This window comes from Quercus robur, chromosome 10 (assembly GCF_932294415.1).
Source record: "Quercus robur chromosome 10, dhQueRobu3.1, whole genome shotgun sequence".
Classification (NCBI taxonomy): Eukaryota; Viridiplantae; Streptophyta; class Magnoliopsida; order Fagales; family Fagaceae; genus Quercus; species Quercus robur.
Window position 1 is genome coordinate 14003176 of NC_065543.1, and position 72089 is coordinate 14075264.

A 72089-nucleotide genomic window follows, 5' to 3' on the forward strand; every position below is an offset into this window, starting at 1 on the left:
GGAAATCTGAAAAATGAGTTAAAATTCGAAGGAAATCAGATCACAATTAAAACAGGAAAGAAAGGAACCGAAAAGTAAAGAATTTGGAGGATTCCGGACCAAGTGCCAGTTGGGACTTGGACCAGAACCACAAAATTTCCTTCATTTTTTTTCTCTAGCTTGCTCTCCACTTAGTTTGACCTTGCACCCAACATATTTTCACTCAGAAAATCATAAATGTCTTTAGTCACACGATGCCCAGAAACTCATCCTTGATCCCTAGCATTCAAGAAAAATAGCCCCCTCTCTAATGTAAGTTCAAGTTACCCCAAATTTTAGGGGAAAAAAAAATAACCTGAAATGTCTTCATTTCTCTCTATCCCTATTCTCTAGAGCTTGTAGTAGGAAGGTTTCTTTTGTATTTTGGTCCTCTTGGTCCCAACTCAATAGAAGGGGTACCTTGGTCCTCTTGGTCTTAAGCTATCAACTTTCTATTAACGAATCCCACTCTCCAAAGAAACTTTCTTGCTTGGAGTGCTAGTGCATCCATATAAGATTTCTAAACATTTTTCTTTAATTATATCCTAATTCTTTTAGATTCAAGCATGTTTTATTTCCTAGTTCTTGATTGATTACTATCTTAGATCTAGGTTTTTCTTAACTTTCAGATGTTTTAGGGTTTCAATTCACATAACATGTTCACATGTTCTAGATTAGGGTTTATCACAAAACACGTACATAGTTTTTGCATGCCTAGATTAGGGTTTTCATTGGGCCCGTATCAAAGTTGAAACCGACAATATATAGCCAAAATGCTGAAAACTTAGCCAAAGGAGTTAGCCATTTTTAGTAGCGTCATAAAGCTTGATTATGGCTTAATTTATATTAAATCAAGATCAAACAGCGTTGGGTTGGTACAACTAAGGTGTCATTGAAAAGTTTTAATCACAAACTTTAATTTGGCATTCTTGGAGTACATCAATTTCACACAAGTAAGAAAAAATTACAAGAATTATCAAAATGGACTTTTTGAACCAAAAACTTGTGTTTAGAACCGTCTTCCAAAGCTTCTAATTTGCCAAATTTGAAAATTGGAGCCATAAAAGGGATATCTTTAGAAAAATAGACATCACAAGCTTTTTAAAGACACCTCACTTCAACCTTTTTTCGGTCAAAAAAAAAAAAAAGACACCTCACTTGACCCCAAACAGAGGTCGAAAGGCCAAAAAAATACACACGAATTGAAGAATTAGACAACCCATTTACTGGGTCCAAACTCCAAAACTAGCTTGTGCGGTAACTTTGCACCAAATTTTGCTACACATCATGGATGGGTAATCCAAAACGTTGGTACTTTCATGAAGTAGGATCAATTATCTATGCCTTGGAATAAACGATTCGTCAAGATCATCTTCAGATTGAAAGATATCAGTGTACGAGTTTGTCCAAAAATCACCTTTGCAAATTTTTTGTCTTGAACCACCTTACTAACCGCTTGAATAACTTTTCAACCACAATAACAAATGAAATAAAGTGTGTAACTTTGGAAAGTAGGGTGCAAGTCTTTTTCGATGACAACAAGAACACAAAAATCGAAATAACAGAAGCTCTCCAAACAAGTGCTCCAAGATACGACCTGAGAATAGAAAATTTTGAGCTGACAATGTGTAGGAAATTGGAAAAAAAGGGGCTGGGAAGAAATAGGCCCAATCCCTATTTATTTAACTGACCCTTCACCTGCCATTGGCAACCAAGCCTCTCCTAATAAAAAAAAAAAAAAAATTGTTGGAAATTCTCTCTCTCTCTCTAGAAAATTCCCAAAATAATAATCCTTCATTAATACCTTAATAATCCTCTCTTAAGTAAGCTTCTTTACCCTTTAATTGTCTTGTTTTTTAGCACTTTCTTTGCATAAATAATAGCATGCTTGTTTGGATGGTGTGATTAACAACATGCTCGATGAATATAATTGGGCAATTAACATGTTATATACATGATTTAATTCTTTGATAAACATACTAATTATGTACTCTACTTGATTATCTCCTTGCATGTTTAATTATGTCCTTCACATGAGATTATATACTTATCAATGCAAACCCATTTTTTATTCTCTGAGTTTGCTCCACCATGCTTCTTTAAATGGATTGTTTGGATGATTTTAGACTCATTTATGTTGATTTAAGTATGTAATTAGTCTCGTGGGTTCCTATTAGCTTAATTGGTAAAGTCTTTAATAGTTGAATAAGAGATATGAGATTCAATCCCTGCCTATACCAAAAACCGATTAGTGTCTTGGTCTGAGATAAAAAACTATCATTAGGAGCGGATACCATAGGTTGAAACTCTCTCTCAAAAAAAAAGTATGTAATTAGTGTCTTATTTATTTATCAATCAAAAGTTTTCACTGCAGCCCTGGCCAAGATAGATTATATGATACGTTATAATCTTATCAAATGACATGCTTAATTTTATCACAAACTATAAATCAAAAAATTATGAATTCACAAGAATTTGTTATTTAAATATTCTATATATGAATCTCATTCACATACCTAAATTACATACAATGCATCTCAAAAACTATAAAATCTTATAAAATAGTGTTTATTGGAAAGATAATTTCTTATCAATTGGATTTTAAGGCACAAATCCCAAAATAGTGCTAGATATTTTATTTAAAAAAGAAAAAGACATTTTAGTTTATGAATTCCTAAACAATGGTGTTATTGCATTAAAGGCGCTAAATTTTATTTATTTATTTTTATTTTTTGGATGGGAAAAGGCACTAAATATTTTAAGAAGTGCTACTAATTTTGAAGAAAAAAAAAGGATAATTCTTTGGACCAATTTTATTAATGATTTTTTTTATTGACTACAAAATACTTAATCTTTGGAATTGAAAAAAAAAAATTATTTTGCTCTTCTTATCAATATATATACATACATACATACATATATATATATATATATATATATATATATAAACCGAATCCTTCTACTTTTTTGCTGAGCTCCCCAAATTTCCACATCAGCATTATTTAAAAAAAAATAAAAATTCTGATTTTTTTTTTTCCTAAAACCCTATAATACAAAAACCTAAATTCTGATTAAACCCGATAATACATGAGCACGTTTAGGACTCCTGCCTATGACTTTTGGTTGACTTTTTGTTACTCACACCACAATTTTCTACGTCATCTCTCTTTTATTTAAATTATTTTTACTTCAAACGATCCACACGTAGTAAACCTCCTTCTCTCCCACTCCAGTCTTCCTTCGCACAATCACTCCTCTCTTCACACTGCCCCTATCATGGAATGGCAATGTTGAGAAGCGGCTCGAGATTCCTAAAGATGTGAAAGTCATACTAATACAAAAACTACCATGGAATATGTATGGATTTTTTTATAAATTAAAAAAAAAAAAATTATGCTCCACAAACCCTAAACGTAAAATCGTTGTAGCAACTTCTCATCTCTCAAAACCAGATGGTCAAGTTGGAGCCATTGTGTTGTGGTAAGCCAGTAGCTTTTCTATTTAGAAGTCCTTATTTTTGAATTTGCACAAAAAGTTGTATTTCTGGTATAAAGTTGTAGTTCTGGTGTTTTGCTTGATTTCCACCATATTCAACATTTACTGTGCGAGAGTGGAGGTTAATTAATTTTTTGTAGTTCATGTTTGAATAAAAGAGTAGTGGGCGGGGTTAGTTTTGTTGTTTCTTTTCCTCTCCTCCAATTCTCATCTTTAATATAATTCTTTTATTTATTTGCTAGATTATAAAGTGAATATATATGTATGAGAAATTTGGTTTGTTTTCGTATGATCTCACCAAATTCATGGAAAAGAAACTCGGGACTGTAACAACAATTTGTGATAGGTATGTAGTATTGATTATTAGCATTTGGATACATTATAGTTTCTTATAACATTATTCTTGAGAAATCAAAAGGCATGTATTAGATTCTCAAAAAAAAAAAAAAAAAAAAAAAAAAACGGCATGTATTACACCTTTATCCAAAGCTTTTTTATGCTCTTGACATCATACTTTTAAGAATTGTAAGTTTTGATTTATAACTATTAGATTTTTCCAATGAGAATCTTCACTTGGAAATATTGAATTGCATATTTTAAGTTTGAAGTTACAAAATTAGGTAAGGTTGACAGATAAATTTAAAAGAAAAGATAAAAATCAAATTATAGATAGATGCACAGTGGGTATTTGAATTTTTTATTTTCAAGGCTTACATTAATTAGATTGGCTTTTTTTGGGGACGGTGTTTTGAAATTCTTTTATGTATTATTATAGGATTGACTTTTTAATGAGAAAGTATACTGCTTTGGTTTGTGATAAACGAGTTTCCATAACTTAAGGGTTTTCTTTTTATGTTATAATATGTTCATGAACTTTGAGGTTTGTAAGATTTTTTTTGAAGTTTGGGAAAAAAATTGAATTATACTTTTTATTTTCCTCCTGTTTTCATTAGAAGAAAAAGTCCACTAAGAGGGATGAATTGCACCTCAATAGATTTGAATTTGATTTAAATTATGAAATATATAATTTATTAGTAACTCCTCTTTTATTGTTAAATATGATCATGAATCGAGTTATGATTAATTGATTGATGATCAATGTGATTGACCAAGAATTTAAATTTATTTTTTTCTCAATTCAAATATATAAGTGGTGCTTTCTCTCTCCAAAAAAAAAATGGTTAATTCAATTTAATTTCTAGACAGTTTCCTACTAATATAGATTGTACTTAAAATTGTAAAATATTTAGTAAAGTATAGATCCTATGAAGTTAAATATGCAACTATTTTATGCCTCCCTTAAAGGTAATATATGGACTTAACTAAAGTTTTACATCCTTCTAAAAAATAAAAAAAAACTAAAGTTTTACATGATGAATAATGTTTTTTTTAATGCATTGTGGCAACATGGTTGAGATTTCTATGCAAACTAAAAATTGAGTAAATGCTAAAAGAAATATTTTTATTAATGTTCGACATCAAAGTATCTTGATATCTGAAAATATGCATATGAAAATGTGGATCATGTATGTTTCATTTTGAAATTTGATGTCTAGGAGGTGATAAGTATGTTTATCATGTCTTTCCTCACGCTGTGAATATCTATTAATTGTATTTGTGGAAATGAATCGTATGGGAGAAACATTAGTAGTATGTATTTGACTATTTGTTTCATCTTATAAAAAATGACATAATATGGTTATCTCTCTCTCTCTATATATATATATAAAGTTAATTCATTTGTAACTATTTGGTGCATTGCACGGGATAGCGACTAGTTTTTTTAATATGATAGAATCATTGAATGCGCTATTTTTGTATCAAATTATTGGGTTTTGACATTTTCTCAAACTTAAATTTATCTCTTATTGTCATAGTCATCATCAATTTATCATGGATTTCTTTTTTCAAAGTTAATTTTTGTTTTTGGTTCTTAAAGTTGATTTCTTTTTTTCTTTTTTTTTTGGGAAGGCGGGTGAAATCAGATACCAGATAGGATATGACAGCATAATTTATTTATATGAGAAAATAAATAATAACTTCTAGCTTTAGAGTCAAAGGAAATTGTTGCGAATTTACTACATGATTAATTTGATATGTAGTCAGAATTGTTTCTTTTCTATTATTTACAGTTTGTTAGCACTAAATAGACATTAAATCAATGCTAAGTTTTACTTTTCACGTATTAATTTATTTTTGTATAATTTTCATTGTTAAATGGTTAAAAAAATTGTTCATACTTTCGTCACCCCCAAACAGGGCTATGCTTGGACACTGCCCCCAAATTTTTTTTTTTAATTAGTAGTACATATATAGTTACTAATTTTAGCAATAAAATTACACTTGGCTTCCTTAACAATATCATCAATCCTTTTAATGACCTTAAAAAAAAAAATATAGATCTAAACAAGCCTAAAAAAATTAGCCCAACAACAAAAATTACCAATAGCAAAGATAAAAATTAAAAAATTAAAGTCCTATTAACCACTTTTACCCAAAACAAAAAACATGACCCTTTAAAAGAATTTTAAACAAAATAATTTTGCTTTATCTAACCACAGACATACACCAAATTTCTTTTTCATAGATAATTGCATTGTAATATATTAAAAAAACAATGATTTTATGTCTTTGTTTTTGTTCACGATTTGTTAATACTAAATAGAATGTTATATAGAATTTCATAATAATTTTTTTTTAATACTTTTGCCCCTAACTCAAGTCCTTGCTCCTTCCATGCGCCAAAGATGAAATCTTATCCCTCACTGCCAGCGTATTTAAGTCAATCCTATGATTTCTTTTCTTTAAAGGGTCAACAAAGTCGGAAGTGGAATATGTCATACTTTAATCAATGACAAACTAAAAACCTTTGCTTTTCCATCTAAAATGCCAAAAGGCACATTCATAATAAAAAAAAAAGGTGAAAAAGCAGAGGAGCATATATGCCACATTACTCGGCCAGCAGAAGAAGCCTTATGGCCTTACCATTTCCAGAAAGGAAGACCTAAAATTAAACTACTTTCAGAGTCTATGTTCTATGCTCAATAAACAAATGCACATCCTCCACACAAATATATCTCACAGTAGAGTAGGTTTGAGATGTTGAAGTAGACATCAGTGGTCAAAAAAGATGAACTTATTATATAAGTTCTTTCAAAAAGGTGGGTTGTTTGATGGACTTTCACTGGCTTGAAAAGTTTGGCCACTAGAAATATGTGGGTGCCTGAATTGACTTCTCAGAATACCTTTGTGAAACTACTGTGTTTCCAACAGTTCTTTATTCTTTATAATTTCCACAAAAGCATTGTATTACTAAAAATAGTGTCATTGAAAAAGTTACCTAAAATCCTTACTAAAATTTCACCAATAAATTATGTGAGAGAGAGAGAGAGAGAGAGAGAATGAGTAAACAATAACAATGAGGCATCCAAGTGATAACCCATCAGACATTCTATGTGGAGTATTTGAGGTTCAAGTCCCACCTCTATTCTCCCACGTTATTTTACATAGTTAAGAATAAATAAATAAAACAATGTGTCAATGCCATTAGAATTTACTTCTAATTTTTAATATTAAAAACACTATTATATTTTCTTTTAAATAAAAAATCAAATCAAATTTTGTATTTTAAAAAATCCCCTCCTCTTGTATCCTCTCTTATCAAGTAAATGATTGCCAACTCTCATTTCTTCTCCTGTACCTTGTTGATTTTCAACCATCAAGTTCCTGGAAACACCGTTATTGCCACCAAAACTTGACTTGGGTTGTGGATTGGAGATTGATAATGGCTAGGTTATGATTTCTTAACAGCAGTACCGATATGAGCCCCAAAAGAACTAATCAAGTTATAATTGGAACTTGTAATTACTTATATACCCAATATCCGACTAGCAAATATCTGATCTACACAATTTAGAATATTGCAATGATGTTGAAAATGGAATGTGTGAGATATACCCACCACATGGGGTAGAGGTGCCCATTGAAAATTTTCTTTAGATTGATTTGATTTTTATTATAACCACCTCTCCAACTTCTTTTTCACTTTGAAAATTTAAAATAATAATAATAATAATAATAATTTTTATAATATGTCTAGGTAAGAAATACTCAAAGCTGTCAATTAAATTACAAAACTTTTAGCAAAAAAATTTATAATTTTTGTTATTACTTTGATAATCAAATGTCAGTTTTATGGAGTTCCATATATACTTTTTTTTTAAAAAAAATTTTGACAAATTAAACTAAAACAATAACCTGAACTACTACCTTTATATTACTATAGATTACAGATTAGATTGGTTCAACTTATTGACACATCAGTTGAAAATCAGCATAGCAATTTCTTTTCAAAGTGTCATAATAATTGTCCGACTTCACCCATCGTAGACTTTTTCCCACCACGATAGACTGTTCTGTCACACTAACCCACTAGACAAGGTATTTCAACTTCTTTTGATTTAAAGTCATGGGGCGGTGCTGCACTTTGTTCAGGGGGTTCAAATGAACCCCCCTGACTTCAATTTTTTTTTTAATATATATATATTTTGTTGGTTTAATACTTTAATTTATTCTTAAAAATATTATTTTTGCATACCTTGACTTAAGTTTTATACATCCTTATTAGTAAAAGTAGTGTTTGTAATTGTAAGTGTCATTTTTTATTATAAATTTATATTATATGTGTGTGTGGAATATTGATTGTGTGCATTACTTTTTGTTATAATGTTATTTGTGTAAATAATAATGTGTGTGGAAGTTTGTGTGTACAGTATAAATATAAGAGAAATGTTTTGACATCACTTTTATAAGAAATATAACAATTGCCCTAAGAGCATCCGTTAACATGACCCTAAATATAATATAATTTTATATAATTTAGTAATTTGGAAATAGAGAGGATTTCTTGCATGTGTATGTATTATTATCATATTATAATAACTTAACGTTCTAAAATAAAATAAAATAAAAAATCAAGAAAAAAATTGTAAAGTTAGTGATTGTTCAAGTATTTGATTGGTTAAGTAGACACGTAGTGTATTATATATGTACGAATGAGTGTTGTTATGTGCGTCAATAATTAATACAAAGCCAATGAGTTGAGTTTATTCATTTAGTTTAAAATATTTTTATAAAACAAAGACAAATAGATAATAACAACGGCATAAAATAAAAATAAAAATATTAGACAAACTTAACAAAATAAAATGGTCATAGCTACCCACCCACAATGGCAATAAATACTCATAATGAACTACCATGTAACGATTCAAAATTTGAAAACTTGTAGAAGGAAATTATAAAACTTTTTTTTTTGGTCAATAACTCAATATATTCAATTTTCTTTTTATTAAAATTTTTTTCATTTAAGTTTTTTAACGACTCCCTAAACAAAAATTCTTGGAGTGGCCTTTCAACAATTGTTTTGTAACCATGCCTCACACTTTTGAGAGTGTTGTAACCATGCGGTCCATGCCTCACACTTTTGAGAGCTTTTCTTGGTTCATATTCTTTCTTCAAACATTTTTTTTAACACACAATAAATTTTATAATATTATTTATAATTTATTTAAATGACAGATTATGATTGATGCAATGGTGGAGCCAAATTTTCATTTAAATGGAGCAAAATTATATAAAAATAAAAAAGAAAAAAATTATGAACTAATTGTTAACTAAATATTATAATTAAAATAATAAATAAATAATTGACCAAAAATTTAATTGCAGTAGGTAATACAATGTAAACGTAATCTGTGATTGAGATGGGATTTTTTTTTTTTTTAATTCTAATATACAACAAGATTTAAAAAATACATCTCAATAGTCAAAGTCAATACAAGTTTCTTTAGGGTTAGATTAGGACTTAACTATATTTAATTAAGTACATGTTTATCCATAATATCAAATAGCCATTGGTATATAATATATATTTCATATAGTTTTTTTTTTTTTTTTTTGACTAGTAAATTTCATATAGTTAAAGTATATAAAAAAAAATAATCTATACATAATCATTTCTGTATTAATTTAAAATAGATTAATTTTAAATATAAGAAATTTCAAAAATGTCAATAAAGAGTAAATTGGAATTTAAAAAAATGAATATATAATTATAATTCCAAATACAATTCAAAAGAGATACTGTTTTTAGGGTAAACTATGTAGTCGGTCCCTATCCTATGCACCATATTTAAATTTGATCCCTAATCTTTCAGTTGTGTCAATTTGGTCTGTACCCTCTCAATGTCGTGTCAATTTAGTCTCTACCGTTATATCTTGGATGAAAATTGGCGGTATGGCAAACGGCCAAAATAAAATTTTAGTTTATTGTCACATTAACGGAAACTAATTTTTTATTTTTGCTATTAGACACGTCATCAATTTTCATCTAAAAGATAATGATAAGGACTAAATTGACATGGTATTGAAAGGATAGGAACCAAATTAACATAATTGAAATGTTAGAGATCAAACTAAAATATGATATATAGGATAGGGACCAAATATGTAGTTTACCATTATTTTTATTATAGAGAAAATTTTAAAAGAGAATTAAAATTAAGGGCAAATTACACTTTACCCACTTGGAGTTTACCTGAAAAACACTTTGCCTACTTATGATTTAAAATTGGCACTTTACCCACCTGAGGTAGAGTGCCCAATTTAAAAATATGACAAGTTAATTTGGGTTGGATCATCGGGGGAATTGCCCCCCTCAACTACCCTTAGTTTTGCTCAAAAATTAGTGTAACACTAATGTTATATAAGATCATCATCGACACTATTCTTATTATACACCAGTCACTACATATGACCAAATTATGAAATTTGTTATGTTGTTAGAGCATCTCCAACAAGTACTTTAGAAACATTTTCCTTTCAATTTTGGAAGGAAAACCACAAAAATAAGCTCTAAAAATCTCTCTAAAATGCCAAAAAAAAAAAAAAAATTTGAGTTGCTACTGTTACTTTAGTATTTTTTTTTTAACTATGGTTAAATTGGAGAGAAAGAGGGGAGAGCGTTAAGGTTGTCCTTATTTCTAACATATCAAAAAATGATATGAAAAGGTTTAAGGGTTTTTTTTTTTTTTTTTTTTTGTGGTGGGTCATCTTTGTCATTTTCTTATCACTTTCCCAGGTATGGTTACATATCAAATTACTCATATTTATGTGAGTTCTATGCTTCTAATTAGCTCAACTGGTAAAATGTCTAATAGTTGAATAAGAGATCTGGATACAATACCCACTTACACCAAATACCGATTGGTATCTTGATTGATGATAAAGAGCACAATCATTAGAAGAGAACATCATAAGTTGAAATTTTATAATAAATAAATAACTACTTATATTTATAATTGAATTTTATTTTGAAAACTTTTTTTTCCTAGAGTATAATTTCAGTTCCTTAAATATTTAGTGACCATTTGGTAAATATTATTTTTGCCAATTTATTTTACTATTTAACTTATTTTTGCTACTATTCATGAGTCCCACTATATTTTTTTGTACTATTCATGGGTCTTACTGTAATATTTCAGCTAACTTTTAGCTTTATCTACAATACTTTCAGTAAAAAAATTTGAATTTTAGCAAAATAAGTGGACCCTAAATGGACCTTTATTTTATGTAATAATTTTGATACACGGTTTCATTTTTGAAAATTTTAATTTTAAAGAATTTAATTCAGTCCAAATTAATGATGAAGTTGTTAGAAAAATATTGATGGTATGTTTATCATTAAAACTTTTTAGTTTTTAGCTTTTAATTTGAAATCAACCCAAACAATGAGAAATGATACCCTCTCCTGTTTTTTATTTAATCTATCAATAGGTAAATATTGTAGTGCTTAGAAAGATGAAGTCATTGGCAGCCTAGGTACAATTTACCTAAGTTCATTTGGATTAATATTTGTTAAAAAAAAAAATCATATGTTTAGTTAATAAAATTTTACAAAATATATTATATCAAAGGAATTTTAAAAAGAAAAAAAAATACATTTGCTTTCTTGTTTAAAAAATTGGCTGAACAACCAACTCAGCACGCAAAAGTGGCTTCTGTCCTTCTGCTTATTGCCTTTTTTTGGGATGTGAGGTGTGTAATTCTTTCTTAGTATTTTTTATGCACACTAAGGAACCGATGACCCAGCGAGTCAATGGTCAAAATAATTGTAAATAAGATTTTGCTCTAATAAATTGTGTTTGTCTATTAATATGGGACCCATAGATTGCACAGTGCTTAATATCTCCTACTTCTTTTAGATATAATATACAAGTTATAATAAAATGACCTTTTCTCTCTAAAATTAAAAATAAAATAAAATTGACCTTTCTGTAACTTTTATGCAAATTGTATCATTCATTAATTTTTAATAGGTGAACAAACTGGCACCTTTATAGTGTTTTAACGAAAATATCTAAGGTTTAAGTCTCTTAATTATTGATTTGTTAAAAACATTATATGATTAATATTTTGAGAAAAAAATGTTAATTTTATTTTTAGTATGATGTCAAATTTTGTGAATCGAATGTTATTTATTATCTAATTCATAAAATCGTGTTTTATTTATCATTTTTGTTAGGTTCAATATGTTTTATGTTGCCATGATAAATGGTAAGTTTATTTGACTTAGAATGTGTATTTTCAGGTCTCAAACAAATAAATAAGTCCAACTCAAAGAGAGGAAAAAATATCTTTTGGGTTTTCAACAACTTCTCAATAGCTTTGGAATAATTGTTCGATAGCTTATCGATTGATCGAAAAAAGTGTTGAGAGTTGATAAATCAATCAAAAATATTTTGGATCATTTGACTAGGCAAGGTTGCCTAACTCCTTCTCCACCTTGTAACTTAGCACCCAAAATTAAATTAAAAATTCTTAGACTAGTTTCTTATCTATGTAATTTTATAATTTGTAGAATATAACTAGTACTAAAACAATGTAATTTTCAATTGTAACTAGGACCAAGGTCTTGTAATGTTATTTTCTATTTAATGCAATATTTAATTATTTAATGAAAGATGTCTTATTTATTTATTTTTCTTAATTTTTTTCGTTTGAATAAAATAAGTGGCAATTACATGTAAAGCCCTATCTAGGGGAAAATATATACTTAATAAAACTTCAATTTTAAGAGGCGTTAACATGACTCTACCCTTTTACGCAAGTTTGGCCCAACTAACAAAGGAACATTGGTAGGCCAGGGCAATCTCTCACAAGTACAAAGGTATTATACTAGGTTGTAAAACGTCTTTGAATATAGTGGGTTGTGTTTGTAGGGATAAGGGCCCAAAATTGTATATTAGGCCTTGAGCTTTGGCCAAGGACGTTGATTGGTCCGATGACAAATAAATAACAATGAGGATGTTAAGTTCAGAGTTCTATAAGTAACATGCAAGTGGCGAGGTCAAGAAAGGTGGTTCGAGGAGGATTGTCTCCTTGGATGAACAAAGCACAAATCAAATGCATATTCTATCGCTCAAAGTGACCCTCTAGGAAACTTCACTGAGAGGGGCTTGCATGTTGAACATACTGGAAGAATGGGAGCTAGGAAATATCTAAGGAAAAGCTGCTGCCACCGAATTAAATGCCCTGCAGCTAACTTTCTAGCTGCATTTGTGTGAAGAAAACCCTTGAACAGTGCTGCCTTAGTTAACACAACTCACAGAAGGCCTGAAAGGGTGTCTAATGGGACAAGCACTCAAGTAGCAACTTAAATGATCAACAAGTGTAAGATCAAGATCGTCCGAAGAGAACTATATAATGTAAGAGATTCTCCATGGATAAGGGATCAGAAAATCACAAAAGAAACACTGTAGCAATCAAGAACCAACTCTGTAACCAAACTTGTAAGGAGTATATAAGAACTGATCTCCTCGGATTGTGTCGAGGACGATATTCTCTAATTTAATTCAATCTGTTTCTCTGTTCTTGTCTATTGAGCCCACCTTATTTGTGATCTAACTCATTTTTATCCAGTTTTCCGACCCACTCTCTACAAATTCATTGTTTTGGGCTTTTTGGGCCTAAGTCCATCCATCGTTTAGGCCAAGGACTCAAATCAGGTCCTTACAGTGTTTATGGGGAAGGTTAATTTCCCTTGTAGTGGTTTTCTCTTGTATAGTTTTCCTTTAGTTTTCCACTTCATAATCATATCATTGTCTCTCATTATGATTGATTTTGTGCGATTTTTGACACTATATTAGATATACCATATGGTTAATATATTTTAATTACTTAACACTTTATCAGATAAATTGGCATAATTGGACTTATTAAACTATTAATCCGCTTCATAATAAACAATTGGGGTCTAAACAATCCAACAATTTTAATTACAAAAAACATATATCTATAACTTGAAAAGTTTTATAGATGAGATAGTTTTTTTCCTTTTTATCATTAGGTGAGATATGTATTGATTTTTGATAATTTTGAGATTTTGCAAACATAAAGGGTATAAAAATACAATATTATCTAGTAATGGATTGTCAAAAACACATCCAATGTAAAGTTATAAGTGGTGTAACTTTTATTAATAGTACAACACTAACTTTCTATTAGATGTGGTTTTTAATAAATCTACCATTAGATTACATTATATCCTTATAATTTAAATCCAAGAAAAATATCAAAACAATCAAAGATTATAGGAAAGAGGTGATTTTATGGATCAGAAAAGCCAATAACATTTGATTGACGCAAAATTTAGCATATATGTAAAAAACATAGAGAATATATAGTATAACAGTGAGATTTTCAAAATATTAATCTAATAAAAAGTTATTGAAGTATTGCAAAATTAAGAAAGGATAGCACTAGGTTCAACATAAGAGAGATTCAAGTTCATCTAGTGCAAGTGTGCAACACTTTTTCATTGTTACAGCACTTCAAAAAATATTTATTGAGTAATATTTTGAAAATATCTTTATTCAATTACGTATTCTATTTGTTCTTAACATTTAGACCAAATTTCTTATTAATCATATATTATATGCTATATGTCCAAAAAATCATATATTTTTTTATAATTTTAAAATACAAAAAATGAAACTTCAACATTCCATATCAGGAATAGTTATTGTAGGCATGAACCAAGTTCGTGTTCTATCACTAACTAGTAATAAATAAAATACTCAAACAACCATGCATAGTTGGATTTTTTTTTTTTTTTTTTTTTTGAGATAGTGGATAGTTGGATATTGATGCAGAAATATTCTAACAAATTTTATGACAACCATGTAGGCGATGTGTCATTTATTATAGATGTCAACGTGTCTTTTCTTTGTGATTGTTATAATATATGGAAACTTGTTGATAGTTGTTATAGGCTCCTTTCTTTCTTCTTCCTCTTTTTTTTTTTTTTTTTTTTTTTTTTTTTTTTTTATGTGAGAACTACAACGGAAGAGAAAAAATTTAAACTCTGAATGTTTTCGTTAAAGAAATTAGGAGGTGTCAATTAATTGAGTTACAAAATTTTTTAACCGTCATAGCCTATTATTTATTTAATATATTTTTTGAGAATTTATTATCTATTTGATTTTAGATGTAAAGACTATTTAGGAAGTTGTATACCTGAAAATTTTGTTATAATTGTATCATGTTTTTGAATTGAGTGATTCCTTTTATCGGTCAAGCTTGTTGCTTACATTTAGTGACTAGTGTTGGGTAACTTTGGTGGAGTCCGCCACACTCGGTTGAGTGGCATCTTAGAATTATCCTCTTTACTCATGGTTGACCTTTTGATTTAATTATCCTAGCAAGACACAACTTTGTGCTAAATGTCATATCATATAATAATTTGTTGTATGTGAAACTCTTTTACTACAATTTCAAAATAATATTATGATTCAAACTCTTACCAAAAGTTCCACAAGTTTTTTAAAAACTATATAGTTTATATTAAATTGTTTCTATGATTTAGAACAATTTTTTTTGTTATTATAAAAATAAAAGATACTTTTCCTGCATATAAATTAAAATAATTTTTTTTCTTTTTTATTACAATATGTTTAATTATTCAACTTCAATAATATTAAATATCTTTTTTCAATTTACATATAACATTTTATTAATTCATGCATAATATTTCTAGTAAATAAAACAGAACAGAAATTTATTTAGATTTTTTTTATCATAAAGTTCTTTTTTTTTTTTTTTAGAAGAGAAAATATGGATGTTTACCTGGCAATCATCATGCCTGGTAAATGAAAAGGACATTTTTCCCCCTATAACTATAAGACATAACGTAAAGGAATAAGGTGTCTGACTTTTGTAATGATATGGATATGCCCTTTCTTTTCCTTTTTTTTTTTTTTTTTTTTTTTTTTTTTTTTTTTGGCAAAAATACAAAACTGGCCTCTAATTTTCATTTTTTTTTTATTTCAGTCCTCTAACTTTTAATTTTGTCAATTCAACCCTCTAACTTTCAATTTTTGTCAATTCAAGGCTCCATTACAAATTTGTTACTACAGTTGTTACACCCACCAAAACGACACCGTTTTGCATGTAGTTTTTTTTTTTTTTTTTTTTTTTTTTTTTTTTTTTTTTTAATAATTCGAAAAAGAAAAAAAAAAAAAAAAAAACATTAAGGGGAACTAAAACAAAACAAAAGGGGTCTGGCTTTCTCTTTTGCACATGCAATTACCAAAATCTTTGACTAAACAGACAATAGAACAAGTTATGAGATCCCAGCTATATATGATTTGAAAGGAAAAGAGATCTTTCAATTATCATATAGCATTTTACATTCATTCTTTTCTTCTTCTTTTTTGATGGAAAGCATTTTACATTCATTCTTGATTGTCAAGCTTACAGAAACAAGGATACAAATCTATTGTGCATTACAAAACCAACCCACCAGTTTTCTGAAATGGAAAACATTACAAAAGAGGAAAAAAACAAAAAAATAACGCATCTTCATGATACATATGGAGATAATTTATATAAAAATTCTATAAGGAGAGCAAAATTCCTAAACCCAAAACTCCAATAAGAATGTTTCAACTCTGCCATGATCACAAATCCATGAATAGCTTCTAGACCTGTTCAAGTGTGACAAATAGCACCACAATGAATAGCACCAAACCCATCACCGATTCAGAACACCCATCACCGATTCAATCAAGGTAGAGCAGCGAGGTGGTTTACATGGCGAGCAGGGGTGGCGAGGTCTAGAGCAGGGGCGGCAAACTCAGTCACTGGTGATCTCTCTCTCTCTCTCTCTCTCTCTCTCTCTCTCTCTCTCTCTCTCTCTCTCTCTCTCTCTCTCTCTCTCTCTCTCTCTCTCTCTCTCTCTCTCTCTCTCTCTCTCTCTCTCAAAGTTAGGGATTGGAATCCCTTTGTTTTGTTTTGATTCAGGGGAAGGGGAATGACAATTGTCATTCCCCTTAATGTTTTTTTTTTTCTTTCTTATTTTCTTTTAATTCCGAATTATTTAAAAAAAAAAAAAAAAAAAAAAAGCCACTTGCAAAACAATGTCGTTTTGGTGGGTGTAACGGCAACAGTAACAGATTTGTAACGGAGCCTTAAATTGACAAAAATTGAAAGTTAGAAGACTGAAATGAAAAAATGTGAAAGTTAGAGGGTCAGTTTTGCATTTTTACCTTTTCTTTTTTTTTGATAAAATGATATAGATAAGCTTGGACACATAATAATGACTCCTGAGAGAGAATTATACCCTTAGACATTATAACAAATAGAATATTTCTTCTAATAATTTTCCATTAATTTTAATAGAGTTAATCATATTATTTATACTATATTTCCTTTTTTAAACTAGACTTTTATGTAGTTTAAAAATATCATTATTAATAATAAGTGACTTCTCTTAGAATAGGACCATAAATGTCAAATACCAAATTTACTAATTTAGGACACTTACAACTAGAGATGGCAATTTTGCCCCACCCCGCCCCACTTGACCCGCCCCTCTCCACTCCATCCCGCACGGTTTTTCCCCACCCGTAAAGGCAGTGGAGTGGGGATAGGGTGAAATTTTAGCCCTGCACCATGGGGGGGAGGGGTGGGGATGGGTTTAGACTTTTGAAACCCATCTTGCCCTGCTTTGCCCCATCCTCGCCCAACCCTGCGTTAATAAAGGTTAAATTGTAATTTTTTATATCTTAAAACCCTATTATTTAAACAAACATATCATTAACTTATTTTATTTTATCCAATGTGGCTTTCTGCCTCTTTTTTTCTCTCTAGCTGATATAAGTCCAAATCTCAAAGGTGTTGATTGTATATAGTCGGCTCAAAACAGTTTGGGTTTTTTAGTTTAGGTACTTAAAGTCAACCTATTTATTAATTTATTGTACTACAAAGTCATCATCATTCAGGCAATCCAAACTCACTTGAAATAAAAATTAGGGTAAAATACAATTAATACCTCTGAGATTTGGACCAATGTCAATTAGGTTTAAAACTTTTCAAAACTAACCAACTTGGTTCCTAAACTCAACTTGGACCCTAAACCGTTACTAACTTTTTTTCTCATTTCTCTCATGGTGATTAGGGACCAAGTTAGTTAATTTTAAAAAAATTTGTACCTAGCTAACATTAGTCCAAATCTCAGGGGTGTTAACTGTTACAATAAAAATTATATAGTCGGTTCAAAACGGTTTGGGTTTTATAGTTTAGGTACCCAAAGTCAACCTAGTTATTAATTTATTCTACTACAAAGTCGTCATCATTGGGGCAATCCAAACCCACTTAAAAGAAAACTTAGGGTAAAATACAGTTAATACCTTTGAGGTTTGGACCAATGTCAGTTAGGTCTAAAACTTTTCAAAACTAACCAATTTGGTTCCTAAACTCAACTTGGACCCTAAACTGCTACTAACTTTTTTTCTCATTTCTCTCATGGTGATCAGGGGCCAAGTTAGTTAATTTAAAAAAAATAAATAAATAAAAAAAATTGGACCTAGCTAACATCAGTCCAAATCTCAAGGGTGTTAACTATATTTTACACCAAAAATTATATAGTCGGTTCAAAACGGTTTGGGTTTTATAGTTTAGGTACCTAAAGTCGACCTAGTTATTAATTTATTGTACTACAAAGTCATCATCATTGAGACAATCCAAACCTACTTGAAATAAAAATTAGGGTAAAATACAGTTAATACCTTTAAGGTTTGGATTAAAATCAGCTAGGTTTAAAACTTTTCAAAACTAACTAACTTAGTTCCTAAACTCAACTTCCTAAACCATTACTAACTTTTTTTCATTTCTCTCATAGTGATTAGGGACCAAGTTAGTTAATTTAAAAAAAAATTTAGACCTACCTGACATCAGTCTAAATCTCAAGGGTGTTAACTGTATTTATACTAAAAATTATATAGTCAGTTCAAAACAGTTTCGGTTTTATAGTTTAGGTACCTAAAGTCAACCTAGTTATTAATTTAAATTACTAAAATACCTTTACATGTCTATTTGTCCTCATAAGATTTAATTAATCTAGTGTTAGGTTACTTTCTAGTGCTTAAGTTCTGTTAAATAGTATTGAGAGAGTCTAGAAACATAAAAAAAAAAAATGTTAATATTTGCTGATATGACATATTGTTAGTGGTAAATAAAAAAGTGATATAAGTGGTAGATCCATATGAGAATCAGTGAAACCTTACCAACTCACCATGTATGAAAAAAATGTCAATTTTTGTTTTCTTTGTATGTAGCATTACTTTGTTTTAGATATTTAATTTTAGGTTACCTGAACTTGATTCGACTTGTTTAACCCAACCATAAGATAAGTAAACATGTTTGTTACAAGCTTGGATTTTTCAAATATAAATGGAATTGGTCTGGAATAGAATTCCTGAAATTTAAGAGTTTAATGAGGATTTGGGGAGAAAAAAAAGTTTATCCTAAACCTCACCAGTCTCCATTTGTAATTATATCTCTTTATTTAGTAAACCCATTTAAGTAAAAAAAAAAAAAAAAAAAAAAAAAAAATGAGCTAATGGAGGCACGCAAGGTCGGGTTTGTTGTTGGCTAAGTTCTCATTTGGTATGCTGTTTTGAAATTGCAATTATTTAAAGCACAATTTTTGAACCTTTTTTTTCCTCTAATTATAGCTTTTTAAAACATTATATATACGTACATTATACATTCGGTTAAAAAAATTATATTTATATATATATATATATATTTTTTAAATGAAAACACCCAATAAAGTTAACAAATACTAAGTTCTAAATTAGATCATCCTCACATGTGAATCACATAAGTTGTGATTCAAATATTTATAAGATATTCCTTATGTAACTAAGTGCTAAGTGCTTGTGGGGGTGGCATCACAGGTTCAAGCTCCAAGGGGAGCTATATATGTCAGGTAGATCAGGATTCAGGATTTCCAACGCAGCCTAAAAAAAAAAAAATCCTTAGTTATGGATTTGGAGGAGCTATATATGTCGTTTAGATCAGGATTTTTAACTCAACTCCAAAAAGAAAATATATTCCCTATGTATGCATTTTTTTAGGATAAATTGCAAATTACACTCTTAAAGTTTGAGAATGTTTAGATTTTACACTCTAAAATTTCAAAATTTAGATTTTACCCCCTAAAATTTGAAAGTGTTTGAATTTTACACCTTAACATTTCAAAATTTGGATTTTACCCCTAATTTTTTTTTAAATGTTTGGATTTTACTCCATAAATTTTGGGAGTGTTTAGATTTTACACACTAAAGTTTCAGAATTTTAGAGTTTAAAATCCAAACAATTTCAAGTTTTAGAGAGTAAAATCCAAATTCTAAAACGTCGGATTGTAAAATCTAAACACCCCTAATTTCATGGGGTAAAATTCAAATTCTGAAATTTCATGGTGTAAAATCCAAATACCTTCAAATTTTAGAGGTGTAATTTACAATTTCCCCCCTTTTTTTTTTATAAGAGAGAGGTTGATTTTTGATTTTTGACATTGAACAATTAATGATAAAATAAAATAAATTTCTAAAAAAAAAATTGATAAAATAAAATAAGAATTAAAGTGGAAATCGGATTAATTCATTGCCATATATCTTAAGTCTTAAATAATACTTCGTTGAAATAATGCTAATAAAAGGTTACGAGGATGGAAGATTTAATATTTCATAATTAATATGTATTAAAAAAAATACTAATAAAATTGCTATAATTTATATGTGAGAGAGAGAGAGAGATAAAATTTCAACTTATGGGAGCACTTTATTATTCGAATTCTAAATATCTTATCTGACTACAAAATATTTTACCAACTAAGTTAATAGAAAGGGGAAAAAGAAAAAGTCAGATACTAGCTTCATTTGGTGCATTCAAAGAAGCCTCTTGAATTGGAGGAGGTGCTCCTGTCACCTCAAGGATCCCACTTTGCTTGTTCCCCTAACTCCTTAGCAAGATCTATAGGGAAGCATTCAGTGTAAAAAAGGGGGAGGGATCCTACCGAAATAATTAAAAGAAGAGCAAGAGCAGTTTCCCATAGCAGAACCAAGAAGAGGGGGAAAAGAAGAAGGATCATGAAAGCCAAGCATACCTGGTTGAATTTCTGCTTCTAAAGTTAGGTCAATAATCTCGCTCTCAAGAATGACTTGGGGGCTAGTTTGGCCTGTAAATAAGGAAGGGAAAGGATCTCAAAAATAATAATAATAACAAGCGCAATTTATGAAGAAGTGAGGCAGGACATACCAGTTATCACAAGAGGAGTTGCTTTACCAATTTATGTAGATGTTAGAATTCTAAATATCTTATTTGACCACAAAATATTTTATCAATTAAGTTAATAGAATGCACAATAAAATTACTATGATTAAGGATTCTAACTCTTTGGACTGTTGGTGCTGCCTTTTTATATTATTAATTTATTATTGAAATTCATTTCCTTTGGTAAATCAAAATTGAATATTAAGTAAAAAACCAAACTCAAGAGTATTCGAGCCTAGGTTCTTTTTTTTATTTTTTTATTATTATAATAAATGTGAGAAAACAATACTTATCAACCTAGACATTATCAATTTTGTTGGGAGACCACAATTTAACTTCCTACAACCACTCTAAAAATAGGCCTTCAAAGTATGATGTCAAGTGCAATAGAAGATTTGAGTGTGTTTTCTTCATTACCAATTGGATTTGAGGTGGAATGACATAACTCACGGTCCAACAAATTTGATAATTGAATTTAAAACTATAACACTCCCAATCCATTATTCCAACAAGTTGTACCCTTATTTAAAAAATAAAAAAGTTGTAGCCTTACACTTTGTCTAACTTAGGCCCTGTTTGGTTTCAAAACATGGTGTATTCATTTTTCATTTTCTCTTTTTTGTATTTAGATATTGAAATTGAATATATAAAAAATGACTCATCTTCACACTTAAGGGTATCTGGTAAGTTGTTTTGAATGCATAAAATACATCATATACAGGTTTGACACAGTTTTTTTTTTTTTTTTTTAAAGTTAATTTTTTCACTTATGCTCCCATAAATCAGGTGGGGCCCTTCATATTATCACAATATTTACGAAATTGTCATACTTATCAATCTAGACATTATCAATTTTTTTGGGGGACCACAATTTAACTTCTTACAACTACTCTAAAAATAGGCCTGCAAAGTATGATGTCGAATGCTATAAAAAATTTGAGTTTGTCTTCTTCATCACCAATTGGTTTTGAGGTAGAATGACATAGCTCACAATCCAACAAATTTGATACTTGATTTTAAAACTATAACACTCCCAATCTATTATTCCAACAAGTTGTACCCTTGTTTAAAAAATAAAAAAGTTGTAGCCTTACACTTTGTCTAACTTAGGCCTTGTTTGGTTTCAAAAAGTGGTGTATTCATTTTTCATTTTTTTTTTCTTTTTTGTATTTAGATACTGGAATTGAATATATAAAAAAGGACTCATTTTCACATTTGAGGGTATCTGATAAGTTGTTTTGAATACATAAAATACATCATATATAGGTTTGCCATTGTTTTTTTTTTTTTTTTTTTTTTTAAGTTAATTTTTTCACTTACACACACTCACATCAATTAGGTGGGGCCCTTCATATTTTCACAATATTTACAAAATTGTCATTGTATTCGTTTTCTATGAAAAGGAATACACTGAAAATGAAAATTGAGTACAAGTTCTTAAACCAAACAAGTTTTTTTGTGGTAGGTCTCACTGAAAACTAAAAATGTAAACAAAAAACACTAATTTTTTCAACTAACTAAAGAGCCTCTTGAGCATTAGCATCTGGTTTCTACAAAATATCTCATTTTACCATCTCAAACTATTTTATTTATTATATCATACCATTTTACAACACACCCAACATCTCAACTTTTATATTCCTATACTATACAACACATTTACATAAGAGATAGGTTCAAATTACACATTTTTTAAACCGTTGGATTTAAGTAGATCCAACAGTTAAAAAAAAACTATAATTATTACAAATATTCTTATTAGAATCTAATTAATTACTCTCATTTATTACCTTCTAAATTTATCTCTAAATCTAAAAAAAAATTTGACTTTTGACTCTCTCTCTCATTTAAGTCTCTCTCTCTCCTCCACCACCTCCACAGGAAAAAAAAAAAAAAAAAAAAAAAAAAAAAAAAACACCCAAGCTGAACAATAACAAGAGGTACGTGAGGTGCTCTGTTTCTAGTTTTCCTTTCTTTTCTAGTTTGTGTGATCTCTGTTTCTTTTCTGGTCTGACTCTTTGCACCTTTCCATCATAATTCATGAAGGGGCAAAATTTAGCACAATGGATTTTCACCACATTGGGCCTGACGGATCCGAGCCCATGGGCCGGCAACAGTAGAGCCTAGGGGCCTAGAGCAGTTCCATATTCTTGTCGCACACGTAAAGTCTCCAAGGAAATCAGAAACCTAGCGCAAAGAGCATTCCGAAAGATACGCGCGTTAAATCCCCTCTACAAGGAAATGTCTTGTCCATCACGTTTGGGATTACTCAGGAGGATTCCTATAAGGAAAAGACTTCCACATCAAGGAGGAGAGGTCAACCTACTACTATAAAAGCCTCAATACCCTCGCAAATCAAGGTACACATAATTTACCATCTCTAGCACTCTAGAGTTGAGAACAATTCTAACTTGACCGTCGGAGGGTATTTGGCCGACACCACACCGGTGCCCTCGACGAGATCACTTCTTTCTTCTTGCAGGTTGTTAGTTTGAGCGAGCGTGGATCGTGTAACTCACTGGTGATTTTACGGCATCATCAGTTGGCGCCGTCTATGGGGAACGCGAAGAGTTTAAGCCAGACTATCGCCTCCCGGACATAAGAGTCGCATGGTACTCACTCGCTCGATGGCTACCACCAACAACGTTCAAGAAGACGAGCCATCAAGATCTATTGCATTGGAAAGGCAGGTCTAGACTCTCATGGTAGCAGTAGAACGACTCACGAAACAGAACCATGATCTGGAGGAGCAACTACGCCAAAGGGATGCAGGACCTAAACTTCAGGAGGAAAACCAGGAAGGTAACAGTGCCAAACGAAGGGAGTAGGAGAGGCCAGAGGGCAGCAGCGGCAAAACATAAGCCTTCCGTCTCTCATGGATCTTGCCCCTCCGCCTATCATCGTAAAGATGCAGGCGATGAAGGAATAGATGGAGGTCATGATGAATGCCCTCAAGGGACGAGTATCTTCTGATCTCGATGATTTAGTGAACAAAACCGACTCACCATTCACCACGTCCGTCAACTCATTCCCCCTGCCACCGAAGTTCCGGATGCCCTAGATCGAAAGCTACGACAGGGTCAAGGACCCTCTCGATCATCTAGAGACCTTCAAGACCCTGATGCACCTTGAAGTGGTACCAGACGAGATCATGTGTAGGGCGTTCCCGACCACGCTGAAGGGGCCTACAAGGGTTTGGTTCAGTAAGTTGACACCAAACTCCATCAATACTTTCAAAGAGTTGAGCGCCCAATTTACCTCACACTTCATAGGCGAACATCGGTACAAAAGGTTCATCGCGTGCTTAATGAGCATCAAGCAGCGAGAAGACGAGACGCTGCGGGTCTACATAACTTGTTTCAACAAGGAAGCCCTTTCGATTGACGAAGCTGATGATAAGATACTCGTAGCCGCATTTACTAGCGGGCTAAGGAAGGGTAAGTTCTTGTTTTCCTTGTACAAGAATGACCCGAAGACCATGACGGACGTTCTCTACAGGGCTACCAAGTACATGAATGCAGAGGATGCATTACAAGCCCGCGAGGAAAAGCCTAAGAAAAGGGAAAGGCAGGAGGACACGCGACAAGATAGGGGGCAAAAGGTCGCTAGAACCGAGGATCAACGTGATGAAAAGCGCCCTAAACCCCCCACTGGAAGATTCACCAATTTCACCCCATTAACTGCCCCGATCGACCAAGTATTGATGCAAATCAAAGATGAAAGAGCATTGACTTTCCCTAGAAAGTTGAAGGGAGACCCCAACAAAAGACCAAGAGACAAGTATTGTCGCTTTCACCGAGACCACGGGCACGACACAGCCAACTGCTACGACCTGAAGCAGCAGATTGAGGCCCTAATCAGGCAGGGGAAGCTACAGAGGTTCGTCAGCAAGGAAAGAACTGATACACCGGAGGAACAGGCCCCACGACGGGAAAACGAGCGCCCTAGACCACCCATAGGGGACATAAGAATGATCGTAGGGGGCACAGCCACAGCCGGATCTTCCAAGAAAGCTCGCAAAACCTACCTCAGGATGGTCCATAGCGTCCAACTCACAGGATCCGTACCAAAGATGCCGCGAATAGATAACCCTGTCATAAAATTTTCAGAGGATGACGCTCAGAGACTTCACCATCCCCATGACGACGCGCTAGTGGTTAGCTTGCAGATAGGGGATTATAACATGCACCGGGTCCTCGTCGACAATGGCAGCTTAGCAGACATCTTGTACTATCCAGCATTCCAACAAATGAGAATCGACAGGGAATGGTTGACCCCAACGAACGCCCCACTCATGGGATTTGGGGGTACGAAGGTGTTCCCTTTGGGCACAATAACACTAGCTGTGACGGCGGGTGACTATCCTTAACAGATCACTAAGGAGATAACGTTTCTCGTAGTCGACTGCTCGTCCGCCAACAACGCCATCCTTGAGCGATCCACTCTCAATTCCTGGAAGGCGGTAACTTCAACATACTACCTGATGATCAAATTCCCGACGGAATATGGGGTAGAAGAACTGCAGGGAAATTAAGTAGCAGCGCGAGAATGCTATATCACCATGTTAAAGATGGAGGATCAGTAGTAAACGATGTGTATTGGGAAGCAGCGAGCATTAGCAGAGCCAGTTAAAGAGCTAGAAGAAGTAAGACTTGACGACATGCAGCCTGAACGAATGACTAAAATTGGCACACTAGCCAGTTGGCTAGTACGCCAGATGATCACAACTTTCCTAAGAAATAACCAAGACGTCTTCGCCTGGAGTCATGAAGACATGCCGGGAATCGACCCCTCGGTCATGGTCCATAGGTTGAATGTGTCGCCCTCCTTCCCTCCCATCCGGCAAAAGAAATGAGTCTTCGCCCAGGAGCGGGACATGGCCATAGCCGAGGAGGTTCGGAAGTTACTGGAGGCAGGTTTCATCCGGGAAGTATACTATCCCGACTGGTTGGCGAACGTCGTTATGGTTAAAAAGGCCATCAGAAACTAAGGATGTATGTAAATTTCACAGACCTCAACAAGGCTTGCCCCAAAGACAGCTACTCACTCCCACGGATAGATACCCTGGTGGATTCGACTGCAAGACACTAGCTCCTAAGCTTCATGAACGCTTTCTCTAGCTACAACCAGATCAGGATGGACGAATTTGATCAGGAGAAGACCTCCTTCGTCACAAGCCAGGGATTATTCTACTACAAGGTGATGCCTTTTGGACTCAAAAATACTGGAGCAATATACCAAAGGCTAATGAATAAGAAGTTTGCACATCAGATCAGCAGGAACGTTCAGGTTTATGTTGACAACATGTTGGTAAAAAGCCTGTATGAAAAAGATCACCTAGACGACCTCAGAGAAACATTCGATACGCTCCAATCATTCAACATGAAGCTGAATCCGAACAAATGTGCATTCGAAGTAATGGCGGGAAAATTCTTGGGTTTCATGGTATCCCAAAGAGGAATAGAGGTCAACTCGGAGAAGGTGCGGGCCATAATGGAGTTGGAACCACCAAGGACGATTAAGGAGGTCCAAAGTCTAAATGGAAAGATAGCAGCACTAAACAGGTTCGTCTCAAGGGCGACGGACAGGTGTTTACCATTCTTCCGCACTCTAAGAAAATCATTTGAGTGGACGGATGAATGCCAAAAGGCCTTCAACGACTTGAAGATGTATCTCTTGTCTCCACCGCTGCTCAGTCCGTCCGTGCAAGGCGAAGAACTCTACCTTTATTTGGCCGTCTCATAAGCCTCAGTAAGCTCAACTTTGGTGAGAGAGGAGGATGGAACACAGAAACCCGTCTACTTTACCAGCCGTGCACTCCATGGAGCAGAAGAAAGGTACCCTCAGATGGAGAAGTTGGCTTTCGCGTTGGTAATCGCCGCGCGAAGACTTAAGCCATACTTCCAGGCGCATACAATCGTTGTCTTAACGGACAAGCCACTGAGAAAAGCCATGAATAGCCCAAAAGCAGTAGGAAGAATGGCTTTGTGGGCAATAGAGTTAAGTGAATTCGACATCCAATATCGCCTGCGGACGGCCATAAAAGGGCAGGCAGTAGCTGACTTCATCGCCGAGTTCACTCTAGGGGAAGGCCAGTTGGTAAAAGGGAAAGAACAGTGGAATATCTATACAGACGGATCCTCAAACAAACGAGTCGGAGGAGCCGAAGTAGTGATCCAAACTCCGCAGGGGGACAAGATACAATGTATGATCCGACTGGATTTCCCAACAACCAACAACGAGGTTGAGTATGAAGCCTTGGTCACCGGGCTAGACCTTGCAAAGGTCGCGGGAGCAAAAAACATAATTGTCCACTGTGATTCACAAGTGGTGACGAGTCAGATTAATGGCGACTACGAGTGCAAGAACGATAGAATGAAGAGATATTTAGAAGAAGTGAAATATCGAATCAGCAACCTCGAAGTCGAATTCATTCAGATCCCAAGAGAAGAGAACGAATGGGCTGACCACCTAGCAAAAGCTGCGTCAGCCGAATTCATGCTGGTTCCCGAACAGGTATTATCATTTGTCCAAATCTCCTCACTTATCGATGATGGAACAAATATGTAGGTGGTAAATTCTGAATATAACTGAACCACGCCATTGATCTCCTACCTAAAGGCTGGGGTGTTACCAGAAAAGAAGGGCGCCGCAAGAAAGCTGAAAGTCCAGGCATCACAATTCGTGCTGATAAAGGACGTCTTATATAAAAGGGGTTTCTCTCGACCGTACCTGAGGTGTTTGTGCAAAGAGGAAGCAGATTACGTGATGAGAGAAGTACACGAGGGTATCTGTGGGAACCACTCGGGCGCACGATCACATGTACACAAGTTGATCCGAGCAGGATACTACTGGCCTACAATGATGAAGGATGCGCAAGTCTATGTCCAGTCCTGCAACAAATGCCAGAGGTTCAGCAATCTCATCAGGCAGCCGTCCGAAGAACTGACACCTATGATGGCACCCTGGCCGTTCGCACAATGGGAACTTGATATCATGGGCCCATTCCCGACGACGATCTGACAGCTGAAATTCTTGGTCGTCGGCATAGACTACTTCACTAAGTGGGTCGAGGCGGAAGCCTTAGCCATCATCATGGAGAAAAACTTCCGGAGTTTTGTCTGGAGAAATATCGTATGCAGGTACGGGATACCCAGGGTACTGGTCTCTGACAACGGTAAGCAATTCAACAACAGCGCATTCAGAGACTTCTGCTCGGAGCTAGGGATCAAAAATCACTATTTGTCACCCGCACACCCACAGGCGAACGGGCAAGTTAAAGTCACGAGCCGTTCCTTGCTCAAAATAATCAAGACCCGTCTCGAGGGGGCAAAGGGTATCTAGCCGGACAAACTACCTAGAGTCCTGTGGGCATACCAAACCACAGCAAAAACACCCATTGGATAAACACCATTCCGACTTGCATATGGAACCGAAGCTGTCATTCCCGCAGAAGTAGGGCTCACGAGCTACCGGGTGGAGAGCTATGATGAAGATAAGAACAAAGAGGCTATACGCCTCCAACTCGATCTAGTGGACAAAGTCAGAGCGGCAGCAGAGCAGAGGTTGGCGCGCTATCAGAATCTCATGGCGAAACACTACAGCAACAAAGTGAGGCGTAGGGACTTCCAGGTCAGGGATCTTGTACTACGGAAAGTAATGGGTGCCGCTAGAGATCCTTCACAAGGAAAATTCGGCCCCAACTGGGAAGGTCCCTACAGGATCACATCATGGCAAAGGAATGGCACCTACCACCTCGAGACAATGGACGGACAAAAGCTGCAGCACCCCTGGAACACGGAGCATCTTCGGAAATACTACCAGTAGAGAGAATACGAGAAACCAGCGATTTCCCATTTTATTTTATTTCATTCTTTTAGCTACAATTTACTAGTTTTTCTTTGACTTTTGCTACAATCTTTTTGTGCCTTTTTAAGCCCAAGGGGACAGGTACTTTTTCTACAAACGCATTTTCTTTAAAGAAGAATATTCAGACATAGCTTTGATTTTCCACATGGATGTTTATTACGAATGGATATGCTACACAAAGTAGACGAACAGGCAACGAAGTCCACAAAATGGACAGATCACCCAAAGGGTGAAATAACTTAATCCACAAAGTGGACGGATCACCAAGATGGTGAAATAACTTAGTCCACAAAGTGGACGGATCACCCAAAGGGTGAAATAACTTAATCTACAAAGTGGACGGATCACCCAAAGGGTGAAATAACTTAGTCCATAAAGTGGACGGATCACCAAAATGGTGAAATAACTTAGTCCACAAAGTGGATGGATCACCCAAAGGGTGAAATAACTTAGTCCACAAAATGGACGGATCACCAAGATGGTAAAATAACTTAGTCCACAAAGTGGACGGATCACCCAAAGGGTGAAATAACTTGGTTCACAATGTGGATGGATCACCAAGACGGTGAAATAACTTAGTCCAAAAAGTGGACGGATCACCAAGAGGGTGAAATAACTTAGTCCACAAAGTGGACGGATCACCAAGACGGTGAAATAACTTAGTCCACAAAGTGGACGGATCACCCAAAGGGTGAAATAACATAATCCACAAAGTGGACGGATCACCAAGATGGTTAGACGGATAACGAGAATTCATGTACAACTAGATGGATACTAGACCGTCAACACCTTTATAAAAGAATTAACATAGACGAGTATTTTCTCAATCTCTCCTTCATAAAGAGGACGGATATTTAAGAAAGTTTCAAACAAAAAATATTAGAATGCATAAAAATAAGATAAAGCATTAATGACGGATAAAATCCCCTGGGGGCAACTGTTTAATACAAAAATAAAGACGGATCGTTCTTAAAATAAATACAAACAAAGAGATGTAATATTGATCTACATTTTTGGGTCGACATCTTGGACATCCTTCGCTGGAACTAATTCTCCGTCACCCTGAACCACATCTTCACCAAAGAGGTCGTCTGTATTCTCTGAAGCGACGGGCAAAGCAGACGTCTGATCTTGATCATTGACACGTCCAGTTCAGGGTAGGCTTTCTTAAGTTGACGGAGTGCATCATCAAAGCCTTGAAGGAACGATCCCCCCAGCTCTCCCAACAAAGCGTCGGAATCACGGTATTCACGGACCGCAACCTCCTTAGCTTGACGGAGCTGTTCCTTCAAGTCTTGGACTTCCTTTTCTTTGGCTTCCAAGGCCTTCCCAGCTTCCTCCGTCCTCTGCTCAAGCTCTTTTCTCGCCTATTCTGAAAGGTCAAACTTCTTCTCCATTGTAGACTTCCACTTATGAAGTTGACCAAGTTCATCCTCCGTCTGCTCTGCCTTTGCTCGTACACGTTCAAGAACCGCCTCACGGTTTAGACACCGGTCCATTAGGCCCTTCATCATAACTAAGGACTGAAATAAACAAGTTAAAAGGTGTTAAACAAAAAGCTAAGCAAAATAGACGGACTTAAATCGACGGATAAAAGTTACCTGTGCAATGGCAAAGAGACCCGTCTCCCCCATTGCCTCCGTCAAATGATTACCCAAGTCCTCATAGTCCTCCGAGGAAATAATTTATGAAAGTTTCTCCAAGGCAAATTTGGAGTCGTCACGGAAAATAGGGGGAAGCTTCTCCTGGCTAGTGGACGGAGCCTTCATTAAGCCCTTGCCAGAACCTTGTTTTGCAGGGGTGACGGTCTTATCACCCTCAGCCATCAACCCTACGACGGGTTCCAAAGGGAACTTCTGCTGCTTATGTGGACGGTCAGATTTAGACGGCTGTTTCCTCTTTACCGAAGACACCGTCCCCTTAGGAACCACAACCTCGCCCGACTCCTTTTGCTTGGCGGCCTGTGATTTTATCAGTGCCCTCATCTTTGCGTCATCCATCTCTGTAATACAAGATGGATGAAGTTATTTACATAAATTAAAACTATTCATGCGAAGTAAAAGATGACGGACTTACGTTTGTGAACTCTTTCGTCGTATCTGATGGCTTCACGGGTAGGTTCGGGACCGTCACAATACCAATGGATTGTTCTCGGATTTACCAACTTCGCCCAAGTCCTTTCTTCCGGCTTCGTCTTCTGAAAAATCCTTTCTAGGAAACTAAACTCCTCAATACTGACTTGGGGGCGCCGTCTACCTGCAGAGGAAATAGACGGTTAAAGAAAACAACTATAACTGACGAATGTAAAATATTAAGAAAATGTGACGGATGCATACGAGATGAATGTAAAACCCCCCAAGTTGTGTCGACGGGCATGAACTCCATCTCTTCTGGACGGCTCATCCATCTGTCACCCTTTAGGAAGAAATAACGGCTCTTCCAGTCTCTATTTGAATCAGGTGTTTCAAAAATGACCTTCAGCATTGGGCTCCTACTAGCAAAACTATAAATTCCCCTTGACTTGTCAATCTCGTCTGGACGGTAGCAATGAAGGAATTCACTCACCGTCAGCCTCCGTGCACCGTCTGTCATTGCACCATAGAGAATCTCCATGGCTATGAAGACCCTCCAGGTATTTGGGGATATCTGGTTGACAGATAGACCCAGATATTTTAAAAGCTCTCTATGCAACGTACTTAGCGGAAACCTAAGTCCCACCTTCAGCATTTGTTCATATACTCTGACACCTTCTACCCCGTCGTAATAGCATTTCTCTGATACGTAGGGCAGACGGATTGGAATATAGTCTGGATTTTGAAAGTTAACCCTAAATGTGCTAAAATGTTTCTCCTTAATGACGGAATTGAATTTATGCACCGTCCACTCTGGTAGCATGATGAACTCCCTAAGTCCATCAGCACAAACGACGGGTCCCGATGATAGATCCTCGCTGTCATCAAACGTTTCTTCTACTTCAACCATCTCCATATCCTCATTTGTTGAGGACGAGGAAGAGGCGGACGGACTCCTCTCTTCGCCGGGACTCTCTTGGTCTTTATGATCGGACAGGTATACTTCCTTGTATTCCGTCCCGTCACGAACCACTGACTGATTACTCGACGCACTAGACATTTCCTACAATTGACAGTAAAACCTAAAACTGACGGGTCTAAGAGTATTGACGGTTGTTTAGATCTAGCTAAATATAATTTCCAAATACAAGACTTGTAAATGAGAATAGCGATACTCACCATTCTTTGAAGTAACTGAAGGTCGACGGTTGTATGGTCAACGGGTTTGTATGTACGACGGATTGCTCTAAAAAGGCTGACGGTGGCGCTCTGACAATGTGTTTTGGCTGTAAAATGAAGAAATGAGGATTGAGAAGTGTTATATATATACCTGAAGTGCACGGAAGACGAAGCGACGCTTCGATCCGATAGACAATCCAATCGAAAAGCGACACGTGGCATGCTCATAAATGCTTGACAACCTGTCATCAAATAGTCGCAATCCGTCTTCTCCTGGAGAACCATCAACTTCAGTAATCTTAATCTGCCGTCCTAAATTTTCTTTGAACGTTAACCCCAAATAACACCAAACTGTCACCCAAAGGGTCCGTCCATATAAGTAGTGACAGGCCCATAGGGTGAAGGGGGCAGCTGAAGGGGCAAAATTTAGCACAATGGACTTTCACCAAATTGGGCCTGACGAATCCGAGCCCATGGGCCGGTAACAGTAGAGCCCAGGGGCCTAGAGCAGTTCCATATTCTTGTTGCACACGTAGAGTCTCCAAGGAAATCAAAAACCTAGCGCAAAGAGCATTCCAGAAGATACGCACGTTAAATCCCCTCTACAAGGAAATGTCTTGTCCATCACGTTTGGGATTACTCAAGAGGATTCCTATAAGGAAAAGACTTCCACATCAAGGAGGAGAGGTCAACCTACTACTATAAAAGTCTCAATACCCTCGCAAATCAAGGTACGCATAATCTATTCTCTCTAACACTCTAGAGTTGAGAACAATTCTAACTTGACCGTCGAAGAGTATTTGGCCGACACCACACCGGTGCCCTCAGCGAGATCACTTCTTTCTTCTTGCAGGTTGTTAGTTTGAGCGAGCATGGATCGTGTAGCTCACTGGTGATTTTACGGCATCATCAATTCACTAGAAACATTCACATGAAGACGTGGAGAGCCAGAAAAGATGATCCAATTATCCAAAGCAATCGTGATGGTTCGTTTTGGCATTCATAGCCACAAAGGTTCCTTTTACATTTGACTTCCACTGCAAACATGAATCACTCATCTAGTTGCGATTATAAAAACTGAACTCTCATTGATAGCAACACGCCAACACCAGCTTCCAAGGTTGCTTATCACACGTTATAAGATATGCAAATAGAGTAGCCAAATTGCATGATCAAAATGTCAATATATTGTTAATTGAAATTATAGTCAACTTCATGATTTTAGGAATTTATATTTAATTCTGTGACGCCATTTATATATTGTTAATTGAAATTATCACAAAAACTTGGAAAGTAATCAGAATTACCCAAAAATGAAAGGTATTACTCATATTTTCCTTCCTTGGTCCCTAAAAAGATCTTAAAAAGAAAATTACAGAGCACTTTGATACTAATCCGAATCCAATATCACATCAAGAGTCATGAGTGATAAGAGTCATGATAAACATCCAGGCGACAAACAGAGGGCGCATGGCTCTGAACGGAGACCTAACAATGTAGAATAGAAAGTTGAAAGGCAGGAAAAACAGCGAAGCCACGGGTTCGAACAAGCGCCACCACAAGCATAATGCGGCCACAATTGCGCTCCCTTTTTCCCTCATAAATTAAAAAAGAAGAAGCATGGATTCGGATTTGGAGGTTGGAACCTGTTGAAGCATTTGTGGTAGGCAGCGCTGAGATGGGCTGAGGATATGGCTGTACGCCAGCAACAGCATCTTTGTACGCCATTTTGGATTTTTTTTTTTTTTTTTTTTTTTTTTTTCCTGCTGGCAAACTGTGGAGAGAGAGAGAGGTCAAACTTTTTTAGAGTTTAGAGATAAATTTAGAAAGTAATAAATGAAGGTAATTAATTAGATTCTAATCAAAATATTTGTAATAATTATAATTTTTTTCAACCGTTGGGTCTACTTAAATCCAATGGTTTAAAAAAGGTGTAATTCTAAAATGTTACACCAATTGTAATTTGAACCTATCTCTTAAAATAATATTAATGAAGCAAAATTTCACCTCATCAGTATGTTCCTTGTCAGTATGATGGATGACCTAGAGCTCGTTAATATGTTCCTCGTCAGTACTATAGATGACCCAGGGATCCTGTACCAAAAAAAGCACTAAGCAAATAATGACACTGGTTTGGGATTTGCCAACAACCTTCCGATGCTTAAATTAGCTTAAACTCTTAAAAAATCTGTAATCTGTAGAGTAATTTGTGTGTATGTTCAACCTGCCCTACTTACTTGTCTCTCCTAGGTTTATATAGCCTTTGTATGAGTAAATGCTCAATTTAATGGCCTCTCTAATGTTGTACCGAGGATTTATGGCCTAATAATGACCATTTATCCTCAATCCTTTAACTTCTATAACGGCTATTAAATGCGCATAATTGAAAGGCAGTAATAACTCTGTGCTCATTTATCATTTGGACATTAAATTTTGTCTGGAACTAATGCATTTACGCTTATCCATACTTTTTTACTTGTCATTAACATGGACGATTTGCAATATGGACGAGCGTTTTATCGCTATCCATTAGTTATGGTTAAGCTGGAGGCTTAAACGCTCATTTAATAGCCATTTAACTTAGCCATTCAATGTTCTGTAATTGCTATGTAATGATCAGCTTGAGGTAATTGTAACAGTGGTGTGCTAGTGGCTGAAAAGGTTGTACATCTGTTACACTTGCACCATTTAATTGAGGAATTTATATCTGAGCATGAATGTGTGCTTACAATCGTCCTTAGTAATGACGGTCGTCCTTGGTAATGACGGTCACTTTATAGAAGACCATTTTACACTACTCGTCAAATATATCTACACAATAAAGTATATAACCTAAACAATAAAAAACAGTATTTCAATTTAGTGGTGAGTTAGGGAGAGAGAGAAAGAGGAAGATGATTTTTGAGGTGAAAGAATAAAAAATATTATTTTAATTTTGCAAGTGAGCTACAGAACCATTATAAAATTAGGATGGTATTATAGCACAATTGCAAATTTTTTTACAATTGCAAGATTGAGTAATAGGTTTTTTTGTGCTTTGATACTAAAATATGGCATATTATAACATATGCAAGACCGAGTACTAATGCTTAGAGAATTAGGGATGCAATAAAAAAATTTTAAAAAAAAACCTATTTTACATTCTCAAACACTACTTTATCTATTTTATCAACTTATTTTACAACTCACTCTATATCCCATTTTTTTTTTTTTACATACAATCTAATAAAATAATATAAACCAAGGATGTCAATACCGTACCGGAGGCCGTACCGGTTTGGCCATCGGTACGATATATTTCGGATACCGGTCAATACCGGTGTACCGTTTCGGGTTTACCGCTATTTTTTATATTTATAAATATAAATATATATATATATATATATATATGTATGTATGTGTTTGTGTATATATATATTATAATAAATATAAAAGTTTACCATAAAACATTTCCTCAATTTAGAACTAGTTATTCATGGTTTTAGACTTTAGTATCAATTAAAAGGGAAAAAAATAAAAAAATAAAATAGAAAGCTTAAAAGTTATCATTGCATACTAAGAAAACAAATAATACTAATAAGTTAATATAAATAAGTTACCATTTTGTCCTAACAAAAATTCAAAAATTACAAAACTTAAAAAAAAAAAAAAAAAAAAAAAAAAAAAAAAAAAAAAATTTTTTTAGTTACCGGCCGGTATTGCCCGAAATTGGCCGGTACGGCCGGTACGAGGCCGGTACGGCCGGTATTTTTTCCGGTTCGAAACAGGGGGGTTGAGTGTACCGGATTGCTGGCCGGTACGGTATATTCCGGCCGGTACGGTACGGTATTGACATCCATGATATAAACTACCTAATAAAATAATAAAAAGTATTATTGTCTCTCTTTTTCCGCTATCACTTTTTTTCTTCACACTTAACCACATATTAAAATAATATTTTTTTTACAACCTATGAATAGTAAGGTTGCATATATACAACCTTACTATTCATAGGTTGCAATTTTTTTTAAGTTTACAAACCCAGATGGAGTGAGTTTTGGAGACTTAGGTTGTAAAATGGCAACTGAGGAGTGTTTACATCCCCAATACTAGTGCTCTTAGCATCCAAAGTCTCCACAGCTTTGATTCTAAAGAGCTACACCATGTGTAGTTTGAACCTATCTCTTAAAATAATATTGATGAAGTAGAATTTCACCTCATCAGTATGTTCCTCGTCAGTATGATGGATGACCTAGAGTTCATTAATATGTTCCTTGTCAATACTATGAATGAGCTAGGGGTCCTGTACCAAAAAAAGCACTAAGCAAATAATGACACTGGTTTGGGGCTTGCCAAGAACCCTCCGATGCTTAAATTAGCTTAAACTCTTTAAAAATCTATAATCTGTAAAGTAATTTGTGTGTGTGTTCAACCTGCCCTACTTACTTGTCTCTCCTAGGTTTATATAGCCTTTGTATGAGTAAATGCTCAATTTAATGGCCTCTCTAATGTTGTACCGAGGATTTATGGCCTAATAATGACCATTTATCCTCAACCCTTTAACTTCTGTAACAGCTATTAAATGTGCATAATTGAAAGGCACTAACAGCTCCGTGCTCATTTATCATTTGAACATTAAATTTTGTCTAGAACTAATGCATTTACACTTATCCATACTTTTACCTGTCATTAACATGGACGATTTGCAATATGGACGAACGTTTTATCGCTATCCATTAGTTATGGTTAAGCTGGAGGCTTAAATGCTCATTTAATAGCTATTTAACTTAGCCATTCAATGTTCTGTAATTGCTGTGTAATAATCAGCTTGAGGTAGTTGTAACAGTGGTGTGCTAGTGGCTGAAAAGATTGTACATCCGTTACACTTGCACCATTTAATTGAGGAATTTATATCTGAGCATGAATGTATGCTTACAATCGTCCTTAGTAATGATGGTCATCCTTGGTAATGACGGTCACTTTATAGACGACCATTTTACACTACTCGTCAAATATATCTACACAATAAAGTATATAACCTAAACAATAAAAAACAGTATTTCAATTTAGTGGTGAGTTAGGGAGAGAGAGAAAGAGGAAGATGATTTTTGAGGTGAAAGAATAAAAAATATTATTTTAATTTTGCAAGTGAGCTACAGAACCATTATAAAATTAGGATGGTATTATAGCACAATTGCAAATTTTTTTACAATTGCAAAATTGAGTAATAGGTTTTTTTGTGCTTTGATACTAAAATATGGCATATTATTACATATGCAAGACTGAGTATTGATGCTTAGAGAATTAGGGACGCAAAAAAAAAAAAAAAAAAAAAAAAAAAAAAAAAAACCTATTTTACATTCTCAAACACTACTTTATCTATTTTACCAACTTATTTTACAACTCACTCTACATCCCTTTTTTTTTTTTTTTACATACAACCCAATAAATAATATAAACTACCTAATAAAATAATAAAAAGTATTATTGTCTTTCTTTTTCCCCTATTACTTTTTTTCTTCACACTCAACCACATATTAAAATAATTTTTTTTTTACAACCTATGAATAGTAAGGTTGCATATATACAACCTTACTATTCATAGGTTGCAATTTTTTTTAAGTTTACAAACCCAGATGGAGTGAGTTTTGGAGACTTAGGTTGTAAAATAGCAACTGAGGAGTGTTTACACCCCCAATACTAGTGCTCTTAGCATCCAAAGTCTCTAATACTCCCTCCATCTCACTTTGTTTATCATGTTTGAAAAGTCAAACTTTTTAAGAGAACATCATTTATTGTCTTATCTACCTTTTAAAAACGTATAAGTTTCCAAAACTACCCTTAAATAAATTTATCAAAAATTTGAATTATTAATAAAATAGGGGTATAATAGGAATATTAGTAAATTATTGACTTTTATTTTTAGAAACAGGACAATATTTTGGGACATCCAAAAATAGAATAGAGGACGAACAAAGTGGGACGGAGGAAGTAGTTAAATAAGAGATCTGAAGTTTAATCCTTGTCTACCCAAAAATTGATTGGTATTTTGGTCTGATGAGATGATAAAAGAGCTATTATCAAGAGCAGACATCATAAGTTGAAACCCTCCCTAATAATAAATGCATGCATGGTATAATATTATTGGGAATCTCCCAAAAAACAATCCAGCTCAAATACAGAACTATCGAAGTATTAATAGATTTTTTTTTTTGTAAAAATAAATTAATTAATTAATAGTTACATTAAAAAAAATTGTTTTAGCATGTTATCAAGAGCAAACGCCATGAAACTTCCCCTAATAATAAATGTAGGCATGGTATAATATTAGAGAAATTCTGGTACCATACCCAATTACACAACTTTGCCCACAACTCACTTATGTGGCAAGTTGTGGTTGGTGGAAGGGTGATGGTGGGTTCATGTGGAGACACTCCTCTACCAACCACAACTTGCCATATGGACGAGTTGTGGACAAAGTTATGTAATTGGGTGTGACACCAAAATTTTTCTTAATATTATCAGGAGTTCTCCGAAAAAAACTGTCCAGCTCAAATACAGTACTATCAAAGTATTAATAGATTATTTTAAAAATAATTAATTAATTAATAGTTACATTAAAAAAATTGTTTTAGTCAATAATATCAACTAGTAACAGTGGATTACCAAAAAAAAAACTAGTAAAAGTTAAAGGAAACAAAATAAACAAAAGAAAACAAAAATTTAACCCAAAAAAAAAAAAACAAAAACGGTTTGCGTAATCATTGACAACACTCTCAAAAATTCGACGGCTGCAATCATTCTCATTTAGAATTTGGGAACTTCCACCGCACTTTATTCACTTTGGCATCTAAGATAAAACCTCTCTTTCACTCGCTTTCATTCACATTTCATTGCAGTCCTTTGTGTTTGACTCCAAAACAAAAACAACAACAAAAACTCAAAACTCAGGCCCTCAGAAGCTCCATACACACTCACAAATGGGGCTTCTGCAAATGGGTTTCTGAGTATTTTGTTGTTTTCTGAATTGGGTTTTTGTTTTTCTTGAAAAATATATATCAATTCCTTGTTGGGTTTTTGCTTTGGAAAATCTGTGTTGTGAAAAAATGATGAGCTTTAAGCAGTTTTGGACCAAAAAGACTTTGATAGGTCTTGGGTTGGGACAGTTTCTCTCACTTTTGATCACTTCCACTGGTTTCACATCTTCTGAACTCGCTAAAGGAGGTATATTGATGATGCCTTTGTGTATTTATGTGTCTGTTACATCTTTTGTCTTTAGTTGTCTCAAACATGAAGCTATACTTTTTTTGTACTTACAATTCATAGCAATGGTTCTTATGTTCATAATGACTGGCCCTACAGAGAGTAATCTTAATAATAATAATAAAAAGTATTGAAATTCAATAGGTTTCTGGAAAGTTTTTGAACTTTTGCAGTTTCCAGACATTTTGGAATTTGCATTTGTTCTATGATGTTTCAATTATAGTTAGTGTTTCTTTGATATATTGGTTCCAATCGGGCATGAAGATTTTAGTCAAAATCATGACTGTTTGAAATATTGATCCAAGGAAGCCAATATTCTTATGGTTCTGTTTGATAAATTTTGTTATACTCACATATTATTATGTGTTTCTTGGTTCAAATTTCATAGAGGTTTAAAATTTGCTTTTTGTCAATGATTTCCTACTTGATTGGTCTTAGTGTAGTGAGGTTGTGTTCAAGGTATTCTGTTCAAGATTCTCATATAAATTTCTTTTTCTTTTTCTTTTTTTTTATAAATTTTTTCACACCAAGAAAGATTCAACAGAATAAATAAATAAATATATATATATATATGCTCTGTATATTGGTACTGGTTTCTGATATATACTGTTGGATATCATATTACCTAGTCTCTTATTCTTGACATTTATTCGTTCATAATCTTGGTATTAGAAAATGTTGATAAATTTTTCAGAATATTTTATCATGTTTTCTAGGTATCAATGTCCCAACTTCACAGTCTTTTCTAAACTACTTGCTCTTGGCGATTGTCTATGGAAGTATTGTGATTTACCGGAAGAAAGCACTCAAGGTTATTCCAATGGTTTTATGCTTTTTTTGCTTTTATTTTTATGCATTTGAAATGTCTACATTCAAATGATTTTTAAAATTATATGTGAATGAAATCATCCTTTGTTTATTCCGGGTTGAAAAAATGTAGGATCAAGCTGCTAATAATAATAACATTATACTCTGGAAAATATCAGTCAGCTTTGTTGTATGTATTAGTTTCATCATCCGGTGCAGTTACTTTTTGTCAACCTATTTGTTGCTTCCTTATTTTTGTTTTTCTTATTTTTAATTTTAATTTCTTGATCAATATCAGTATCCAGTGATGGCTGACAAGACTGAGAAAACACACTCTCTGGAGAGAACAATGAATTATTAGACATCCTATACACTTGGGTGACTCTTTTTTTTCTGAGTTGAATAAAATCTTCTTTACTTACCAAAAATAAAAAATGATTATAGCTCATAGGATATTCTACTTGGACAGTTCATGTGAATATGTGCTTCTAATGTAAAACTCAACAGTTGTATTTGAAAAACCTTTTCATCCTGAGCATAACTGCTAGCCCATCAGAGTTGAATGCTCCTGGATTACCTGGCAACTAGTTTTGGTGGGTGGGTGGCAATTTTTCATAAATTGCCACAATTTGAGCTGCACTTAGGGAGCAGGCTTTTTGTGAGCAATAAGAAATGACACGGTCATCACATAGCTATTTTAGTTTTAACAATGTTTCTGGTGGATGGGTAGAAGGAATCCTGGTTAAGAAGAGTCAGTATCAGTACCCTTGAGATGTGTGAGTTGAAGATGAGGAGGAGAAAGGCCCATTTAGTTCATTTAGTTATTGCTCCTTTCATTGTTGTCTTTACCCATTTTCTAATGTTAAATATCTAAAGACTACCTACTTTATTTTCTTTTGAAATTCATGCAGGCAAAATGGTATTACTACATGCCTCTTGGATTGGTAGATGTAGAAGCCAACTATCTTGGTAAGAATATCTATCTTGTTGTCAATGACTGGTGTATTTTAGTATGATAATTATATGCATGTATACTGTTCATTTAATTATTATTCTTTAGTATTTTTATGGTGGATGTATCTTATGATATTGCTAAGTTGATGGGTCTTTAGTATTTTAATTTGTTTCTCGAAATGTTTTTTTTTTTTTAATTAACTGCAACTGATCTAATCTCCATTTGATGTGCAGTGGTGATGGCCTATCAGTACACATCTATGACAAGCGTCATGCTTCTTGATTGTTGGTCAATACCATCTGTCATGTTTCTTACCTGGTTTTTCTTGAAAACAAAATATAGATTCAGAAAGATAACTGGTGTTATTGTTTGTATCGCTGGCCTAGTCCTCGTTGTTTTTTCAGATGTTCATGCCGGTGATCGAGCAGGTGAACAACATCTTCTGTATCATACACTTGATCTTTCTATTTAAGTAGTTGTTCTGATGTTGTGTGCGCTATTATGGGTTGCAGGAGGGAGCAATCCCCGTAAAGGAGATGCAATTGTTATTGCTGGTGCCACGCTATATGCTGTCAGTAATGTCAGCGAGGTAAGCTCATGCAAACATTTCTCTAGGTTGCAGACATTTTGAGGGGATTTTGGGGGGTGGGGGGGGGAGAGGAGGAATGAAGTACATATTGTTTTGATATGGACATGATGGTGCAGCATATTATTGTTTCCATTGTCTTAATTTATTACGGTAAATTTATGGAAAATGATCACTGTTGGAACTCGGAAGCCTTTGTTTGTCCAAAGTGGTAGAGTTATCACCATGCTTTTCCTCTTGGGATAAAATACATTTTGATCACCTGTGGTGTGAAGGAAAGTCTATTTGCCAACTTTTTGTTTAAACATTGCACTTTACTCACCTAAGGGTCATTTTAATGTCCGCTAGATTTTTTTTGTTAAAACATGAGAAAATGAGGCACTTCACACACTTATGGTTTCAAAGTTAGCTTTTTGTTTGGTTAGTAGCCAAAAGAAGAAATCATTTTGTTGATATCCTAGTCAGTTGGGCACTGCCACCTGATGGACGTTCAAAGGGCTACTATTATAGGTGGATTTATTTTGTATCTTCTTTTTTAAAAATAATTTAGTAATGGTTAATCAACATTTTCAAAGTCAAGCCTTAATTTTCTTTCTAATGCAGGAGTTTCTTGTGAAGAATGCTGATAGAGTTGAACTCATGGCAATGCTGGGTCTTTTCGGTGCCATTGTCAGTGCTATCCAAATGTATCCTTGATTTCAGAGCTAAGTGTTGATTCTTATATGAGGGTTATAAGTTCTTTCTATTTTAGTGGACTTATATAATAATTTGTTCCTTGGTTCAGTTAATTGTTTCCTGGGGTGATCATTTCATTGGACATGTATTGTTTTAGAAAAGGTTCTTTCATCAGGTGATATTAATCATCTTGCATCTTGATTTCAATGCAAGTTGAGGATGTTGTGAAGCAAAGAAACTACTCAATGTCCAAGTGTAGTGCAGTTGTTTTATGTATGCAATTCTATTTTAAAGTTGTAGCCCTTAATGATTTCTGCAGAAGCATTGTTGAGCGCAATGCGCTCAGATCTATTCACTGGACACCTGGGCAAGTAAGTGTCTGTCTCTGTTTGTCTGTCTGTCTCTCTCTCTCTCTCTCTCACGCACGCACATAAATGCATCACATCCAGTGACTGAAATTAGATCCATATTCTTGGAGAGTCATCCATCTGATTTATTGTTACAGCTTTGATTAAAAATATTTGAAGCACATTACTTTTAAGTGGCAAAGTAGCTCATGCATACAAAATTACAAGTTTGATTACAACAGGGTAAAGATGTTCAATATTCTATCTTTAAGGCAATATAAAGTTTTATGTGGATTAAAATCGTCCTGCTATCCTTTTTGGTTGTTGAAAAGTTTCGGAGGGTGTTAGGAACCTGGTGTTTCCCAATGGGGATGGATGGAGAATTATATGAAATTGGGTGAGAATTAAAAGGAATTTGACTGAATTCAAGGTAGTTATCTTCCAAAGAATTATTAAGAGAAAGGAAAGTACTGAGCAACAATTTGGTTTATTCATGTAATAAACATTAACTAACTCAATCCTATCAATTCCACTTGGAATTAACTAGCTAGTTGAAGGGATAGAATTACAAGAATTATTAAGATATTACAACAAATGAGGGGTTCCTAACATTTCCCTTCCCTTCAAAACACCTCGCCCACTAGTTGGTGTTGTTGTTATCTTCATTATGGATGATTGGCCTCTAAACCAATATGCCAATGACATCTTGATTGCACACACTTCATCTTCTTAAGTTGGCACCAAGGAAGAGGCAAATACCACTTGTAAGTTCTGGCATCCTCTCAAGTTCACCTCCAAAAGATGATCCAAGCTCAAAAATAGTTTTAGAAGCACAGCCACGAATGACACACGTTCCTCCAACAGCTTTTAAACAGATTGGATGAAATTCAAGATCACAAATTGCAGCCTTGGCTCCATAACTAGGTGAAAATCTAGAAGCACAATAATTGCCACTTCTAGCTCCAATGACAAACAAGTCAATGTCATAGTGGCCTTCCTCTTTATTAGGTTGGCACAGCTCCTCGTCAGTTGCAATATACAATTTGGCATCTTGATCTTAAGGAGGTGCACAAGCCTTGCTTATGCATTTCCACACGTGACCAACAGCATCTCGTATGAACATAGTTGACTGTTTTTCCATCTTCTTTGGACTTCACTTTGAGTATGTTTAGCTGGTCCCAAGTTATTTTGAAAATTGAAATTGTTGTACACTCAGGGACCTTAGCTTAATGGTCAGGACCCCAAGAAAATTTCTTTTGGTGGAGATGATGTCCAGGTGGATCATCTTTTGTAATGACCATTAGATCACTCGCACTACCAGCACTATGAGATGCCTTTAATACCTCCTCTTAAATGAGAGTAGCTTCTCCATAGGTAATTATCTCTTTACCATCAATTTCAGAATGTTGATCAGCCACATATTCATTGTCGCCTTCAAAATCATGGGCTGGTTTGGTTAATTTAAGAAGCTGTAACTCTTCATCTGTCATGTTCTCAAGATTCTTTTGTAATCTTGAGATCTCTTCGGATTCAATTTTGTGGGATTTGGACAAGGCTGAGAGCTTTTCTTTCATGGCCTTGTAAGTTCAATAAGGCCTTGACCTTCTTTGTAACTTCTTTCACCATTTGCCGCAATTCTTTCAGATCTCTCATCAATCATATTCACCCATCTCAAGATCAACGGCTCTATTCACTAGTCAAGCTGTAACCAAAGAGTAACAAACATTTTGTAGGAGTAGAAATTTCAGTATAGCAGATTTTGATGAATTTTATTTGGAATTATTCTGAAAAAAAATATATAGATCCAGCCAAAATCTACTTGGATAAATTCATCAGTAAAACCACTCAAGATTACAAATTCATGTAAGAGGAAAATACTTGATTAGGATGTAAATATTTAGGTTTTCCCTGCACCTGCCAGTTATTTGATAAAGCAATGGTTTGCCTTTTATTTTGTTTATTTATTTATTCAATTTAATGTATATAAATGTTCAATCATTGTTTTGTACTAGAATTTGACATGAGAAGCTTTTGTTCATGTTGTGGTCTCAGGCACTTCCTTTTGTTGGATTTTCAGTGGCTATGTTTCTCTTTTACTCATTAGTCCCAATCTTGCTTAAGGTATGAGTTGGAAGTATATAATGATTGTGCATTTCATTATGTCTTCTTGTTCCCGCAAAATGTGTAACAATATAGCCTAAAAATGGAATGAAGAGTCTAAAATTGAAGTCTGAAGGACGATCATCAATAGGAGCCATATAACTTTTTTTAGTGCTCTTACATTGGTCTCTGTTCTCAGGTTGAGGTTGCTTTGGTTATAGTTGCTTATTCTAAATTTTTCTTGATGGTTCTTGAACCATTGAGGACGCTAGAATTTCTTTTTTCCCATGCCCAATAAAATTTGAATTTTCAATTTGGTTGAAGCTTGAAGGGCCCCAGGCATCCACTTGGAGGTTTTTTAGGGATTGGCAAGTATCTTAGTTTTAAATTGTTTACCAAAAGTGAAAGGGAAGGTAGGGATCTTAGGTTCAAAAATTGCAGGGAAAAAGAAATGTTAAATATTTTGGGATGTATTATCTGCCTCAAAACCTTGTCTAATCAAGTTTGGTTTTCCCTTGCCAGATTAATGGGTCCACAATGCTAAACTTGTCTTTGTTGACCTCAGACATGTGGTCTGTTGTGATTCGCATCTTTGCATACAAAGAGAAGGTTTGTATGCTAATTATGTCATCAATTTTTTATGGTAAAAATTTAAATCACATGTAAGATGTATTTGTTAAAATATGCAATTTACATCTGAAGCTAATAATCCTTTTCAGGTTGACTGGATGTACTTTGTGGCGTTCGGTGCTGTCACTGTTGGGCTTGTTATTTATTCAGTGTATGTGGTTTTTTAAATTACAATTTTTTTTCTTCAATAAAACGCAGTACTGCCACAGCACAAAAAACAACAGCCAGACCAAAGCTAACAGTCTTCTAGTCAGGCTGCAAGTTATGCACAATTTCCCCCCACCTCAACCAAACAATTCAGTTGTGCTCTTCTCATTTCAGCTTGGTTGGTCCTAATTTATTGGTCTGTTTATTACAAGGACACTCCAATCTAATCATACTTTTCTGCGTTGGATTATTTTTTTATTAGTATATTTTTTCTGGGTCCAAGGGCTGTTCTATGCAACAAGGGTAGCACTTCCCCTTCCTTGTAACCCCTAGTGTGAACAGGGTTTGAACTTAGGTTTCTAATGTGATGCCAAGAGACTTTACTTTACTGTCAAGGCTACCCGCTGCTGTCTTGGATTGCTGATGCTTTATTTATGTTATAATTTACCTTTTCCACATGATACTAGCTCAAAATAAATAATCCTTGTCTCTGTCCTTATTGAGCTTGTGCAATATAGAAAAAGAAGTTGGTGACTATTTGTAATTATATAGCATTCAAGGCACAAGTCCATAATCTTGAATGAAGCCATAAAAAATGGATGGAAGCAAGAATGAAATGACTGATGATCCCTCTTGTTTTGGGATGAGAAAAGGGGGGTGGATAATATTTTTCTTTTGATAGGTGTGGGGATGGAAGAGGTGGGGTTTTGAACCACAAACATAAGGCACCACAAAGGATTTCATTATCACTGGCCTATCAATTGAACTCCAAGGGGGTGGAATGATGTAAACTTGGCTTCCATGAACATGTAGCTCAGATGTTTACATGTCTTGTGTCTGGACCAGCCTTTTGCTGGCTTGACACATAGACCTTCCTTGCATACTTTTAACTACTAAAACTGCATCTTATATATACTCAAACTGTATTTTGGTGGTGTGTTTAATGTTACTTATGAATTTTTGGCATTACCTGAATGACCACCCACTTTACAGAGAATCTTGATTACCATTGCACATCTCTAAAATCACCACTCTATTGCCTGCTGGTGTTTTATGGTCTCAACTGATTTCTGTGCAATAGATTTCTCTTTATTTCTGCTAGCAGAGTAATATAGACCTGTGCCCAATGTTCTGGTTCTTAATGCAGGGGTGACAAAGATGGGGATCCACAGCAGGCTGAAGTTGCTGATGAAAATGCTGCACGAAGCAAATGTTTTGATGAGGAAGCTAGTACAGGAAGTTGGAACCAAGGAACTGTAGCTGGGTCCTCGAAAACTGGGGAAAGTAGCAAGCATGCTATTGCTGCCAATGGCGTTGCAGAAAGGGAAGTTGTTGAGAACAAGAACATTGGAAAAGATGCACAAGGGAAGATATCATAATGAAGAATTTGCTTTAGAGGACATTCGGTGATAGTACATGCCTCATTCTTATTTGCAGCGGGAGACGATCAAGCGGAGCTGCTTAATTACTTGTCATAAAACAAAGAAAGGATTAAGCAGTGCTGCTGCTCTCAGCCTGGGATTTTCATTTGAAACAACATTTTGAATAATAACCATCTGGGGCATTGAAAAGACCAAAGTGTATATAAGGTGCTGGTTCTCAATTTTGTTTTCTTTGTTCCTTTTTTTTCCCCCTTTTGTTGTTTTTTCCAGTTGACATTATAAATGTGCACAGTATTTAGGTTAATTATATTTATTTGAAAGTGATTTGCTTTGGACTTGTGACAGGGGACAAAGTTTTGATACAAAATTAGTTGTAGCCTAAGGCTACAATCCTACTCAATAAAATAAAGGGGAAATTACAGTAAACTTACATATGGTTAGGTCCGTTTTCACTTTGCCTACCCGTGATTTAAAACTTAACACTTTGCCCACCTAAAGTAATTTCTATTAGGGCTCCATTACCCACCTCTCCTTTTGCCATTGGAAAAACATATTTTTAGGGAAAAACAAACATAACAAAAATAAAAAAGTTTGGGTTTTGATTGCTTAAGAACTTCTATGAGAACAAAGTGGAGGAATAGCTTATCAAGTAAACTACCAAGTAACAATCAATTTCTTTTTCCAAACCATCAAAAAATCACGTCAGCCGAGAGAGTGACTAATAAGATTCTCTCCAAATTCCAAAGAGATAGAGAAGCAGATCCACCACTCCAATCTCCACTAATCTTCCAAATCTAATCTCCACCAGTCCCCTAAATCCAATCTCTATTGATCTCCCAAATTCAATCTTCGCCAATCTCCTAGATCAAATCTCCAACTTCGATCTCCACTGATCTCTATGGTTGTTGATCTATGTCACCAAGCTTGCCCTCCACTGAAGCTAACTTATTCGCCTCAACAACCAAAGCCACAACCCATAAATCCACTCATTTCTTCTAAAATCAAGTCCCAACTAATACGTTGTTGATTGGGTAACTTGTGGGTTATGAGCGATTTAGATACTTGATGTTTTAGATTTGATGATTCAAGGTTTCACTACTATGGTTGGGATTCGGAGTGGGTTTGAAGTTGGAATTGGGGGTGGGTTTGAAGTTGGAAGGTTCCCTCCTTTCCTTGATTGGTGGTGTTTGGTTGTGCAAAAAAGGACCAAGAATTAGGAGAGGCACAAGTAACACCTAGGGCTGCAACCACGCCACCAAACCCATGGCTGATCTACCGCAATCCAAACCCACAGCTAGATTTCTCTTTACCTCACTCTTTGATTGATTATCTCTATCTCACTCTCTTTTGTTAATAACATTGTTAATTGTTTTGAGATTGTTGGTCTTGTTGTAAAAATTGGTTTCAAAATTTTGAGTTGTTAGGAGATTGTTGATATTGATATAGATTAAAAGTGATTTCATTGAGCCCTCTGATTGGTGTGCTATTCCTCCACTTTGTTCTCATAGAAGTTCTTAAGCAATGAAAAACCCTAACAATTTTATTTTTGTTATGTTTGTTTTTCCTTACAAATATGTTTTTCCAACGGCAAAGGTAGAGGTGGGTAACGGAGCCCTAACAAAAGTTACCTTAGGTGAGCAAAGTGTTAAGTTTTAAACCATGAGTAGGTAAAGTGAAAACAGGCCTAACCACATGTGGGTTTACTGTAATTTCCCCTAAAGTAAATATTATTACATAGTTTGAAAATTTAACCGTTGAATTGCATGCTCTTTATGCTTTTAATACACATGTTAAATTTTGTGTCAATTGGATATTATTTACTATATGATCTATAAACCTATATTTTGTGCATAATTTTAAATTATGAAATCTTGCAATTTAAACAATTTATTAATGACATAAGTATTGATCTTTAATTCTTTATAAATTTTGTAAGCATGAAAGAGATAAGAAGAATATGTAATCCAATGATAGATTTGTCAAAACTCACATCCAATAAAAAAAAAATTAAAAATGTTGTAGTCTAAGATTACAATCAATTTTGCAGATAAACTTTGTCTGTGATGAAGGGAGTATTATGTGGTTTGAAGGTTTGGATCTTGTCAATATATGCCTGGTAAGAAAGGAATAGAAAATGAAAATCACAGGCTTCAATCTTGTACAAATGCCAATTTTGCCTCATGACAAACCAATGTATCTTATTTCCACTATTTACCTTCCCATCTAGTAGTACTTTTCATTTTCAAAGGAGGTTAAATGAATTTTTATTATCGATTAAATGATTTAATATAATGATTTTGATCTTTGCAAGGACTAGTAAAGTAATCATTTAAAAGTTGTATCCACTAAAAATGCTTCCACTTCTACTAGAATAAAGGGCGAAAATGGGAAACTAACCATAACTTTCCAACTATATAGTTAGTAGGTCCGGTTCAGAAACAATATAATTTACTAACATCTTGAGTCTCAAAGACTCGATTTTGGGCCTATAAATTGAGTCTTTGAGGCTCGGTTTTCCCAGTTTGATGTGGCCTAATTCTACGTGGAGTACACCTGGAACTCGAGTCTCTGAGACTTGGTTTATGTGACGTGGCCATCTGGGTGTGACATGGTTGGCCCACGTGGAAAAACGGGAAACCAAGTCTCTAAGACTCGATTTCAAGTTGGGTTTTTTCAAAATTAACGCCTCTCACACAGATCAGAAACTCTCCACTCTCACTCACCCTCTCTCTAACACAGAGCAGACACTCTCACGCTCTCACTCACCCTTTCACTCTCACACCGATCCTCAGCCTCTCTCACTCACTCACCCTCTTCTCTCACTCATTGTTCTCTCACTCAGTCTCCACTCTCAGTCTCCACTATTTCACATTCATCGCCTTCGCCAAAAGATTTGATAAAGCCACAACAAGGTGTACAGAGCTTTGAGTTCCTTCAATGTCTACACAGTCTCTCAAAACTAAAAAAAAGGTGAGTCGCTTTGTACAAAGTTCACTGTTTGGTTGCCAAGAAACAGTGGGAAAAATCAAAGAAACTTTGGTTTCACCAAGTTTTTTTCTATTTTGGTTTTTGTATTGAATTTCTAATAGAACTGTTAAAAAATATTGAAGCTTTATTGTTTTTTGAGTTTGAATTGGTTTGTGGGTTTGATTTTTTTTTTTTTTTTTTTTGGTTTTGTTTTTGGGTTTGTTTTATTCATGGGTTGATATCAGGCAAATTTCAAATTTCTATCTTGAACTATGCATTGTTCTGCAATGATGATGTTAGGGTTTGTTAACTAGGTCTTTGTTAAATTAAATTGTTGATGTTAGGGTTTGTTAAAGTTGATGATTTAGTGTTTAATTGGATCCATGTTACTGAAAGTTTGATGGCTTTCTTTTTGCTAAATTTGATAATGTCAGAAATGATATTGTGTTTATTAATGTAATATTGTTGTAGTGTTATTTTATTTGATTTTATTTGCTAAGTTCTTGCCTTGCCTGCATTTACTGTGTTGGGATATTTTATTTGATATTGAATTATTGTTTTGTTTACTTCTGTCATCTAGTAAAAAGCAATTGTGAACTCTAGGGCTACAATTTAGACTTGCAGTAGAGTGTATGTCAGTTATTTGACAGAGAATGTCAAATTATGGCTCTTGCTATGTGATGATCAGGCATGATATTAGATTAGATCATCAAGTTATGAAATTGGTTGGGTAAGAGAGTTTGAGGTCAATGATAAAGATTGGCTATACTTTCTCGGCTTGGAGGGCATATGCCCTCATGTTGCTCATAGAAGGGGTATTATACTGAAAATTGATATTAGAGTGGAAGCATTTACTATGCAGACCAGGATGATGTTCCATCTAGCAGATCTGCATCCATGTGTCATACTCTGGTTGAATGGAACTTATTCATGTAGTGAAGTAAAGATAGTCTACCTTAGCAAGGTCAAGTGCAAGGATTGAGATCCTCTCCATTTGGATTGAAATAGACTAAGCCCAGTTAAAAAGATCGGAGCAGCATTTAAATTTCCATTTGATGTAGTGAAGTAAAGATAGAGAGACTTTGAATTTCCATTTATGAGGATCAGTATGGTGTGTGGCTTGAAATTCAATAAAAACATTGATTATATTATAGTCTTGTGGAGTAGCATTGCTGCTATTACCTTTTGGGACTGACCGTTAGGCATCATTTCTAATACAACATTTTGTTTAGTTCTTTTTTCTTTGTTTGTTTCTTTGTTTGTTTTTATTTTTATTTTTTAATTTTTATTTTTATAAGCACAACATTTTGTTTAATTCTTACAAAAAAAAAGGAAAAAGAGGAACAATCAATAAAAGCAGTTTTGTGTTAGATATCATTTTTTACTTGATACCAGTCCACTCCCTTTGGTGTCGTCCCAATCTTTCTAGAATTAAAAATATCGTTTTTGGCGAAACGCACTAGCCCTTGGCAATTTGTGGGTTCGATGCATCTCCTTGTCTTTGCAGTTACTGTCTTTGTCCACATCAGTAAATGATACATTCCTCTTCTTTGGCATGGCCTTTTAGTCTTTGACAGCATTTATCAACAATTTGCATTTTCTATGGTCTCTTTCTGTGAATTTTATATCTTGGATAAAACAATGGTTTTTTTTTTTTTGGTAATATCTAACCATATGATTGATGTGGCTAATTTAAGTCTTATCTATTTACAAAAATATGTAATGGCAAATAGAGAGGACGACGTAGGAAAAAAGAGTAATATAGCCAAATTAGGTCTGGCAATTTTGGACTGTTTGGAATTTTAGCTTTGGTTTTGGTGGGAAAAAGGCTAGAAAATTGTAAGGAAGATAGGGCTTCTAATGGTAAAAAGAAATAAAAAGGACTTGATATACACCAGTTTCATGATTAAAATTCCTCAGAATGTGTCCTGTGGTTTTCTGCTCATTTTTGTTATAGATCTCCATTGCATAATCACTCCACACCTTACCGAGAGAGAGATCAAAAGTAATTTGTTTATGTCGATTGCGGAAATATGCAACAAGTTTGCACCAAGTGAACTCAACCATTGTAGCAATCGGCAAACCGCGAGCACCTTTAAGTACCCCATTAAAGCACTCAAAGATATTGGTTGTCATTGCCCCGTAACGTCTTCCACCATCATGTGACTAGGTCCATTTGTCCAAATCCTCACTCATTAGATATGTGTATGACATATACCATGCAACATGGCGATTAGTAGGGTCTACACCCGTCAGTAAATTAATCTCAGCCTCCTTAATGGTTTGCATTATGGACTCAAATTTAGCTTCATGAGTTGCATATCCAGCTTTCAAGGTCAATACCTTTAAAGTCGGGTCATCAAAGTGTGTGTTGAAATTGCTAGCAACATGTCGAAGGCAATATCGGTGAAATACTTGTTATGTTTCGTCCTGACCTCTAGGCCACTCTTGAATGGCGCATTTGATACCTTTATGTTGATCAGAAATAATGCAAATGCCCTCGTCAGATATGACATGCTCTATCAAAGTCCTGAGACACTCTAAAAACCACCCCCAACTAGGCCCTGACTCCTTGTACACAAATGCAAAGGCGAGAGGCAAAACCTTTTGGTTAGCATCGGTTGCCATTGCAATCATCAATACCCCTTTGTATTTACCATACAAATTAGTCCCATCAATATTGATCACTGGCTTGCAATATTGGAATGCAGCAATGCATGGAGCGAACGCCCAATATATATAGCGCAATAACGCAGTACCTTCGTATGGCCTAGGTATGGTGTGATAGTTGTATCGGGTACTCGAATCCTGATCCAAGTATGCCAACAACAACTTTCACAACCTTTGGTAAGACTCTTCCCAATCCCCAAATATCTTAGCAATTGTCTTTCGTTTTGCATCCTATACTTTATAGTAAGAAAGCTCATAATTATACTGAGTATGTATGATCTCCCAGAGCTCATCAATACGAGCAATGTGATTTTGTTGCAATTTTCCCACAAATTTCTCATGCAACAAAATTAGAATCCATCATTTTACCATCTCTTCGTAGGCCAAAGGGTATACAACTATGTGAACCCACATAAAACGTGACCATCCACAGACTATTAAATTTAGCCTTCATGAATGCCCCAGCATACCACTTGCAGTTGTTGTCAACGCATGCAACACACAATTTAGTTTTGGTCGACTTTCGGATTATAAAATTCATATTATCATTTGCTGTGTATATTATCAACGCACGCTTCACCGCCTTTTTATTTGCAAAAGTCAACCCTTTAAAAAAATGCATCCCATCTTCCAAGTAGAAACAAATGGTATCTGAAGACGTGAAGAATCAACCATATTTTCCCAAGTATTTGCGTAGAATGAGTCGGCAGGAGGTCTGTAGCCAGTGGTCATATTTGTATCATGCTAGACACCAATATCATTGTCTGTATCACTTTCATCATGGCACTCCATATTTTCCTCTTCAAAATTGGGAATGACTTCATGGTCATCCACATCATTCTCAAAGTCGCCTCGCTCAATCCTCTCTTCGTACTCATCCACATCATCAATATTTTTCACCATCATTCACAACATGATCTTCGTCTTCGTTTTCGTCTTCCTCCTCTAAATGTGTTTCTTGAGGATAGAGGGTTTCACCAGTATTAGCAACATGATCTTGAGATGAGAGCGTATAACCTCCCATTGTAGTGCATCCATCATCTAAGGCTGTAAATTGTAAAGACGTAGTTGTTTGTTACACCACCTCAGTATCAACTTCTGCAAGCGGCTCCAAACTTTCATACAACTCAGCAGCATTTACTTTGGGCATTTTCTGGATCCTATTAAACATCATCTTTACATGTTTGTCTTCTTTGATCCTCATATACCCGTAATAATCTTGATGTCATACCAAGCAGGGTTCAAATTCAATTCGTCCATTATTTTCCTCTTCAAATCATTCAACGTCTTCAACTTACGACGTATCATCATGTAGTAGCATTCAATACCTGGCCCTCTAAATGGGAATCCGTCAATCTCTCCAGGATTGTCAAGGGGTCCACCTTAGTATACATTTATATCAATATTCTTCAGAGATTGTGAACTTATTAGAGAGTCAAGTATAATATGTTAGTGACATATTTTATCTCTTTCATTTAACATCAATTACAAAACCTTTTCTATCTACTCAAAGTACAAAAATTACAATTTCTCATCCCACAATTGCATATACTCACCCCACATCACATACAAACACATTCAATCATTATCATTTCGTACTCAAACAAATAAAAAAACTAAAGACGAAACTCACCCCCATTACAAAATTTCAACTCAGCTCTAACAAAAATATAAATAAAAATATCAAACGAAACAACAAAAGTCATGAGGATGTGCAAATGAATGAGTGCAATTATGTAACATCATCATTCCAGTGCATGAAAATTCATGGCATACCCTATTACACTACTATTAATGAAATAACATACAGCAAGGTTCATCAAACAAAAAAAAAAAAAAACACTAATGTGAATATGATCATGAGCAATCAAAATTAGACATATCATCTAATTTCAAAATCAAGACATTAATATACAGTCACATACCAAATGTGATATACAAACTCAAATTTACTCCAAATTATGGAGAAAATGAAGCAGATAACTTCGAAATCTAAAACAATAATGATAAAGCCTAATTATGCAGCACAAGATTTGGTAACTAAGTTAAAATTCTTGAAAGGAAAAACAACTGTAGGGATTCAATTGCTACATTGAACTCATTGGAAAGAACCTCTATGGTTTCAAATAAAGGTTTAAGGCTTAAGGTGTTGTCAAGAATTCTAATAACTTGTTTTTTTGGATCACAGCACATAGATGAGGTTCCCCCCCCCCCCCCTATTTTAGGTAAGAGAAAGGCTTCAAGATCTTCATTTCGTGACTGCCCTCTCTCACCAAAATGTTGTTGTTATTGTGCCTTGTATAGGTTGTTTAGATTTTGTACAAATGAGAATTCACAACCGAACAATTTAACTTGAACAAGAACATTTTACTCAAGTGAAAATCTTGAAGATAATATAGTTGTGCCAATTTCAAACGGTCGCATTTCACTTATTTAAAATCCAAATTGAATCAAATTATATTCGTTTTGAAGTCCTATATGCCTACTTTTCAATGAAATAATTTTCACTGCAAAATTCATTATATATAGATGGTGAAAAGTCTATGAACAAAAAATCATCAACTCGTCATATTTTGATAGATCAAAACCATGTCATCTTTTAACAGCTTTCGAACTAGACTCAACCCTAACAAAATGATATTGATACAACACAAATTTGATATGTTTAGGCACTAGGATTTGCCAATATATCTATAAACCCAAACATCAGTCTCTCTAGTAAAATTTTGACTCTCAATCATAAAAAATAAAATAAAATAAAAAATCCGTCATGACAGTAAATCTGTTTCAGATCTACTAATATGTCATCAGCTTATATGTCATCCAAAAAATGGAAAAAGGTCAGCTGCTTAATTATGTGCAATTGGACCAGTGAGCCAATTATTTTCATAGCTTTTACTGTATTCAATAATGTCTTTCTCATGGTTAGAATTTCATAAAAGTTGGAGGTAGCAGAATTCTTTGAATCTGTTTTTTTTTTTTTTTTTTGGTTCCTTATGTGTCTATTATTCATTGAACATGCATGATTACTGACTCTTGCCTATATGCCTAAGTTTTTAAATTTTTTAAAATTTGTCCACAATGGGCTAAGCAGCCAGCCGCTAGGTCCACCTAATATATAACCCAGAGTTATCTCTCTTAGTGTTTTATACACAATTATTCATGCCAAATTCTATAAATTGGATTAGCATATCCACTATTGGGTAAAAGAATTTGTGTGCAAGATTGAATAAGAAAGAAAAAGAAGAAAATCTCTCCATATTTCTCTTCATGAATGTCTGTTCCATATTTCTATGTGGATGGATTATTAGTCGGTGGATTCGAGTATCTTTCTCTAATATATATATATATATATATATATATATATATATATAAAGTGGTTAATACAAACAAATATTTTATCAAGAAATGTCATGACAAATTCAATGAAACCACACTTTCTAAAACAGTTATATACACTAAACAACCAACTAGAGAGTGAGGAGACCCTTACCTGACATGAGGATGTGCAAATGTACTGCTAGGATTGTATGAGGGTGAGAGGGGGAGTGAGAGAGGTAGACTGCAATGAATGTTGGGCTTGTATGAGAGTTAAGAGAGGAGCAATGTTCTGCTGCTGAATGTGTAAGAGAGTTAAGAGAGACCCAGACCCAAACAAAACCATGTGGGACCCAGACATGACCAGTCCACGTGAAGCAATAATTGACCACATTTAAAAATCGAGTTTCTAAAACTCGGTTTCACTTTTAGCAAACCGAGTCCCTAAGGCTCGAGATCCAAGTGGTGTTTACGTGGAATCTCAGAGCACAGAAATCAAGTCTCTAATGCTCGGTATAAAACTCGAGTCTCAGAGACTCGAGTTCTAGGTGTACTCCACTTGGAATTAGGCCACATCAAATTGGGAAAACCGAGCCTCAAAGACTCGATTTATAGGCCCAAAATCAAGTCTTTGAGGCTTGAGATGTTAGTAAATTATATTGCTTCTGAACCGGACCTACTAACTATATAGTTGGAAAGTTATGGTTAGTTTCCCATTTTCACCAGAATAAAGAAAGGTGGTAGGTAGGCAACTCTATCCTTTACTCAAGAAATTATGCAATCCTCATAGTAGATCACGTCACTTATTTACTATTCTACTAAAAAACACTTACTTGTTTAAAATTGTAGAGTCAGTAATCAATTTCTGTTTTTAAAAAAAATATGATTCAGCAATTTTAAACAAATGAGAGTCTTTTAGTGGAATGGTGAACCACGTCACTTATCTACCATGAGTACTTTATAATTTCTCCCTCTACTCAGGGAAATTGTTTCTCAAACCGAAACCTACAACACATCACTAACACACTTGCTATTGCACTAAAGTCCAAACTTTTTTTATTGATAGGCACTAAAGTCCAAACTAATATGTGATTGATTATCTGCGTATATTATTTAAACATATCAACTGACTTATGACTAAATAAAGTATCCATATAGATGGTTTTATCAATTATCACATAGTAGGTTTGAGTAATTTGGATATGAGTAATTTTCATCCAAATTGATTGATTTAAAGATCTGCTTAGGATCCGCTTATTTTGCTAAAACTAAAAACTTTTTACTAAAAGTACAGTATATAAAAGTAAAAGTTAGATAAAATAGTACAATGAGACCCATGAATAATATCAAAAAGTGCACTATGGCCCATGAATAGTAGCAAAAATAAACTGAATAGTAAAATAAGCTGGCTTTTTAAGTTAGAGCCAAACGCACACTAAGGGTATGTTTAAGATCTGCTTATTTTGCTAAAACTGAAAACTTTTTGTTAAAAGTACTGTAGATAAAGGTAAAAGTTAGTTGAAATAGTACAGTCGAACTAACGAATGGTACCAAAAAGTATAATGAGACCCATGAATAGTAGTAAAAATTAACTGAATAGTAAAATAAGTTGGCAAAAATAATCTTGCCAAACGGACACTAAGTGTTTATTTGGATTAGGATGAAAAATAAAAATTATTCCATTATTCAGCTTATTTTTGCTACCATTCATAGACCCCACTGCATTTTTGGCACTATTCATAGGTCCTATTATATTATTTCAACTAATTTTTACATTTATTTACAATACTTTTAACAATAATTTTTCAATTTCAGTAAAATAAGTAATATCCAAACACACCCTAAAGGTAAACTTTTTCCCAAGAGGAAATAAGCTTTTATATATAAAATTATAAATAAATAAACATATATATATATATATATATATATAGTGGTGGATTTATTAGGTAAAGGTAATTAAGTTCATTAATCTATAATATATATTACAAAATAATATTAAACTTTTTTTTTTTAAATGAATAGCCACAGAAATTTTTTGAAACACTTTATATTATGATACACAAGAATTATTAATTATGCAAGGATTATTAATTATGGTTACTCATGAAATTATTAATTTGTACCAATTATTATGCAACAATTTTTTTTTTATTATTATTGGTTTTTTGGTTGAGGGTTGCATTCAATTAAAAAATAAAAGTACAAAATAGTCTCAGCCAAGCTACACCCCTTGCATTCTTCCAATAATTGGCTTTTAGCAAAAGAAGAAGGTTCAAGCGAACTCGATAAAATGCACCCCTCATTCCCTAGTAAACTCTGCACAATGACTTTCTTATCTGTGCATCATCATAGACCTACAGTTAGATAACTAATCACTCCAAAAGTTAAAAATTATTAATACATTGAGATTTATCCAGTGAGTGCAGCCTAGACTTCAACCTCAAAAGTGAGGTTCGAAACCAAGCCTGGAAGCCAGTTTCAAACAATTACTCATGGCCCAGGGTCATCTCGGTATATAAAAACTCCATCTCACTAAAATCTCCAGAATCATTATTTTGTTTATTATTACATTTCCCCTATTGGGAAAAGAATACACGTAATCGACCCTAACAAATCTGTTGAGGATCCATAGCCAACCCCAAAACTTCTGGACTAAGTTTTTTGTTGTTTTTTTTGTTGTTGTTGTAGTATTTCCCCTATTGACAAGGCATCTGACTTTCTTTGAGCACTTGGGTACCGGCTAAAATTTCAGAGTTAGTATGCTGCTCTTGGCTTTCTCTAGTCTGTTTGAAGTGTTCCAACCATTTATTTAGTTTGGATTCAAACTCCAGTGACACTGCCATCTTAGAAAACAATCTCAATTCTCAACCTCTTAGGTAAATACTTTCTAATACCACATACAATCATTGCTATCAGATGGTCAAGCTTTCCATATATACATATTAATTTCAACTTTAGAGAGAATTGGACCAAAAAAACGGCTGCAGTTCAGCCAGCCATTTATTCTATGGATACACTGGCCAGTATTAGAAACAAACTCAACCGTTCTTCTGTACATTATCAAATTAACATACAAAAACATTAGTACAAGGAACTAAAAGAACATAAAGTTATCACTGGTCAAGGCATAAGCAATGAGTTGAAAGCAGTGTGTGTGTGTGTGTGTGTTTGTGAGAGAGAGAGAGAGTGACCCCTTCTAAATAAGTTAAGCCTGAGGTAATCTCGAAACCAATCCTCAAGAGAGCACAATGGAAGAATTAAAAAGGATCCACATCCCGAACTCCAACCCCAAGAGTTCTTAATTTCTTGCGGCGAGCCCGTGGGAACAAGAGTTGCTGAATCTGCTTTTCAGCTGCGGCTTCGGACGTTGCCTGCAAATACAACGGGAACACCAAAATTTTCAAAAAACTGTGCAAGTATAGACATCCTCCTTTCAAGGAGTACAAGAGTGGAGAGTAATATTGAGGAAATGACATTCCCAGCTACTGTCAGTGGCACTGGGGTGAAAACGTTATCAACTAAAAACGTTATGAAACTTTATCATCAATTCCCGCAAAGAGAATAGTTCATTTTAGTCGCAAATAAAAGAACAATAACAAGTTGTATTGAATCTTGATAGCCGCTTTCAGTCAGGTAAACACGTCTGACCTAAAAAGGGGACCTACTTTTTTTGGTTCTGAAAATAGAAGGAAAAGGTGTCTTAAATTAGACCTTTCTCAGTAAAACACTCTCAAAACCCTGGACGAAACTTATTCTCCTAATGTCAGTTTTAAGTAGGGGCATCCTGGTATTGCCAGCATTACTAACATAAAGTTGTTCACAAACCAACAGCATAAAGGCATAAGGCTCCCTTATGCAATATTTGTGTAGCTCATCTCAGAATTTGGCCATAAAGACACTAACAGCCTGCAGTTTAGGATATAGCTAAGTCATTGATCAGCATCCATGGGAAATTATTACAACCAACAACAGCTAAGTCATTTATGGCCTCTGTAGGTAGCTGGGGAGGAAAAAAAAGAGCAGCAAATAGAACGTTTAAAACTCAGGGAAAGAGGGTGAGTGCCACAAAAAGAAGCGAGGAAACATTGAGACCTAATAATTTTTATTAGGTAAGTTACACGTGCACTTAGTGAGTCTTGATCTCATGACCTCACCCTCCATCCAATATATTGATACTATTATTATTATTAATTGATTGGTAACTCACACACACGATGGGTCTTAAACCCACGACCTCACCCTCCACCTAGCACTTACAAGGGGAGAAGGTGCCAATTGAGCTAGAGCTCATTGGTTCCATCCCATTATCATGAAAGTAGAAAGTGTCATATAAACTAGAGCTCATTGACCTAAAAATTAGTATTGCAATGGATTTGGCAAAAACAGAACAGTCAATGACTGCTTTATCATGTTGGCCCAAAACACTTGAGTAATTATGAGCAGAGTAATTCTTTTATGAGCAATAAAAAAATTTTGAAAGGAAAATGGGCATAAAGAAACACTATGATCTAAAATTGGATAAATCTAAGAATTCCATGAAGACTATAAGACCAACAAACCCCCTATTGCTCTCGTCCAATCAAATAGAGATGAGAGGAGTAATTATAGAATCATGAAAGCTTCATCACACCCAAATTAGCCATTAATGTACCAATAAAGAGTGATCTACAGCATGAGGCCAAAATTTTGCTTGCAGCCATGCTGGTAACAAAGTGCAGATTAATTAGGACAATGCAGCTGGCAAGAATCCTTTTATACACTGCCCTGTAGCTCAAGAGTTATGGAATATGGTGTGCTCATTATTTGAAGGGAAAGGAATGCACGTACATTTGTAGGGAATGAAAGATTGATTCACGGTTTGAAGCTTTCTTTCTTTCAGACTCTGTTTGAGTGGGCAAATGCTTCAGGTGTTTCTTCATTTACTTCTTTGCACAATTTACTTGATTTTTGTACTTTCATTGCTAGCTAGTTTATATTTTCTGCATTGCTATAGCACACTACCTGTGTGCCTTGTTTTTTCGTTGTATTTTCTTATCTATTTTTCAATGAAGTTATTTTACTTAACAGGAAAAAAAAAAAAAAAAAAAAAAAAAAAAAAAAAAAAAAGGAATCATTTTAGATTCCTGATATTATGGATATATTTTTGGAATTGTCGAAGTTGTCAAGAATATCTGATTTCTCAAAAAGCAATTTAAATAGCTTACCCGGACTTTGAAAGGAAAACGATGTGTTTGTACTTCCACCCCAGAGAAAACCCTAACATCCATGCCCAGACTGTCAACCCCAATCAAATGAGCTCCCTATACAAGCAGGGTTAACTAATCAACAAAATTGATAATGAAATGTTAATGACATTAAACCATGTAATATTTAGAAACTGTTCAAGTTATAAGATCATATGACAAACATATATGAAACAACAATATCATTCATAGCTGATGTATTAGAGCTCAAAATACAGGCCAACAATTTTGCCTAAGTCCAAATCTTTTGAATGTAACCAAAGACCCTCCATAAAAGTTATTCATCTAAAAAATGCATAGCAATTTATGTTTACCATGAAATTTGAATAGGATAATTTTAAAAGTATCTTCTTGTATGGAGCTTCTCAATATCCCAATATCTTCATCAAGGATCATCCTAACAAACCAGGAAACTCACAATCATAATCCCTTGAAGCTATTTTAGGAGTGGGAAGCTTACTTGATGGGCTTCAAGTTTAATACATGGGAAGACAAATAAAGCATAAATACATACTGTAATTTTTTCTTGATTGGTTAATAACACCACTTTTAAGGATGCATGCCTTGCATACATTCTGTTCAAAGTTTATAACGATTATATTTCTGGTAGTTCAAAATTAGGCTACACAATGTTATTACAAATTTACCCTCCCTTGGGTAACGTTGCTGTTAATTATCCTCATTATTGTGTATAACTCCTGGGTAGGCTGATTTTCTCGATGTGCAGTAGAGAGCTCCTGGAACACTGAAAAAGCAATGGCAAGGATGGTCTTCATAGAATTTAGATTCAATATTATAAAGAAGGAATGAATGAGAGAGGAGAAAGGGATAAGAAGCTGTGACACAGATAGCAAATCACCCAAGAAACTCCCAAGGCCCATCCATCTTGTTAGGGTTGTTTTCTTTGGTTTGAGCTTGAGTGGGTCAAAGATTGGAGGCTTGCTACAGCCTTTTCCAGAGTCCATTACTCTTAAGTGTAATCTTAGAAGAAATTGAATGCAGTCACAATTTGACTTCCCTTACAATTCTCCAAAATGACCTGCCTACTGCTTGGAATCCTTTCAAGAAATATGGAATTTATCTCATGCCAAACATAGTATCAATTTTATGATCATTATTAATATAGCCAATAAATCATTCCAAAGATGGTTTTTCGACATGGACAGGTTAAATGCCAGGGTTCAAATGTGAGGGGTGGGTTGAATTTTAAGATTTATCTTTAATATGGAGAAAAAATGGGTTTGCATTTCGGGATACCAATATTCGCAGAGAAAGTAAGAGAGAATCTTGCATTTTTCAGTGCATATGAATGAGAGACAGTTATCAACATCTCAGAAATCAGGGGGTTCAGTGGATGGAACTCACAGAAGGGGGGGTGGGGGGGGGGAGTGGGGTTAAACCACATGGCTAGATCATGGATGTCCAATGACTGACTAATGGCTAAGAGAGTTTTTCAAGTACAAGTATTGCATTGATATTAGAGGAACCAGAAACATAGCACCTGTGGTATTGCACCTAAGTTCTGCCACACTGAAAAAGAATAGAAACAAGACTGACAAGTGATGATGGAAGTAAAGACGTTATGACAGGTTTCTATAGTGGAGTGAATAACAACTCACGTAGTTCTGAACAGTTTTAGATCAAATAATGGTTGTTCTGTAATGGTGCAAACTAATGTCAAACACTCATGTCAAATAATATCCCAAGACAAAATGTTAACAGGGAAAGGTGATGCTACAAATATAGCAAATAAATAGGCCACATAGAACATCATGTTTAATGGGTTGGAAAGCAGGAACTAAGAATTTAATATCACAAAATGCAGTAGAGTTGTAAATCCTTCTTTACCTCAATATCAAGGCCCTTCTTTTTGCAAAGTACTTTAAGAGCAACATCGCAACTAATACCCTTCTCACTGAACCGCTCTACAATTGCTGGTGTAGAGTGTACAAGAACATCAGGCTCAGCATCTTGAAAATCTTGCAAGCTAATTTCAGACTGCAATCATTCAAAGGAAAAGACATAATGTTTATCCAAAAAGGCCTGATGGAAACCAATTTTTTGTAAACTGCCTGCTTATATAAAAATATAAGCTAATTTTTTAAGTCTTTATTTATATTAATGTTTACAATATTCTTCATAATAATATTCATTGTTATGGAACCCCATTTTTAGGTAAGTCAGGAAAATAATATTTAAACTTACAAATATGACCATGCAAAGTGTAAGACACATGCCTGGATGCCATAAACAGAGAATAGCTCTATTCTCATAATCTCCAACCTGTACAGCGTTGGGCCAGTGTTTGCTTGATCACTTTCGGAATTCAAGCTTAAGATTTCTCCATCTGAACATGAAACAAAGACATATCAAATGAAAAATGTGGTAGGCATATAACTCTTAATTGTGATAAAAAAAAATGTCAAACCATAACAGATATTCATTTAATAAGTTTCATCTTTCTCTGTGTTTTCTTTTCAAATTAGGATCCAACAGTAGATCAACTGAATTTGGCCTGCAACACCCAGAATCAATCAAAAAGCTTATTGACTGCAACCTATTTCATCTGGGTGAAAGGGAGCTGGGAGACACCTGGGCTTGGGACTTTTTGGTTGATTCTACGGGTTCCCCACACTGACCAGTGGCCACGTCCCTTCCCTCTCTCCAATCATAAAAAACCCCTGATCCCTTTCCTGTCCTTCATTTACCCAACCAGAACAAGGTCCCATTCTTTCTAATGCAGCAACAATAACTGGGGGTGAATTACAGCATTGAGTGACAGCTATGCACCACACAGGAAAAACCTCACTTTTGATTGTAGTTTCCTTCCAAAAATTGATTACAAAAATAAAATAAGGATTTGAATAAAAAAGGGGTTTGGAAACTGCATATCCATTTCAGAATGTCAGAAATCAGAAGGAACATATGAGCTGGACATGTCACCTCCCATATAGCCAAAAAAGTTCCTTCAGAACTTCTATCGAAGAGTATCTGAAAGGCAGTGCAAGAATAAGCTTTTCTTTTCTTTTCTTTTCTTTAATGAATAATAAAATTTTATAGAAAGAGAAACAACCCCAGTACATTGGCAGTAAACAGGAGAAGTCCCTAGAAAAAAAAGTTGATGTCTAGATTTTAAAAAATCTAGAAAAAAGAGAAGCACTTTGAAGGCGTGATCCAAACTAAGACGGACCACATAAAACAGGACCTTCACAATAATTATATCTCAAAAGACATCATAGCCCATATTGTAGGCAGATCCCAAGTGTGCATGCTTACATATCTCAAAAGTACAAAACAAGATACAAGATAAAGCCCTTATAGATTATTATAAACAGAGAAATAAAAAAATTGATACCATGACTTTTAGATCTATAATCAACAAATTTAAGGACAAGGATTTCCTACAAACCAGTTTGAAGGAATCTCCTTCAACTCACTACATGGTGATTTATATAACTATCTACGTGTATTATTTAAACAAGTCACATGACTCATTAAAAAAGTCATGTGACTAAAATACACATGGGTGGTCTTTTTTAACTGCCACGTAGTCATGGAAGTTTCCTCCAAACTGGTTTGGAGGTAAACTTTTTCCCAAATTTAATGATCATCCCACCCAGGAATCCACTCCACTTTATACTTGACACACACATCGAGATATATTGTACTTATAGATTCTGACTGAGCAAAGAAACCCCAAATTTATGGTGTGATTTTGGACTGATAATCAATAAATATTGATGCTTATCTATCTCAAAGATCCTCTCACTGTAATAATCCCATCAGTAACAGAACCTTTATTGTTGAAAGATCTAGGTAGTATGTACATTGTGTCAGTTTACAAAGTTAAACATCCCAGCATATATTCTCCATGGTAATTCAGATTTATTGGCAGAAGGTAAGAAACACACGATACCTTTCCAGTCTGAGTTGTATCCATCACTATCTACACAATGAAAAAGCGTTCTTATATATGATTCTTCGTCAGCAAAAGCAGGTCTGAGGCAGCCCACAATAGAAACACCATTTGATGGATAATCCATTGTTTTATTGTATTCCATATTAGCAGCCTACAATAAACATATACTCAATAAATCACAATTGTAAGAAGGGACTGATAAACGAGAAATTAAATGGTCCACCTATCATAACTTCATATAGTGTCATAGACAAAAGATTCAGGAGCCAATACTGTGAAATGAGGGTTACATTAAGTAAATATGTCATGATCCTTCCATCTTTTTTATTTATATCAAACATCACCCAATATACTTTCATTGCTCTCAAGAGTTTCCAAATAAAAGGGGATGACAGTGTGCACACAACTTTGATCATGACTAAGCATTGACAAAGTTCAGACATGTTAGAGACCATGACTTCGCTAATTTATTTATGCACTAGCAGCCAAAAACTAATTGGGCATTTAAGCACAATCTAATATGCCACTCCACATAGTTAGCACATAATGTAAGATGTAAATACTGTATTTTATAACTTCTGAAATTTAGCCCATTTAGGTATTGAGAATAGACAACTTAAAAAGGATGTGATGAATTTAAAGATGGAGTGAAATCATCCCATTTTAATTCATCCAGAATAAGGTTTCAATTCTATAAAATCATTTTTTATGCCCTATAGCAAGCTCAAACTAGAGGATAGATATCATGCCTTTTGAGCCAATGGAAAAAAAAAGTTTGCATTCCTTTGTGACACCTTTACTGCCACCAGAGCATGCCATATAATCTTTCTCATCTGCCAAGACATTTCAACAAACCTATTGCAAAAATGAATGACTTAGAAGTTTTATAACCTGGAAATTTGTTACTCAAAAGCTCATGAATAAATTTAACTTGGTGTGATGGCAAGTTCCCCTTGTCCAAGTGATGTGTTGTGGGTTCAAGTCCAGGGATCAGCCTCTCCAAAATTGGGGGCAAGCTACCTACCAACCACCTTTCCCAAATCCCAGATAAATGGGAGCATTGTGCACTAAGTATGACCTTTATTAGTTTTTTCATTAACATATGTTGGTCAGAAATATTTTGCATGAAAGAAAATCTATAATTACAATATTTGTTAGATATTCAAAAAAATCATTTTTAACTGCATCAAAAGACAAAATGGTGTCAAAAAAGAAAAAACCCTGAGATCCCACTGTCAATTCTACCGACTCTTATTCTGAGCACCTTTATATAGTCAGATCACTACTTGCTAGCATAATTAAAGGAAATTTTGATTTTTTTTTTTTTTTAAGTGGAATTCTGGCGCACATAAGGATAGTATCTTATATAATATTTATCAAACCAAGCAGTGATTACCTTTGTCAAGCATTTAGAAAAATAAATAGGGTGAACCAAGGTAGAAGTATCTGGCATTCCCCAGTCCACTGAAACCTCAGACAATTCAGAACCTACAACCTATTTAAACCAAAAGCAGTAAACCATTAAGTAACTCAAAAGAATCAAAAGAGCATAAAGAACTTTATCAAATTTATTATAGAAACTAACCATAAATTACTGCTTACCTCAAAATAATCATCTTCAAAAAGGGTCTCATTGCTATTGCCACTTTCAGAAATGTTGAATTCACCAGTGTTCCTTCTGTATTCATATATTGGGATCTCCATTCCAAACAAAGCATTCTAAATACAAAACATAACTACAATCACATTAAAAATAAATTGTGCAACTTGCCTTATATAAGAAATTACAGAGAAATAAATAAACAGAACCACTAAAAAGATGTCAGAACAACTATAGTGATGTTGAATCTACTAAAGATGTCTGGATATGAGTTTCCTTACACCACTTTATTTATGAAGCCCTCTGGCCTGCTATTGCATAGTTAAAATATCCATGGACGTGTCAATATCCAACACCAGAGTATCATCAAAATTCTGAATTTGTCAATGTATCTATAACTTGTAATTGAGACATGAATGTCTATCAAACTATTACAGTGTTAAGTACACACACAAATTACATATACACGCGTACATGTAATGAAAAGGTGCACATATATATAAACAATATGACTTAATATGCTCACAGATTCTCATAGAGACCATTTTTATTTTTCCTTCTAATAAAGCTATTACTTATACCACTGATATATATAATATGTCTTCCCTATATCTCATAATATTTTTGTTAACATTATCTGTCATTTCATTTGGTACTGAGAAGAAACAATCTGACAGCATATTCCTTTTATAAATTTTATACAAGATGAGCAACAGGATAACTATCCAACACTTGCAGTCATGAGTTTTACTTTCAATATTATATATCATGAGTATGTTGTATGTACCAAATGTATCTTTGACAATTCTAAGGCTTTATTGTAATTTACGGGGCTTTATATACTGGCACAGATTCCAACATCTTTGCTTGTATATCGTATCCATAGAAACTTGACATATGCTTTATTTTTTTGATAGGTAAGAAAGTAATATCATTAATAGAAAAGTGTAAAAGATACACAGAGTTGATGGTAGTTAACAAAGAACAACATAGCAACAAAAAGAAATAAAGGAATCAAAATCATATTCTAAGAGACAGAAGAAAATCAATAATAGTAGAACAATCCGAAAGATCCCAACACTGAGACCAATCGAAGAGAGTCTGCTGGCACAAATCTAACAATTGAGCCATCGATTTCTTGATATCCTCAAAAGAAACTTGACATATGCATGAAATTAACAATTATAACATTTACTTTTTATCAATAATGATCATTCCTCATTACGAACCATCTCTTGAGTTGTGATATTAAATAAAAAACCCTCTGAGTACTATTTCTGATTCATAATATGACAGGCCAGTTACTTAGCTCTCTCCTTTGTAATTAGTATCTTTTCTTTCCTTTTTTATCTTCTCTTTCTGTAATTTTTTTTCTCTACCTTATGACTTTCTGCATAAGATAGTGTTCTTGAATATACATCTTTATTACTTATAAAAAAAAATATGACAGGGCAGTTAAGAAAGGGTCAATATTTTTAATGCTTTCTTCTTCTGAAAAAAGAAAAAAAAAAAAAAAAAAAAAAAAAATCTTTTGTACATATACATGCAATTTTTTTTTATTTTATAATTGGTAATTACACATGAACCTGGTTGGTCTTGAACTCACAACCTCATTCTTCACCTTGCTCTTACAAGGAGAAGAGCTACCATTTGAGTTAGAGCTCATTGGCATATACATAAAAAATATATATTGCAATCATCTTAAATGAAATAATAAGCATACAGAAAATTTTAAATTTATATTTACAAGCAAATAAGCAATTGAGAGAGAGAGATACTGGACAAAAAAAAAAAAACTACATAGCAACTATAAAGTGCACCAAAAAATTCAATGAAACTAATTATATATTTTCAATGCAATTAAAAACATGTATTGATTATTGACTTTTGCAATTCAATTTTAAGAGTAAAATAAAATGTACAAAAACAAGAAAATCCTTACCACAGGGTTACTTGCTCCACAGTCTTCTAAGATGTTTGTATCATCAAAAATTTCAAAAAATATATCTAAATAAATAAGGAACTAGGTCAGGTTAAATCAATAATCAAGTTGGTATAAAAAATTGAATTTATCCACTCAAATCAGACTAAAAATAGTGAAGGAGAGCAGACCTCCATAGTCATCGATAACATATTGAAATTCACCCCATGAAATTTGTTCGTGTGGTTCACAATGTACCGTTCCAGGAAATACCAGCCAAGCACAGCTGTTAGCCTAAGACAAAAGGAAAAGTTTGACCATGCATGGTAATACCAAGTACAATGATACTACCTAAATTTGTCCCACAGATACAAATACTATGGTTCATCCCTTAATTTTCTAGTCCTAAAATTTATATATTTTTACCAGAAAAGGTGTATGTGAGCGGACCCACCTCAACTGTGCTCCTTGCTATTTCAGCAGAAGTAAGTTTAGTTTCCCGGATTCTTCTGGAATCTTTAACTTCTTCAAGAGGATGATAAGCTTGGTTACTCATGTAACTAGAAGAATCAGGTACAGAATCTGGATAGTCTGCAGCGACTGAAACTTTTGAAAGGCAAAGATCATGTCCCATAGAGAGCCAATGGAATTGTGTTGATCCCAAAAATGGATTTTTGCATCTAAAACTTCGACATAGAAAACCAAAATTTTCAATAAAAAGAGCAAGGATAAATTAAATTTGAGAGATTCAGAAATACAGGTAGAACAAAAAGTTTATAGACAGTTAATAAGATGTTCCTAACCAATCTGCATTGTTGTAAATTTATTTAAGTAAAATATTAGATGAAAAAGTGGGAAGAAAAAAGATCATGAAGGCAAGGAAGAAATTCATGACCATAACAAGAGGGAAATAAAAAGGCATGAGAAATGAAAATTTCATGCCAACTTATGGTCATGCTCTGTTTAAGCCATAATTTCTTCATTTCACTTTGAAACTTGACATTAAAATAGACAAAAGTGGTGTATGCAGTATTTTTTTTCTTTTAAGTTTATGCTTTATAAATGTTTGATTGCTGGAAAATGGAAAAAAGAAAAGCAAAACTTTTTTTTCTTTTTTCTTTTTTCCTGGGAATGGAATGTGCATCAAACAAGATGAAAATCTTAACCTATCCTTAGCTTTATATATCAAAAGGCAAACATCAAATTACTCCTTTTCTTTAAGGAGATTTGAATCCTAACAAAAATAATTTAACATTCAAAATCTCGACTTAAAATTGTATGTATACCAGAAAAAAAAAAACCATAGATGAAGAAAGGGGAACCACAAAACTCATGGAGGCAGTGAAGAATTTACCCCATTATGAGCATGCTCTCATGTTAATCATCATTCCTTTAGTTCAATTCCAAGACTCCAAGTTCCTATGTCTAGTTTCAAATTAAGATAGTGATAGGTGAGCTGTTTCTCTTGTGGCATTAGATATCATCATGTAATATTTGGTTGCTAAAAACGGAGGAAATAGAAGAAACTTTGGAATCTAAGTTCATTGATTTTTTTCTTCGAATTCAATGTGCATCAAACAAGATGAAAGAGCTTTCCACCTAGGGGGGGGGGGGGGGGGGGGGGGGGGGGGGTGGAAATGCAAATAAGACCCCTTGAATTTTAGGGACCAAATCAAACTAACCCCCTATTCGTTTCATTGGAAACAATAAATCGCAAAACTCCAAAAAATGCCCAAATTAACAGTTCTGTTATCATTCCGTTGGTGCATTGGATGGAAATGCAATCACTACACATGATGCATTTTCATAGAAAAAAAAATTAATTAAGATATATTTAAAAAAATCCTTTTAAAAATTATTTTATTTTCTTCTTTCTCTCTTATCTTCTTCTTCCCCTCTCTGCCAATCCTTCTTCTTCCTTCACTGGCCAAACCCCTAAACAAACCACACAACCAAAACCCAATCACCACCCCCCACAAAATGCAACACTGCCACCTTCTATTCCCTCATAAACTGCACTCCTGCTGCTGTAGCAACTCACTGATAAAAATTCCAAACATTCATCCCAACCCTTTCACACACAATCTGACCATACCACCCCAACAACATCGCAAAGAACTATTATTCTCCACGCATAGATTCCCATCCCTCAGATTCAAAGGATTCAAATTCCCACAACTCTCACTCCCTATCTTCCCACAACTCTCACTCCCTATCTTGTTATTTAACATATCCACTCTACACTGGTCCTCAGAAACACGACTTAAATTACACCAACACCTCAACAAAACTCAGGGTTCACGGACCAAATCCACAAGAGGGTGCTCATATTTCAACTTCTCACCACAACATGCCATTCTCATCACAGTCCCACCAACACAAGCTGGTTTTTGCTTAGCCAGCAATTGTTGCTTAAAACACCATCTTCCTAAGAATCTTCCCCATATCTGAACAAATTCTTGGCCTCCTTACCCTCAAACTGATCTCTACGTGCTCTAATCATCACCAAGCAATTCACACACAAATCACCAACACTATAACTCCTAGAACAACAAACCACACCAAAGTTACTGTCTTTCTTATTATAATTATCATTAAAAACAATTTCAGTGCGGAAACGATTAGCCAGAGCCTGGCATTTAGGGGTTAGGATGAAGGGGGAATAGGCTTTGGTTATGGGGTTTGTTTAAGGGGTTGGCTGGAGAAGAAAGAAGGAGGATTGAGAGAGAGGGGAAGAAGAAGATAAAGAGAAAAAGAAGGGGGGGAAAATATAGGGATTTTTTAATTAAATTTTAATTCTAAAAAAAAATATTAAACTTCATCATATGATAGCATATTGATATTCCATCCAATGCACTAAAGAATTTTTTCTTATTGGTGAGTTACAGACGCACGGGTCCAGAACCCATGACCTCACCCTCTCCCTAAAACCTATAAGGGGAGGGGGTGCAAGTTGAGCTATATCTCATTGATCCAATGCACCAACAAAATGATAGCAGAATGACCAATTTGGGCATGTTTCGGAGTTTAGAGATTTATAATTTCAAATCGAAAGCACAAGGACTTAGTTTGATTTGGGCCCAAAGTTCAGGGTTTTTTTTTTTTTTTTTTTGTATTTACCACTAAAAAAAAAAAAAAAAAAAGGAGAGAGTCTCTATATTCTAAATGCCAAACAAATACTCCTTTTTTATTGCATGCATCTCATATGAAACATCATCTAGAAATCAAACAAAGTGATAATGTTATTTGAACCATAATCAAATCTGCA

General features: G+C 34.4%; 4 protein-coding genes across 7 annotated transcripts in view; 3 read left to right on the top strand and 1 right to left on the bottom strand.

The window, feature by feature from the left end:
• The first annotated feature begins 24313 nt into the window (after positions 1-24313).
• On the top strand, positions 24314-25561 carry LOC126703865 (uncharacterized). Its single transcript, XM_050402927.1, has one exon. It carries the CDS (start codon positions 24314-24316, stop codon positions 25559-25561), a length of 1248 nt encoding a protein of 415 aa, XP_050258884.1.
• Positions 25562-27039: 1478 nt separating this feature from the next.
• LOC126703866 (uncharacterized) lies at positions 27040-29019 on the top strand. The gene is made up of 4 exons (XM_050402928.1): positions 27040-27708; positions 27814-28103; positions 28335-28528; positions 28631-29019. Exons 1-4 carry the CDS (start codon positions 27040-27042, stop codon positions 29017-29019), a joined length of 1542 nt encoding a protein of 513 aa, XP_050258885.1.
• A 10059-nt stretch (positions 29020-39078) lies between these two features.
• Positions 39079-47520, top strand: LOC126701734 (uncharacterized). The gene is made up of 11 exons (XM_050400074.1): positions 39079-39515; positions 40271-40365; positions 41273-41330; positions 41550-41744; positions 41829-41905; positions 42506-42588; positions 42897-42948; positions 44977-45045; positions 45547-45633; positions 45744-45805; positions 46949-47520. The coding sequence occupies exons 1-11, from the start codon at positions 39398-39400 to the stop codon at positions 47178-47180; spliced, it is 1128 nt and encodes a 375-aa protein (XP_050256031.1). The 5' UTR covers positions 39079-39397; the 3' UTR covers positions 47181-47520.
• An 11524-nt stretch (positions 47521-59044) lies between these two features.
• LOC126701928 (uncharacterized protein At3g49140) overlaps positions 59045-72089 on the bottom strand; it is a 13971-nt gene continuing 926 nt past the window's right edge. For 2 of the 4 annotated variants that reach the window (XM_050400381.1, XM_050400383.1), the window contains exons 3-12: positions 69276-69507; positions 69013-69115; positions 68843-68907; positions 66903-67019; positions 66697-66795; positions 65298-65451; positions 63619-63728; positions 63230-63379; positions 61343-61438; positions 59045-59509 (exon numbers count right to left, since the gene is read on the bottom strand). In XM_050400381.1, coding sequence (XP_050256338.1) covers positions 59396-59509; positions 61343-61438; positions 63230-63379; positions 63619-63728; positions 65298-65451; positions 66697-66795; positions 66903-67019; positions 68843-68907; positions 69013-69115; positions 69276-69507 — 1240 coding nt within the window. In that variant the 3' untranslated portion in view covers positions 59045-59395. The remainder of the gene's footprint in view (positions 59510-61342; positions 61439-63229; positions 63380-63618; positions 63729-65297; positions 65452-66696; positions 66796-66902; positions 67020-68842; positions 68908-69012; positions 69116-69275; positions 69508-72089) is intronic. The other 2 variants (XM_050400384.1, XM_050400382.1) reach the window with 1 other exon arrangement.

Coding starts and splice junctions, on each gene's coding strand:
- LOC126703865 (XM_050402927.1), top strand. CDS start 24,314: ATGCACCTTGAAGTGGTACCAGACGAGATCATGTGTAGGGCGTTCCCG.
- LOC126703866 (XM_050402928.1), top strand. CDS start 27,040: ATGGAGAAGTTGGCTTTCGCGTTGGTAATCGCCGCGCGAAGACTTAAG. Junction 27,709..27,813: donor TCATGCTGGTTCCCGAACAG/GTATTATCATTT, acceptor TCCTACCTAAAG/GCTGGGGTGTTACCAGAAAA. Junction 28,104..28,334: donor TCCTGCAACAAATGCCAGAG/GTTCAGCAATCT, acceptor TATCGTATGCAG/GTACGGGATACCCAGGGTAC.
- LOC126701734 (XM_050400074.1), top strand. CDS start 39,398: ATGATGAGCTTTAAGCAGTTTTGGACCAAAAAGACTTTGATAGGTCTT. Junction 40,366..41,272: donor ACCGGAAGAAAGCACTCAAG/GTTATTCCAATG, acceptor AAATTCATGCAG/GCAAAATGGTATTACTACAT. Junction 45,806..46,948: donor GGGCTTGTTATTTATTCAGT/GTATGTGGTTTT, acceptor TTCTTAATGCAG/GGGTGACAAAGATGGGGATC.